Source organism: Hyposmocoma kahamanoa, unplaced genomic scaffold (assembly GCF_003589595.1).
Source record: "Hyposmocoma kahamanoa isolate Upper Pololo Valley unplaced genomic scaffold, ASM358959v1 88, whole genome shotgun sequence".
Lineage (NCBI taxonomy): Eukaryota > Metazoa > Arthropoda > Insecta > Lepidoptera > Cosmopterigidae > Hyposmocoma > Hyposmocoma kahamanoa.
In genome coordinates this window covers 8736828-8796802 of record NW_020654466.1, presented here as the reverse complement: position 1 = coordinate 8796802, position 59975 = coordinate 8736828, and the positions used below count along the sequence as shown (strand labels likewise).

General features: G+C 34.4%; 1 protein-coding gene across 4 annotated transcripts; it reads left to right on the top strand.

Annotated features, from left to right (window-relative positions):
- The first annotated feature begins 19496 nt into the window (after positions 1–19496).
- Positions 19497–51045, top strand: LOC113235622 (serine-enriched protein). 4 transcript variants are annotated; one of them, XM_026471398.1, is made up of 9 exons: positions 19497–19630; positions 23496–23689; positions 29307–29442; positions 30369–30407; positions 33308–33425; positions 49002–49159; positions 49807–49938; positions 50315–50497; positions 50639–51045. In XM_026471398.1, the coding sequence occupies exons 1-9, from the start codon at positions 19562–19564 to the stop codon at positions 50801–50803; spliced, it is 1194 nt and encodes a 397-aa protein (XP_026327183.1). In that variant the 5' UTR covers positions 19497–19561; the 3' UTR covers positions 50804–51045. The 4 variants fall into 4 exon arrangements, with proteins under 4 accessions (XP_026327183.1, XP_026327186.1, XP_026327185.1 ...); XM_026471401.1 differs by having other exon boundaries at positions 50643–50803; XM_026471399.1 differs by lacking the exon at positions 19497–19630 and adding an exon at positions 21088–21206.
- Positions 51046–59975: the final 8930 nt, after the last annotated feature.

Below are 59975 nucleotides of genomic sequence, written 5' to 3'. Positions count from 1 at the left end.
AATATGACCAAAATATCTCTTATCCCATTTTGCATTTCAAGAGTCGAAATGTATTCTGTTCAATTTAGGAAAAATAATTTTTTTTGTTCGATTTAGGGGCAAATATTTTATGTAACTAGATGTAAATGAATGTCTGAGACCGCAGGATATAGGTTTCACTAGTGTGAATGTTTTTTTTTTTTTGCAAAAGCTAAAGTGTCAATTATTATTGAGATCGGGCAAAATTAAACTGTACTGTAATGTGAGCATTACTCCGTTCCGGTTGAAGGGTAAGTGTGCTGGTGAAATTACAGGCTCATGGGACTTGTCAACTTATGTCTCAGAGTGTCGGGCGCAGTAACAGTGCCCCTCAGATCTTTGAGATTTAGAGCTCTGAGTGGTACAGCAGCTGCTATGTCACATGACTTATTCGTCCCGTTACTTGGTATTATGAAAAATGTACATACTGTGGACCGGTAAAAATGATTGTTTTCGGTTTTTCGACAAAGCAAAACATCATAGCAAATTTTATCATAAATGCATCAGTTTTAATTTCAAAATTTGTGTATGCTCAAACACTTTTTTACTGTTATCTATATCGGCCCCTGATAAAAAAGTAATATATAGATATTTTTAATGTGTATATTGGGTAAATTTGTAACAAAAACAGAATTTGAATTTGCAAAAATTTTTGTACTTATCTACAATATTTATATGGGTTCTCCACATATTTGTATAATGGATAATTATCTAATTTACCGCGCATATTTTATATAACCAAAAGGTTTTTATTATCATGATATTTACATACAAAAGACGGGCACATGGGACTTGTCAACTTATGTTTCAGGGTGACGGGCGCAATGGCAGTGTTCCACAGATCTTCGCGATGTAAAGTTTTGAGTGGCACTGCAACTGCTAAAGACAGGCATGTCGTTTAATCCCTGGCGCAAGGGTTTGTAATATCTGAACCCGGAGTCGGTTTAAATTTACAACGGAACCCGAATGAGTCCAAATGCGAGTATCAATTGATCACAAAAAAAAATTGAATATCAATTCAATAAAAATTTAAAATACATTGAATAGAGACATCTCTCGCCAGGACTGGTAACTGTAAAGGTATCTAATTGGGTGATAAAACTTTCATAGATTTCTCATAGATACGCTACGAGTAAAAAGTCGTTGAAAAAACCAAATACAAAGATACGACGCAAGCACATAGAAAAATTCGTGAGGTCCGCTGGTTCGTTCCGTGGCTTAGTTGATACAGCGTCTGACACGGTGAGCTAGAAGACGTCGGTTCCGATCCGGCCGGATCAGAGGAATTTTTTCTAAGTATTCGATCTTTGTATTAATGATTATAACAAACTAGTGGAATAATTTCACAAAAAATAATTGAATATCAATTCAATAAAAATTTAAAATATTTTATTTAATTTTATTTATTCGGGCCAACAACAGTTTACATTCACAAGAGTTACAATTTAGGAATTACTAATTTAGTAAAAGTAATTAAAGTTAAGCTAAACATTTTTATATTTTTTGTTTTCAAATTAGATCTGACGATCTAATTCTAAAATAAAAAAAATAGTGGAATGTAAAATAGGCGCTTTGTCGTCGAGTTGTAGTCGTCGAGCTGGTATCCCAGCCCGTTGCACCAAGTACCAAGTACCAAGTAGTGGAATGTATTTGTTTCATTCATTTGTTTTAATTTCCTAATGTATTAGCCAGACTGTGAAGGTTTGTATCTGCCTTTTGGTACAGCCTGCATGTGAAACATAAGGTCCATATTTTATTTACTATCTGTCCTGTGTGTGATATTAACTGTAAAGTGTTAAGTTACTTAAAGCGATGATGAATACATGTTTCAAATTATTTACACCCGGTTCGGTCATTTAAGGATAAAAAACCTGTTTCCATTAACAAAGTTAAAAAATTACTCAACTAACAAGCATTATGCGAAATAATTACGACTTAACTGTGTGTGGAAAGCTTCCATCCATTAACGCGGACGGTTAATTTGTGTTATAATTAAAAATAATTTCTCTACAGTGGACAACGTAATTAATGCTTTGGTTCTAAATAGCAGTTTGAACGTTGTGTCTAAAAATGTAACTATGTTGTTTTTTTAAACTAGGGATACATCTCTTTCAAAAATTGCACTACACAAAAAAATTAATTAAATAGTGATGCTTTACTGCATACACTGATCGTGAGTTAAACTAATTTATACGAAAATGTAGTTCTTTTTTATTTAAAAAAAATATTTACAACTTTCGTTCGACTAATAAATTTTTTTTTTTCAGTAATTAATAGATTCGGGAGTTACTTTGCGGAAATCCATGTCAATAATAATCTCAATACAGAGTACTAAAAAAATATACCTCAAATGTTCGTGGAATTCACTATTAACATAAACTAACATCTATTTACCAAGTTTTATTGAAATCGGTTACCGGAAAGTGCGCCAACTGGATTCATACCCTAGTTCGCGACTATGCGGGACTTAACACTGGAAATAATATGAATCGGTGCTCACTGCTTAAAATATATTGAGTGAAAAACGCCTCCAATTGGAGCATAGCATAATCAACCATTAAAATAATTGCTACTTATAAAATTTAGGCGCTATTTATAAAAATAAGTCTTCATGCGTGAACATTCTGCCGGCTGTTGAAAGCATGCCTTTCAACCCGTAATACTCGCTTCAGGAAGTGGAGAAATTTATTAAAACGATCTTCTCACTATTCCTGTAGAAGTTTTGATATCGGTCACTCCATTGACGCCGTCAGTGCCAGGACGCACAGCTACAACTCGACCCAATTCCCATTTAGCGGTGGTAGATAGTCCTACTTTATAACTACCAGAGCGTTCATCTTCAATACGTCTTTACAAGGACTCCATTTAGTCCATAGTTCAAGCTCTGAAACATATTCTTTGCTCCATCTGCACCAAAAATATTGTCGATTTTCAATTTGCTGGAAACGATTCAAGGGATTGTTTGGCATATCTTGATAATCCTGGCTTGGCAAGGAAGTAAATTAATTTGCTACTCCGCAAACACGGTGGAGGGTAAATCATGTAAAATAGCAATTAAAAAATAATAATTTTTGTCCAAAATCTTAACATCTTGTAACGTCGTTGCAACAAAATGCACCTTGCAACTTTCACGTAACTTCTATCTTAACTGCGAGCACATATCGCTAATGCAGACAAAGAAGTATAAGTGCAATTGTGCAGTTTAATGGGCCCCGACAGGTGCATTGTGCGACGGAACCCGACAAGATAATGGTTATGACTATGGAACAATGTTCAATAGATATTTAAGATCGCCTTTTGCATTGGAGAAAATTTTAGTATGACGTGCTTTTCAGACTAAAATATTTCACGATGACAAGATTTTCTAAAATGTGTTAATTTCACACACATCTTGGTACTTGGTGCTTGGTGGAAGTGACTGGACACATGTGGGCAAATCGACGTCAAGGTGCCTATTTTGCGTGTGATGGGTGCAGGGTGCTACTCGTACCACCGAAGCTCCTCCAGGTATTTCAACTTGAGATTTCACACACATTTTAGAAACAATATAGCTTCTTCCACAAGAGTTCGTCCAGGGAAGTATTGCCACCTTACCTGTTTCTGCCGCCAAGCTGTAATGTGAGCATTACTGCATTCCAGTTTTGATTGGGTCAACAACAAGTCGTGGCCCTGGTTATAAGGTGGTAGTGGTGGCTTTAGATCTGGGGGGCACTGCTTACTGTGCCCGTCACCTTGAGACATAAGTTGATAAGTACCATGTGCTTATAATTTCACCAGTACCCTTACCTTTCAAAACCGCAACACTGGAATGCTCCCTTTACTGCTTGGCTGCAGAAATAGGTAGGCAGTACTTCCATGGACGAACTCTTTCACATGGAGCTGTTACTAAGTGATGTGGAATTAATGAATAGCTACTCAAGGGTCAACTGAAAATCGCGGCTTTAGCCTGAATGAGACCAATATTTCTTTTTTATAAAAGATCTCATTATACAATATCGACTGGGAAGAAAAATTCTGAGATGGCAGTGCATCTTCATGCTATCACGATAGCGACATTATGATATAAGATTAAATCATCCACCGCCCGATATTTAGAGAATTTTTTTTTAAGGTGGTAATGGGTCGTCGCCATTTTATAGAAGGAACCTGGGTGTTTTAGGTTTTAACGACTGTTTTAATAAAATACTTGCGTCCAGTTTTCAAATTCATTTTTGGTCTTAATTAAGTTAAGTTTTAAAATTGAATTTTAAAAGACGACGTACATATTTTAACACAGTCGTAGTCGTTAAAACCTAAAACATGCTCCACTAAAATAATTACGAAATGTTGCTTACGTCTTTTCTATAAAAAATCGTGGATATATGAATAATTGTGAAAATAATATAATAAATTAATTAATAAAATCTAAAATATCAAAATATTAAAGATTTAAATTATAATATGAAAAAATACAAATATATAGCAATATCACCACAGTTCCTTATGTCTACATTCCTAGTAAGTAGGTAATTTCAAATGCATACCGGCATCGTTCTCTGGAAACCCGACCGAATAAGTTCAACTCCATTCATTTCAAACAGAACACTTTAACGTCTCCATAAATTGCAAGGCGTTGACTTTATACGAAGGTGCACGGCGCTCTGGCCGTATTTCCTTAAGAATAATTATATTCGCTCAAAATAGTGCTCTATTCGAGCTTGGAACAAAACAGGATGGTGAATGCAAGCGTTAACGTGCAGTCTCGTACTTTTCGGCCATGCTTATGTATATTACACTCGTATGCTACCGTTAAAGTCAATGTGTTTCGTTATTTTAGAAATATTTCCACAAATGATAATAATTTTAATTAATACGTCATAAGTATTTTTATTATATTATGTTGTTCGTGTAGTGAGTGCAGTACTTTTTTTGTGACAAAAATTAGTGGGGCGAACAACTCATGCTTGAGGTGGTGAGCGACACGCCTGTGAAAATATATTTTCATTGCCTAGTGTACAATCGCCAAAACCTAAGAATTTATATTTATTCAACTTTTATATCATGCCTGCAACATGGACATGCGCGGTTGGAACAATAGGTGTTCTCGTGGTCTAAATGCGGTATTATCCGGGAAATAATTACCGAGCCCTGGTGCATAGAGTGTGTTATGAAAACCACATTGGATCTAATGGAATCTGGTTTACAAGACGTTTTAAGTTGCAAACAGACGCTTGGGTCAGTGACGACAATGAACAGTCAGATATGTCCAACAATTAGACTAGATATAACTTCTTCTTCTGAGATCTTGAGTAGGTATGAAATTACATTAGAAACTGAGGGTAACTGAGTATACATATGAACACACGCAAGCACGCGCTAATAAACGCAAATAAATGCACTGACACATAGCTCTCGAAGAATTCCAATACATCTAATGATGGTCAATCAATACAGATAAAACAATGAAACATTTCACTTAATGACATAAATGACGGTACTATTATTCTAAGTCGGCACTTGACGTCGAGATAAGTCCAGAGTCCGATGGTCCGCCGGACGCCCACTATCATATCCCACTGAAGACGGATTAACGATCGAACTGAGATTAATTACATCGTCTCGATACTGATCGGCCATAAATACATTATGCAAAGTAGGATTTGCTTTACATTTCCTTCATCGGCGGTTTTTATGTTACTACGATTAACGTGTCAACGAAAGAAAATTTATCGAGTTCTTAGGTTTTCGCGATTGTTACACATAGGAAATGAAACTATTTTTCCGGATTTAAATCGCGTATATTTGTTTTTTCAAACAAACCGACGTTTCGGGCCCTTTACAGGTCCCATGGTCACGGTTGACTGAGGTGGTACAGTCTTCAACCAGTTATGTCTAATATTAATGCAAACCACCCTATTTTTTCACTATAGTTACAATAGTTATTAATTAAATACCTTATTTTTAATTTTACAAAGAAAACATTCCAATTTACGCTACATAAGTTTTACAAATTATTTTATTGAATGAATTTTTATTAGGTTTAATTTATTATTAATTATTAATAGAAATTAGAATAAATTAGAAAAAAGAAAATTTTTTACGAAACAAGTAATTTATAATATTTTGCCTTAATGCGGAACTCAATTTCAAGCATTTTGTTTATTGATTTTATTTAGTAACTAAGAAAAAACTTCATTAAAATTTTGAGCACGTACAGATCTGGCAAAAGCGCCTTGAAAGCGCTGCATGTGTGCTGCCCGCGCGCTGTAAGTGCACTGCACGCGTGCTGCACATGTGCTGTATGCGTGCAATTAAATACATGTAATTAGTATAAGAGGCGTGCGAGCTGCGCGAACGGATCACGTACAGATCGCACTACATATTTTTTATATACACTTTCGCAAACATGCGCGTTTGCATTCGCCAGATCTGTACGCACCCTAAAAAACCTTGATACAAAACAGTATACTCCAAAAGTTAATAAAAAAACTCGTAGAGACCAATTAATAAGTCCAACTACGATAGTTCTACTGTAAATAGGTAAGGAGTTGGTAGTCTGCAGACTATCCTAGTTGTAGCATCAGATCAAAGCGATGTCATCGGAATGGTCATCGGATTTCCATATTACACAGATCGGACTAGTGGAAGTAAAATAAATATTAATCTTATGACTCATCGGTCAGTTGCCTACTGTTTGTTGTTGCTTCGATCTATTCACATTATACGTATGCATTATATTATATACTAAATACATTATACAAAGGAAATGAAATTATTTATCCGGATTTAAATCGCGTGTATTTGTTTTTTAAACAAACCGACGTTTCGGGCCCTTTACAGGTCCCATGGTCACGGTTGACTCAACCGGAAATAAATTTAAATCCGGAAAAATAGTTTCATTTCCTATGTGTAACAATCGCGGAAACCTAAGAACTCGATATACATTATACAACATGAAAACCTCTTTACAATCATAACTTTCTCCTACAGCTGTAATTAATTTCACACTCGCTCATGCACGTACATATCAAATAGGTTATTATTTTAGTTGCACTATTTTCACCTTATAGTAAGGTGTAAATAGTGCAACTAAAATAATAACCTGTTTGATCCATAGTGCATATTATTATCTCAATGTGTAACTTTACGCATAGTCGTTATAATTTTTGCTTTTAAATAACTTATTCCCTATCGTTGGTCTTGACTGAAAACCAGCGCCTTTAGGAAACTTTGGTATATGCTGAGTCAGCGCCCCTTCACTGCTATGACAATCATGTTATGTTTTTTCTTTTACGCTTATTCTGTACTTGTGTTATATCAGGGAATGAAGTGTTTATCTATCTATTTGTCTATCTATACATATACAGAGAAGTGAGAGAATCTTTAAATTGATGATCATATGTGCATCAAGCGTATTAAACTTTTATTAAATTTAACTTACCTTTAAATAAAAATAAAGCGCTTTGAGATCTATCGATTCGTTTAAGAGCTACGATTCTACAATCATGTACACAGATACACAGATAAAGGCTTCAAACTAATAACTCCCCTCTATTTGCAACATGGGGCTAATAAAACAAGATCAACGGACTCACTTTTCAATACGCTCACGCGATGCGCGCCTCCTACCGCAAAATGGCGGCTATTTGGTTTCGCAAATTAGAAAAACATTCAGTTTAAATACAAGTTTTTATAAATAAAAATTATTATTTTGCATTGCTAAATAAATACCCTCCGTACTACCAACAAAAACATCTCAAATAAAATGCAGTAACACACCGCAAATCCTGCACTTAAAAAGCACTAATGAAATTTTTGGTGTACTTGGATAAATATGATAATATTCCGTTTGAGTGGTTCTAACGTTTACCATGAAATTACTCCTTAAAGTATAGTTTATAAACATTTATATTCAGGGTAAACTTAAAGAACGTTACTTACGGAATGTTTTCAATAAATAAACACCGAAATCACCAGCCCAAACAATAACACACACGATTGTCGTGACGTATTTTTGAAGTTGTTTATTTTTTTTAAATGACGTACTCAGGCATTAAAAACTTTATGGTTTGCTAGAGTAGTTACCGAAGTAGCAATTAATATTAGTTCTTTTACCTGTTATAACTTCGATATCCGATAAATCGGTATAAAATCATCACCGGCACCTCTAGGTGTGGTATGCGTCTACGGCTGCATGTATCGCGTGAGCGGATAAGTAATTGTATTGTAATAAATCAGTTTAGTATTTTTTTAGGTTCAGTTACTATTTCTAGGTATTGGTTTTAGGTGATCTAAATCCCAGATATCCTACAGTTAGACTTAAATCTTTAAAATAAACAAGTAGCAGTAGAGCTCCTTGTGAAAGAATTCGTCCAGGGAAGTACTATTGGAAATATCTTACCTATTTCTGCCGCCAAGCAGTAACGTGACATTACTTCATTCCGGTTTTGCTGGGTAAGAGTGCTAGTGAAATTACAGGCACATGGGACTTGTCAACTTATGTCTTAGTATGACGGGCGCGGTGGTAGTGCCCATCAGATCTTTGGCACTTAAAGCTCTGAGTGGCACTGCAAATGTTATGGACAGGCGTTTCGCTTAACATCAGATACATGTCTTGTTCGTCCCTTCACTTGGTATCATAAAAAAGTCCATATTTTCGCGATTTTATTCTTATTTGCAACTCTATCGATAGCTGGCAAATTTAAAAATAGTACATGCCAATATCACTCACGAAGTCTGAGTTCACCGAGTTTCCAACAAATATAATTAACAATAAATATATTTCTATAAATAAGCGTCAGTAACCCAGTTTTCAATTGAGATTGGGCTGGCTTGAATGCCTGTAGCGGTATCGATGTATTTAATTACTTAGGTACGTGCATTTGAAGATGTTTAGTAAGATATATTTCGCTAGTGGTGAAACCAGCATGTGGAATAAAGATTCACAACCACTGGAAAACGTGTGACGACACCAACTTACGGTTAGTCACGTGGCGGACTTTGAGTAAATCTTACCTAACCTAGTAGAGTAAAACAGTTTAATTATTTAGTATACTAAATTTATAAAGGCGAGTAGTGATTTAATTGGATCTGGTCTGGGATTTAGATACTAAAATTCTTATAATGATATAGTAATATTATATTCGACATTGGTTACACTTCAGCTGGCGACTTTACTCGTGATTACCAACAACTACAGACACATAAAATGTTTGTTCGTAAAAAAAAAATAGACATTATTACTCTATGATGATCAAATGCGCATAACTTCAATTTAATTTAGTTGTTTCTAATTTACAAAACTGATTATTTATTATTTGAATATGTTATAATTCTTAATACAAAGATTGAACACTTCGTGACGTCTTGTAGTAAACCATGCCAGACGCCATGCCAACTAAACCACGGAACGAACAAGCGGACTTCAATTGTTCTATATGCTTGTTGTCGAATCTTTTGTATCTGATTTTAACGACTTTTTTGGTAGTCAATGACTTTTTTAGACTTTTTTTTTACAAAAAATGATTGAATACCATAGTGGTGAATTTTTTTGAAAATGTGTTCGAATTCTTATGCGTGCATTCGTGCTTTCTGTTTATTATTTATATAATTGATGAAATGGTATCATTGGAGTAATGACCAATTGCATAAAGAGGTAAGAATTCTTATGAAAACAGTAGTATACAATAGAGCGTCGTCGTAGGGATTTCGCTGAAAAGTATATAATAAATACGGGTTCGTTTACAAGACAAACAACTCATCAGGCTGTCCAAACAAGGTGCCGTATTTTTTATGCATTGTGAAATTCCAGAATTTGAGATAGAAAAGTTTTGCGTGGCTGTTTGCCGTTTTTGTTACTTTATTATGTCCAACTTGCTTATTTGCAAAGCCAGATAAACACGTAGTATATCTTATTTATTTATGCAAAAAAGTGAAAATATAAGTACTTAAGAATACCAACATCATTTAGTTACAGAAGGAATTTTTTTTTATTTTTATTTAGAAGAGACTTTTTTTTTAGTAGCAGTCCCTTTATATTTCTACATAAGTTTTCTTTATTGTGAGCCTCCCTACCAACCTTTTGGACCTTTTAGTTATACGGGAGGGGCACTATAACCTGTGCAAGCACAGGGACCTAAACAGTTCAGGTCCTGACCCCAGATCAGTCCGTGAACAAGGTTGTCACAGACCATTGTCACGGATTTCATCCGGTTCTCAAAAAGTTAGTACCTCGGGCGAGCGGCCCCGGGTGCAAGCACCCTCCCTATTTTCCAGATAGGTACCGGAAATGTTAGCATGCTCATTTCCCGCCGTGTATTGCACATGTAACGGTCGCCACTGCTAGGCCGTTGAATCTAAATTCAACTACCAAACCCCCTCGCTGATAACGGAGATATAGGTCACTATAGGTCACTTCCCGATGCCTCTCCAAGACCTATCCAGCTCCTATTATTCTGTTCTATTCTATTACTAATATATTAGTTCCTATTATTCCTGGATCGATCGGATCTTTCTATACGGATCGGATATTTTTAGTAGATTCTAAAATATCTAATAGTGAAAGATCAAAGCTCATTGTGAAAGAGTTCGTCTAGGGAAGTACTGATACCTCGCCTAATCATTGCTGTGTTCCAGTTTGAAAGGATAGGGTGCTGGTGATATTACAGGATTATGGGACTTGTCAACTGATGTCTTAAGATGACGGGCGTAGTGATAGTTGCCCTCAGATCCTTGTAATTGGGTCGGAGCGGCACTGCAACGGTTGTGGACAAGCATGTCGCTTACCACCGGGGACACGACTTTTTCGTCCCATCTCTTGGTATCATAAAATTTATACATATATATTTATATTGAGATGAATAAATTTTTATGCGTTCCTAAAAAAATAGTCAAAAAAACTTATTGTGGTAAACCATTCTTGATAACCAAAACAAAAAAGTTTTTCAAAGGGAAAGAGACATAAAATCGGCAAAATCCCGAGCAATTAACCGTGAAATGGGGTCACGTCAGACGGTGAGACATTGAAGTATACTGGGGACGAGCCGCCCAAAATGCAACGTAGATCTTTTAAAAATAGTAAAGTGACTAGTTAATTATTATTATTCAAATGTCATGATGATTTTATTGAACGTAAAAAGCGGAATAGGAGAAACGTTCATTATATTTTACTTTTATGACACTTCTATCTAGATTATATATATATGCCCACGCCCGCAAAAGCTTCTGAAGTATTAGAACCATTTTAAAATATAAGTGATGGACCAGTCGTTTCGATCAAAGTGCCTACAGTCGGAAAGGCAGATCTTTTACAGATGCATTTCTTCACTACCTGACTTTCTTTTATTTTAGTGACTATAGTACCCTAAGTAGCTTAAGTTTGCTACTGAGGGTTTACGACAAATCACTGAATATTATTTAGATTATTATCTTAAAATGTGTGACAAAGTCTAAAGTTATTATATCTTTGCATCGCATTCGACGCTTTAGAGAGAGACAGAGCTGTATTGTATTGTATTGTATAAAGCTATATTTATCTTTAATTCCACAGTTTGTTCAACATGTGGAATTATTCAATTCAGTAGTGACATCGATATAAGTGGCTATATTTTTTCCATCCTCTAAACTTTGTACTAAAATATTTGATGATGGAAAAAAAATAAAGGAAAGCAAAATAAAGGAACCAAACCTTTTTTTATTTTGGATTTTTGGATTTTCGCGGTTAGCGTCTCAGCAACACAAGGTTTTTGACTTCTGCCTTTATAAAAAAGTTGTTATTCGGTGTATGTACAACTAGCAATGAGTAAACTCCACCAATCAATAACCCAAAGGTTTTTATTGTTCGGTCAATCATAACAACCACTTCGCCAGTGCTGAAATTTGGCACTGAGTTTACCAATCAATAGTCACAATCATTTTGAACATACTCTGCTCTTTGGGTGTAAATGTTTTGGGTAGTGTTTTCAGAGTTTATCTTGCTACTCTAGCTCTGTGTACAGACAGCATCAGACACAGAGACACCGAGCTATAGGTTGAAACACAAAACTGCGAATTAGCAACTCATAAAACTGCGACGCGAATTGCTATAACGCGATTTTGTGCGGCAAGGCATCTCACTGCCACGGTTCAGGTAACCATACCTTCGATGATTGTCAGTCGTACTGCACGCATTTTTTAAACTAGGTAGCGATATGGATCGTAAAAAGAGTGTTGCACTGCTGTTATTGATAAGAACGTACCGGAAAAAACACAAAGAAGATTAACATCGCAGGAATATGCGACGTGGAGAATTCGCAGATTCTTGCGATGCATCGCGAGAGCTCGTAGAATTCAGAGCGGCGACGTCGCATCGCAGTTTTGTGTTCCGATCCTAAGTTGATTCGAGTCCAATTGGGTTGAAAGAATTTTTCTTTGTGTTTGTTCAATCTTTGTATCAATATTAATAGCATACTTCATATAACTTTTTGACCCTGTAAATGTAATTAACTGATTTAAGAACAGCTTATCGATATGATTGTCTCGCACATTTATTTCTATATTATTATTACAAGTTAAATTACTGGTATTATTCAATGTACTGTACATGGAAACGGATGAATCTCCACGACGGGATTAATGTATAGCACTGTTATCTTATAATGATAGACGTGCCCAAGTTATATAGGATTGGTATTATTAATATCGGGAATGGAAGATTTCTTGCCAAGTCGGGCGTATAGTTGACGAGAGAAAGGTAATCGATTGTACTGAATATTGCGTACATGTGAGTAACGAAAATAAACTGATATATTTTAAACAGATTAATGCATTGTAGCTATAGACACAGTTGTTGATTTATTTGTAATATATAAATATTTTAACCTAATGCTCATTTACTATAATTTTGTTTGATATAAACTTTTTTCATATAACAATTCACTTGATATAACAAATGTTTAGTTTATACTTATGTTTAATAATAATTTAGGTTTCGATAACGATCATTAACGCTGACACTCATTTTGAATAACAATTAAAAGTTATAAACCTCAGTTTACATAACTATTGTAATTACGACAAACATATCCAATTACTAATTAGCACGACCAGTAAAAATAATAATAAAAATTAAACAAAAAACACGAAAGACATTCCTCTCGAAAGGCATTATACTATACTTTATACATAATATAATATGTTCTTTTTTTAGACAATTACAACTATTTAAGTTGAGTGGCTTGCATAAGAAAGATTTCCATAACATAAGTGCTTTAGCTACTTACTTTCGGATCAGAGCAACGTACTCGTATGTGATGTTGTCTAATATTTATTATTGTTATATTTATTAAGATTATTAAACTGAAATAAATTTCACCTAATACATGCGCGAAAACGCAAACTAACTCGATTTTGGCGCTCGGCGCCCGCAGCCGCGAAACTTGATATTTCATATACTAACCTAGCCTGACCTATTAAAGTAGAGATGCATTTACAGGTATAGGTAAACACCCCGTAAAATTATCTGAATTGACAATACATAAAATGATTGTTTGTAAATAACACGCATGTGTACATACAGAGCTTATTCTTATAAAATGTGAATATTATTACAAGCGACAATTATATTACTATGAAATGAAGTTACAGCAAGTGGGCTACCAAGTGAAAATTATATTAAATGAGCATTATATCTATTAAAAAGATTTAATTTTCACACAATTCCCACAATGGTGATAAGTATTAAATTATTGACTTTATAGACGTAATAGTTCAGACATTGTTTTAGATTATTTGTAACATTCTTTAAAAAACAGATTTAACTATATAATAATAAAATAAAAATATTTTTTTTCCCCGACAACAAAGTCCATACGAGTTAGTAAGTTACTAACATGACACACATTATAATATAAATATCCTTAATATTAGGATTAGTACAGTACATTCAATATACAGGCTGACGAATTACAAATATTAACTTAAATACTCGTAGTTATAACAAATGGGACGAACCCAACCATCCAGGCGACTCACCGAATCACACGTAGAGCGTGCAAATCAGTGCGCACGATGATATAGAAATCTGCGTACATGCCAGATAAAGATTAATAGATAAAAGATAGAACAACAAACATTGTAATTCAGTTTGAACAATGTTAATTACATCACGAAGTATAAAAGGTATATATGTGTGCAAACTCGTAACCGTCGAGAGAAGTACCTACCTGCCACCTTGCATATTTCTGCCGTTAAGTGGTAACGTGAGCATTACTGCGGTCCGCTTTTGAAGGGTAAGGATGCTGGTAAATTACAGGCTCATGGGACTTGTCAACTTATGTCTCAGGTTAACGGACGCAGAGGCAGTGCTCCTCAGATCTTTGCGACTTGTAACTCTGAATGGCACTGCAACTGCTGTGAATAGGCGTGTCGCGTAATGGTCGCGTACTACGGACTTGTTCGTGCCGTTACTTTAGTATAAAAAAAAACTTAACAAAATAAAATAAAAAAGATCGAAATTTCACCATGACAAGATATTCTGGGCAAAAATAAACAATGGTTAATAATATATAAAAATAAAAAGAGTTTATTTACTTACATTTAAACCTCGTTTGCAGCCAGTCAGCTGGGGAACTCCTTTTAAGCAAAGTAATTGCTTGTGGTAGAACTTCCCGCTCTTTCTAGTTAGGGTTCTACGTGACTAGGTAAGTTACGGCTAGTTAAATTGTTACTTATTATTATTATGGTTTAAATGGTTACTTCTATTATTGATTTTTCCCATACTGTATGTAATTATAACCTTAATGTAATTAAATATTATCTATGTAGATCATGTATGAACTTTATAAAGAATATAAGCAAGTTCATCGAATCAGTAAGAATAGAATAGAATTGAATGGAAGAACAGATTCAGATTCATATCTTTAAGAGTGTCAAAATTGTAAAGTATTTATAAGCATGATTCCTAAGATAAATAAATAAATTAAAAAAGAATTAAAAAAATATTAGTGAACTGATTTTTTTCGTCCCTGTTTCTTGGAAATTTAAGTCAGATTTCCGTAAAAGAATGACCCTACTGACATAAAATTGATGTTTCAGGATAATATTTTAGAAATAAATGTTGGTAAACCTTTGCTGCGTTGATGTGTACATCAACGTCTTACATCTCTCACTCCATTACACCACTAATCGTATGAGATTCCAGTCTGATGCCTCTAATTAATAGCTCCTACCGTCCCTTGTAGCGTTCGTATTTAATACTACGCTATAATGATCCGTCATAGACATCAGAGTGTTCTGACGCATACATAGGACAAAATTACGTATACGAGGAATAAGATTAAGTGGATATTGAACTCTAGAAAGTCATGCTTCAAGAATTTGCTGGACATAATTGAACATTTGTTCAATTATATTTTTGTTATGATACCTAGTGACGGGACGAAAAATGTTTTGCTGCAGATCCTTGTTTTTGGTTTTTAACGACTTTTGGCCGTAGCTCTGTGAGAAATCTATGAAAGTTTTTCGTCACTTGGCAAGGTACCTTTACTGCTACCAGCCGCTGGCTAAAGATGTCACTTTAATAATTGTAATTAAGTTTCATTAAATGTCAGGATATTTCACCGCCGTGATGTTCAATTATTTTTGTGAAAGTGAAGAAAACTTTCATAGATTTCTCACAGATGGCGCTACGGAAAAAAGTCGTTAAAAACCAAAAACAAGGATCTACAACAAACATATGGAATAACTCGTGAGGTCCGTTGGTTCGTGTCGTGGTTTAGTTGGCATAGCGTCTAGCACGGTTTGCTGGGAGACGTTGGTTCAAATCCAATCATTGGATCGAAGTGAATCTAAGTGTTCGATCTTTGTTTAATATCTATAATTATTTTTTTGCAAATGTAAGTTATCCTTTCACTGCTGGGGCGATATCACTTTGTTCGTAGACGCGTGAACTTACCTACTCTGGTTAATTTTGATAAATAAAAGCCAGTCGAATATTCTAACGTGTCGGTTCAATTTTCTCCCGTCAGTGACGCGCCATTGATTGTGTAGCACAACTGTAGGTCTCTGGATCGCAAAAAAGGGAATCGTTCTTATGAGTTCTGAAACTATTGAAAAGTAACAATATTTTTTTTTAATATAAATTTACTTGTTTTCTGATATATCAATTTATTAAAGAATATACTTTCTTTATCATTAGACGTCACACATAAAAAGAGAGTTTAGGCTATATATATAGACCGTCGTGATAGCCCAATACCACTTGGGAATTTTAAACGTACATACATGCATATTCTTCACTCCCTTTTCCATTGGGGCTGGTAGAGACAACAGCTTTATACTTACTACGACTCTGACACACATATTTCGCCTCATGAAACACCCACCTGTGCTTTCATGCTCGCCGGTTAAGGATCCTCTTGACCTGACCTTTCTTTAGGACATCCTCAATTTGGCCATGGTAAGTTTGCCTTGGTCGGTCCTGATTAACCTCCCCTCACTATATTTATAAATCTGTTTCGTCAATGTTCTTTCATTCATTGGTCTTTATTTTCACACGTTCTCTATGCATGATTTCATCACGAAGATAATAAACAAAGATGCCTAAAATAGAGGTACTCATTTAGGCAGTTTAGGCATCGCAATAAGATTTAATTGTATAGCTTTATGAAAATTTTATAATATAATTAAGATACTTTTTTTATTGTTTATTTTCACTTAAAAAAATAAAAACATTATCATTGCTTTCTTTACGTCTGTTTTACTTGTATGAGATTAAGTTATAATGAAATAAATTAATCAAAATCATCGTAAAAATCTTTATTTTTGCGATGTTTTACTTCACCGTCGCAAAAAAAAGGCACTTTCATATAAGATAAACATTCACATAATGTACATAACTTACAAGTCAAATAGGTAGGTGCACGGATTTGAACCGACGACTTTTGAATTGATAAATAACTGAACTTTTATTAAAACAACCGTATTTTTTGAATAAATGTACTTTTCGTATACGTTAAAAAATTAAATATTAAAAATAAATGTGAATACGACGACAAAAGTTCGAGTTTAGAAATATTTTCATGAAAATTGAAAGCGCCATCTATGTAACAACCCACTAAACGTAACAGCTACGTTTACATTTTCAGCGCTGAACTTCGGCACCAATTCAACGCCGTAACGACGTGAGCAACTCGACCCCTCTTGTTAGCTTTTGGTTCGCTATATTTTTCACAGATGCCAGTATGGTCACATACCAGTTACAATAATATGTTTTTTACGATTTCAAGTGACGGGACGAGCATGTTGTACGCGTTGTAGCAAGCGATACGCCTACCCATAACACTTGCAATGCCACCCATAAAGATTTGAAGAGCACAGCCACAACGCCGGTCACTCTGAGAAATAAAGTGTACAAGACCCATGAGCAGTTTCCATACCCTGTCCATATTGAAGAAAAATAACCGAAAGTGATCGATTAATCAGAGATCTTTAGTGCATCGTACGTATATCTATGATAGAATAGAAGTCTACGTGTGTAATTCGATTTGGTAGTGATTACCAGAAATGGTAGATTTAATAAGGTGTGGTAGTTATTTCTTACGACATACAAAACATATTGATAACATAAATCAATATTATAGTACGTTTAATAAGACAAGTAGGGCAACTCGCCTATTTGGCGCCTAAATGCCTATACTTCGGAGCGTAATGTTGTCACATTAGGTTGTAAACATAATTTGAAAAAATTAAGACATTGATCACAGTATTTTCTTACGTATTGATATTTTTGTGCCAGTATCGTAGAATAATATCTCGATTTTGGGAGTATGATTATGAAATGGAAATGAAATGCTGTACAATTGCGTATTTACACTTGACTACAATGAACATATCTACTACTTGATTTTTTTTTATGAACACTGAGCGAACACTTTAATTGTATAATGAACGCTATCCAATGCGAGTGCACAGCGACATTATGGGAATGTGTGCTTCCGTACATGGTGCGCAGAGGGCGTGCACACATACAAGACACGCTGCTATGTTTGTATTAAGTTACCATACTAGTTTTAATATACTATATCAATACCGGCCCAATGACTCGATTTAACTTGATACCCTTTTCTCATTTTTGGTGGAATACGCATTACATCTATTGGGCGTAAAAGGTTATTTCTATTTCGAATCCGAAAACAAAGGTATATTTGGAGCCTATGATTGTGGAAGTTTGAAACTGTACTGTTGCAAATTACATATCTAAAACTTGTAACAATAAAGCGGTTATTAATAAATTATTCCCACCTCTTATCTCTGAGAGAGCGACGGTTAAGACTCAAAACGATTATGACTTTCAAAGTCATAGACGTAAATTCAATGCCAAATTTCTGCACTGGCGAAGAGCTCGTTATGGTTGAGCGAGCAGCATTGAATAACCTACTATCGTAAACTTTGAAAGTCGCACATCAAATTATCGTATTTAATTCCACGTATTAAGCAAACACTGAAATGATACATATAGTTTTGTACAATATAATGTAGTACTGTTTTTCACTCTAAAAACTCTGCAATTTTAAAAAGTATGATTGATTATATGTTCTAATTGAATTATAAGATATGATTAAACAATTAAAGGCGAAAAATCTAGTTTTGTAATCATATTTATAAAATTTTTCATTTTTCTAAATACACAACCGTAGATTAAAAATAGAGATTTATTTATTCAGAGAGAATATGTGTATAACGTTCTTTAAGATAGGTAAATATGCTGTATCCAGTTCCGGTAACTAGTTTTGTGGTATTTTATTGAGACGGTCTTGATAGATGTCCTCCAAGTTCTGTTTTACCGTTTTAATAAACTTTAAATTTATTCATTGACATTGTTTTTTGATAAAGAAAAATAATATCAATTTTGTTTAACAATTCTTTTTTTATTATTATTATGTGTCTTAAGTTCGATAAACTACTAATTTGAACATTTTACTGCAAATTTTTGGTCCGTTTCTTTCAACTTAACACACAGTTTTATCATAATAATTTCTATTCTTACGAGTAAATTTTGTATCCAGCTTTACTATTGTTTAATCAAAATCCCTATTGAACCATTATTTCATAATACTTTCGTGCGTGGTTTAAGCAAATTGGATATGTCATTATCTACAAATTAAAATTTAGGCGCAATAATCAGCAATGGAGGCGGCATTAAAATTCCTAAAGTCAAACTGAAACACATTCATTCATGAATTTCAACTTCCTCCATTGAATACCGAGCACCGACCTTCTTATCCAGACGGTGTCATATTGATGTCAAATAGGAGCATGCGCAGTAGACACAACGCATGCGTTCTAGCTATTGCTCACTGTTGTGTACGTTGTGTAGTGTCATCTAACAATATCTTTCGTGTTTTATGAATATACATTCTTTGCTTTGTAATTCTACATCATAGTAAATTTACTGTAAGTTTGTATTGAAAAATACCAGTCTATTTTACTGTGACAATTTTATCACCGTTCACGTAGGCCATGAGTTGTTTAAAGCGAAGGGTATCTAGTCCATAAGTAGAGTTTTCATTAAATTTTTAAACGATTTATGAGGCTTAGAGACTCCACAATACAGTGCAAGTGCATTTTCGTTGAGGCTAAGAAGATACATCAACAGGTAGGCCTTGTTTTCCTATAGTTGTTAAACCAATAAGGGTATCTATATGCTTAACTGTGGGCGTTACTCCAGACGATTGCGTGGGCGAAACATCTGGGCGCTCGTAGAACGTCAGACTGGTAAATACGCTCATCACCTACACATAAACTTATCGAATCTCATGTGCGTATGCAATACAAGGTACCAATATTCAAGAATTGTAGGCATAAGTCTATTCCCGCAAGTAATTTGACCAATCTCATATAAAAGACTCTGTGTCCTTGGAAATATGGACGTTTTCTGCATGGTTCCTCTTACGTACAGTATATGAAATAGAGCTGAAATTTTCACTGAATTTAACAAGGGTAGTTGAACGTATAAAATCAATATTGAATTCAGTTGCGACTTTAGGTCGCTATTTGTACCTGACAAACACATTTGGGAAATAGGTAGACACGTTTTAAACAATATTGAAAATTAATTAAAAAGCTCTACTAACATGAAAATACAGTTGATGTTTGCGGAAACTTTGACCTTTGGTTACGACGTTTCATTTAAACCTGGTAATTGGTTACGCTTTAATGACATTCGTTAACTCTCTGAATTCTATTTATAGTTTTCTAAGAAATTTCAAATGTTTTCAATTTTGAAATGTTTTTACACACAATAATTTTGATAATTATTACATTAAATTTTTAATTAGATGGGATAGTACAAATAAGTACATTATGCTCAGAATTATAAAATATATCTTTCTAAAAATTCAGTAATTTGCTGAAAATCTGTTGGAAAAACGTAAAACAGCAGATCGCATTGAAATAGGAAGAAAGAAAAGGATGGGAAAAAAAATTTAGAAAAGAATCCTAAAGAAATAAATTTATGAAGATTAAAACAATATGGAATGTATTCAAACAAAAATTTTGTTGTAAAATCAAATTACTATTTTCAATAAGGCCTAAAGTGTAAGATATAGAGATTTTCGATAATTCTTTCTTGGGAAACAAAAATGATATTGTTATTGTTTTATTGTTGTGCTTTAAAGCTTTTTGTTTAGTTTACAATTTTGCTAACTGATCCATTACTAAAAACTGAGTATTAAAATACTGTTATTAAAATGTACATATTTTTAAACATAAAAAGAATAGGAAATGAAACCTTTGGGTTTGTTTGAAAAAACAAATATACGCGATTTAAATCCGGAAAAATAGTTTCATTTCCTATGTGTAACAATCGCGAAAACCTAAGAACTCGATACATAAAAAGAATATTTGTATATGTGTGCGTACACTCAATTTTGCCGTTAAGTTTTATGTCCTTAAGTCTAATATAAAAAAAAAAACCTATGAAAGTAAAATGGTTTGTTCCTTTACACCACACACTCATTACTTTTCATACTTGAAAGCTTCGTCGGAGTAAATTTCCTCTCTTCTGTCAGTTGCCGTCAGGACGTCGCGCTGTGTGGCCGCGATTGTACCACAGCTGGTACTCATTAAACTTCTAGTTGTGAATGTACTTGAAATTCATAATCTGAGTATTAAAAGTATATTGATTAAAAATGGATACAATTATGATCACCAGGCATTTTAGTTTGGATGAAGTAAGTAAAACAATATTATACTATTGTTAAAATACATAGGGTATTTTTCTCCTCAAAATATAATTATTTCAGTTTTATAACTATTTATATTCGGTTGTTAATTATTATGTGCATTTACGGCAAAGTAATAAAAACTACATTAAAACACTTTAGCGTTAAATAAATAATTGAAAAGTGTTTTTAACCGACCTCAAAAGTACAATTATCCTATTAGATAAAGCTAAGTTTTATGGAAATCGGTTAACGGAAAGTGGGTGAAATCCAATAAACCGGATTCATCCCTTAATTTGCTACCCTTAGAGGTGGAATATAAGAATCATTGAAATCAATCGTCGCCTTACTTTCTCAAACTCGTATCTCAAAGCATAAAGTAACGAAGTGCATTGTATACATTGACTTACAAATAAATGGACGACGGGTCTAATACAAAAACCACGAAAAAAATGTCCCAAGTCAACCTATTTAAACGTAGTGACATGTAAAGGAATATGAAAAAGCTAAAACGTTAAATTTAAATTGTAATGTCATCGCAGTACTGTCTAATTTTGCTTGCTTCGCTGTCAGACGAACAAACGAAGACTAAAGCGTGAATGACGCTCTGTATACGATTTTAACGCCCTATAAGTTCGGACACTTTTTAGCGCAGACCCGACGTCCACATAATTGTAAGTCAATGATTGTATATACAAATTTTGCACGCTGATTTCACATCTATTTCCTTCATATTCACATACTGCTTTTTACCTTGATAAACGCCCTTGATAAGAAGTTCAAAATAAATAGAAAGTTTTGCCATCTCCTGAATAATCTTTATAATATACGTGTTTGAGAAATATCGGAGTAGTCCCGTAAAAAAACAGTCCAATTGGATGCTGATATGCAATAACATGTTGGCTAACATGATCATAATTTTGCGTAAATAGTACCTAAACATTTTTTTTAATAGTTTTTGCCAGTTTGTTGTGAAATTTACTTAAAAAATGAAAATTTTTGCTGTTGTCACTTCTGGAGTGATGAATTATTATTTATTACTATAATTCCCTAAAACATCAACAACAACAAGCACAATTAACAGCAAAAGTTTTCATTGTAAAAGTAAATTTTGGAATAAACTATCAAAATCGACGAGTCTTCTCGTTCTTCTTTCTTTAGGTGCCAATTTCGTAAAGCTATGTTCGTCACGTTGGTTGACACGTTATTGCTCGTCAGCTTCCTGAGAATCTCCTCCTTTTTTAAAGTCAGTCAATAAAGAAATAGCAAAAGGTGTTTCCACTTCTAATCCAAAAAAGCTTTCCTAAAGGACAAATCTAATCCGACAGAGATTGCTTATTATCCCAAACGCAATGGCATTTGCGCAAAAGACAAATGTGTCTTTTAGAACTTTCTAATCCTTAATTTGTTGTTAATCCCTTTTTGTATTAATCCAATTAATATTTCCACAGTATTATATATTTTATATACTTAATTAGGAGCAGTTATTTACATTTATGAAAAAGCCTTTACAAGTTTTACTCTAGACTATAACAACACTTGCAAATATAATTAAGAAACATATAATGGTATCGAGTTTTAAGGTTTTCGCGATTCTTAGACATAGGAAACGAAACACTTTTTTTCGGATCGCGTATATTTGTTCATAAAAATAAAATAAACTAATTTGTAAAAAATATATAGCGTAAGTTGGAACGTTCGTTGGAAAAATTGAAAATAAGGTTTTTATTTAATAAGTGAAAAATAGGGTAGTTTGCATTAATCATTGATATAACTGGTTGATGACTTTACCATCTCAGTTAGCGGTGACTATAAGACCTGTAAAGGGCCCGAAGCGTTGGCTTGTTTAGAAAGAAACAAATTTACGCGATTTAGATCCGAAAAAATAATTTCATTTCCCAAATATACGGGTAGTTTGCTTAAGTAAAGGTTACGGTATTTAGAAGTAGTTTACTTACTACTAGTAGTCATCATCATTACAGTACTCTAGAACCATTTTGTGTAATAGACAGAAAACGGGATCATTTTCTTTTCTATCTATTTATTTTCTTGTGTACACAAGGTACAATATTCTACCTTTTCTTATCTTTCCATTTTCACTTTCTTTATATTTTTTAGGGATCGCATTACTTGCTACCGCTTTTTCCATTTAGCAGTAATTACCGACTTATTTCAAAATGTGTTCATTTTTCTCATCTGATTATGACTAGGACGAATTGAATATTGCTTACATAGATGATACAAAAAGGAGCTAGTCTTAGGAAATAGTACACTTTGTAATATTTGAAATTGTTGCAGTCGTCAATGCGAAGCGGGGTGCTAGCGGCCATGGAGGCGGAGCCTGACCTCAGCACCTTTGAGAACAAGTCAGGGCTGGCTGAGGACATGAAGTTCCTCGCCTCCATGCCGGAACTGTGTGATGTCACATTCCTCGTTGGTGACACAAGAGAGCCAGTATGCGCCGTCAAGGCTGTACTGGCTGCTCGGAGCAGGTAACGTTTTGAAATAAGTATATCAACAGCTAAAAAATCATTTGAATCCGCGTAGAAATATTCAAATACGTTATTAATACAATTTCTTAACCGATAGAGGAAACAAATTTTTGAGTGAAGGTCACATCTCATAGAATGTAGTGCAAGACAAGCATCTGGCCAGATGGAGTGACGATCTACGAAAGGCTGCCGGCAGCAGATGTTTGCGACAAACTGCGGACTGATGAAAGTGGCGCACATTGTGAGAGGCCTATGCACAACAGTGCATTGCGATAGGCTAACAGTGACAGTGAATTCCTTTTAATGAATTTCACATACTCTCAACACACTTTATTAGTGAAAACAAAATGACTAAAAAGTATTCTGCTTCTCTTTTAGATGATAAAAAAACTCGCATTGTCTTCGTAAAATTTTTGTAATAAACTCTCGAGGAAATGAGCTTAATGACGTTGCCTCTTAAGACTCTAATATCCAATTACATTTTCTTGTAATAATATGTCACTTTAAGTCTACAATGTCTAGGTATCAATTTTTTTTTCAACAGTACATGATAATAAGAATAATGTGCCAGATAATCACACCAATTACTTGGTCTCAAAGAAGGACATTCTCTGTACTATGAGTATAAGATCGGAAGCAACGGAATTTACTCCCATCAATACCCAGAATACCCAGATCAGAATTATTTCGAAAAGTTCATCTCACAAACGTTACTGCGCGTGCAAAATCGCGGAAGAGCAATTGATAAATACCGCGTAACAGCAAAAGGTACAAAATTGAAATATCGCGCCAACAGGTCCTTAACGCTAACTCGCCTGAGCCAGATCTCTCAGAATTTGAATTAGCCTCTAAGAAACCTCATTTTTGCCATCGAAACAATAACGCGAAACAGTAGCATTTCTGAAATTGGCCGCAAGTCCGCGTATTTACCAAATTAATGAAGAAGTTAAAACACGATCTTTGCACGAAACCTACAACTAGGAGAACTAAGAGATCAAATTCATTAAGACGAAGTAATGTTAAAATTTATTATTTCAAAGTTATAAAAAGGTAAATAAATGGAGACAGTCGGGCATCGGTATGAATATATCGATATAATATATACGAAAAGTCGCAGTCAGCTCAAAGGAACTCCGTTTTGTTGAGAATAGACACGCCTGCGTTTTGGTAGCGTTAAATTTGACAAGATATGTCAAATCAAAACGGCTAACCATGGATCGACAAGACTGAATTTCCTCTCCACTGACCCTTGCATTGGTCAAGTACCAATTATCTATCTGCAACTGTGCTGTCATCAGCATATGCAAAGGAATTAACATATCATTACGTACGTTACATAGTACGGAACCCTGAGGAATTCTCTATCTATCGCCGTATGTTTGGAAGAGTAGCTTTCTAAGACTACTCGAATCGAACGTTCACTCAATAAATCCGAGGTCCAATTACAAAGGTCAGTGGGAAGCCCATAAGAGGAAAGCTTAATTAAAAGGCTTGCGTGCCAGACCCTGCCAAAGGCTTTAGAAATGTCTAAAGCCACTGCAAGTGCCTCGCCTTGCTTTCCTGTAGCCTCGCTCCATATGTGACAGGCAAACACAAGAAAATCCCCAGTAGATCGCCCTCGTGGGAATCCGTACTGGTGATCACTAAGGAGGTCGTTGTCTTCAAACTGCGATAGGAGACGGTTGTTGAGTACACGTTCCATAGTCTTGCAGAGTATGGTAGTGACTGAGATAGGTCTGTAGTTGACAGGGTCAGCTCTGCTTCCCTTTTTCAGCACAGGTTGCACGTTTACAAGCTTCCATGACCTGGGAACTACACCAGTCTCAAGTGATAGGCGGTACAGGTGTGTGAGAACAGGAGACAATTCAGGCGCACAGTTACGCAGGACTATTGCTGGAATTCCGTCTGGCCCGCTAGCTTTATTTATGTCTAGATTTCGCAGAGTTCTAAGTACCTCTTTTTGACGTATGCGAACTGGCGACATAGTGCAGCCAGCCTGAGTTAAAGTAGGTGGTAGGTTCCCTGCGGCATCCAAACGCGGAACACTATGCAAAGAGTGAGGCAATAAGTTAATAATTCACCTTCTTTTCCGCAGTATGAACCAGCGAGCCATCTGGCCTCAGTAGAGGTGGCAAAGATGAGCGACAAAAATTAGATTCGACCGCTTTGGCTAGAGACCAAAAGAATTTGCTGCCTGCTGGATAAGAGGCAAGTTTGAGCCCTATGCGGCGCACATGGTCGAACTTAGCCCCACGTAACACATTTTTGCGCTTTTTGGCGGCCTTATTAAAAGCTTTCTTCAAATTCTGAGTACTCGGAGCTTTGCGTAGTCAAGCATCTGCCCAAGCTTGGTACGCGGACTGTTTACGTGTTTCAGCACAACTACAATCAGCGTAAAACCATAGACGAGTTTGGGGTCCATTAGGTACATCAGAGTATGGTATGTAACACTCCATACCCAAACGCAAAATCTTGACTACAGCTTCAGCACACCCGACGAGTCTCCTGAAATAAACGCCTGCCAAGGGTATGACGCAAAGTCATGTACGTCAGCTGTGTATTATAGTCTTAGACTATGGAAATTATTTTTTTCCATCCTCTAAGATTATAGTGAGTAATGTCATAATAAAAAAAATAAGGTGGCGTGGCTACAGAGCAAGATACTATTATATATAGATTTGTGCAAGACATTTAACAAGATTAAGCTGCTGTGATTTTCAGAAAACTTATGAGACGGTTTTTTTTGTTATTCTTAATTGCACATATTTTCAAACTTCAAAATTTAATAACATTTTAATCCCGAGAACTTACCTTCTTTTTGACTTACTTATAAAAAGATTTCTATATAATTTAACTACGAATAGTAACAATTTATTGTTTTTCTGATAATACTTTTTTGCTCTAAGATGTTTGTTTTAGAACCTTTTTTGTTAATTTATTATTATGACCCTGTATTGTCCCAGAGAAGAGCAGAAGCTCTTCTCTGGGACAATACAGCGAAAGAGCAAAAGTGACAGAAAAAAAAACAAAAGTGACAGTAATAAAATCAAACCTTTAATAAAATGTTTCATTTCAATCCCGCACACCTATTAACAGTATACTACTTTTTCTATAATTTGTTACTACAAAACCGCGTTAGTGACTTTATCCGGAATCTAAACAAGTTATGGGTAAACTTACGTTATTTTTCAACAAAGTGAATCGCAAAGAAGTAGCTACAGAGTTCAGTCGGTAAAATATAGTTGAATAGCTAAGATATTAAGTTTTTATTCCTCCTGTAAAATCGTGAAACGCGGTATTTACAAAGTGCTCTTCAGCGGTATTGCACGCGCAGCAACGAAAGTGGTCCTCATGCAGCGCCCACAGTAAAGACAACTACCGACGACGGAGGCCGTTCTCTTTTAGAAAACTCTAAAAAAATACCAAAAACACCCAGATCAGACACAATTTCCAAACGTTTACTAAAATAATCCTATCGGGATCGGCAACCCAGAACCTCCTCTAAATCAAAACCCAAAATACACGATTAGGCCACCGATATCATCTATCTATAATATATAGATTTTTTAATAAGAATCAGGAATACAAAATATCATCAACAGATTTGGAAAATTACCTACTGGTTACCTTCAAAATATTAACATTGATTGATTTAAGCTTAGTTATAAGCTTTCCAGTTTCATAAAATCAACTTTATGGTTCAGAACTCCGTAACAATATCGCACCGTAATATTTACTGATTGAACCCTTAAATCGTACAACGTACCACTTGAAACCCTCTTATCCCTTTCGTATTGGAGATTTCCAGATGCTTCAATGAAATCCTTCAGACGATAGTGGATTTATTATGTATGCGACACCTCATACGTAAAGGCGTGTAGGAGGGATGTAGTTATTCTATTGCGTCTTATATATTCTTTCGACGTATAAACAATGATTTTCTTACTTTGTTGTTTCATATATACATTTGGATCTGAGTCTTATTTAGTCATATTTGGTTTAATTGAAAATGATAAAGTACTAAATAGCATACTGGGCTTCAAAACTCAAATTGTTGTCGTTGGTCAAAAAGCCGCTAGTTACATTGGGAGAAGTGGTACCCGCAATAGCGGAACCCTTTGAAAATGTGCTATTATAGTTTTTCACACATTTAGTTGATTTGAGTCTCCATTGTAAAAGTAGTTGATTTTTTTAATTTTTTAAAATGCTATATACAGAAATCACATCTAAAGGCTGACAAGAAATGATATTACAAAGATGCCTTTTTATCCCCTGTGGCTGTTTTGAACATTTTGCATGCTATGAAGTCTTTGTCTCGGACTCACAGGAATAATTAAAGTTCTTTGTAGACGACGACTATTTGCGCATTTTCAAGTCTTAAGTAATTTCAACCCTTTTTGGTGTATAAATGGAACCATCTCTTTTTGTTCAAAGCCCAGAGTCCGCTAGCAAAAAAACAAACCTGATATAAATTTAATTTTTAACAAAAAATGAATACTGAAGCGTATCTAAGTAAGCGGTGCTAGATGAAATTTCATCTATTTGAATAATTTTTTTGTTACTGGCTAAGAAGTCTTATTGATCGGAGCTTCTAGGAGGATAGTATCCTCATAACAATGATCACGTTGACTTGCCAAAGGGGCTCGTTGTATAACTGTGAATCTGTGAAGAGATGTTTACAAATCATCCTCTTGTTTTTAATTATTCTTTTAATTGTGTCTCCCCCTATATTAATGATTTTCTCAAAATTCCTAGACATATTAACTTTGGAATCATCTTTCCACTACTACACTATTTAGTAAATACGTCTACTTACTAATTTGAAATTTGAAATTTCACTATGATAATAAACATAATTGTGTGATTGTGTATAACTATTTACTTGTTTCGATTTATTTGTTTTAAATTTTTATTGAATTGATATGAAATTATTTTTTGTGAAATCACTCCACTAGTTTGTTATAATTATTAATACAAAGATTATTTCTTTTATTTTGATATACTTCACTTTTTTTAAAAAGGGGAGTTATAAGTTTGAAGCATTTGTCTATGCGTCTGAATATCTGGCGTCATAGGTCCCTAATTTTCACATTCTATGTTTTAAACGCGGTTTTCTTTTATTTGAAGTTATATTTATTATAAATATCTGTTCGGCTGTTTAAAGATCATCAGCATCTTTTTGTTTCAAGTTAGTGTAAGGATCTCCATTATCTCTTTCATTTTTTTTTTAATCTTTATTTTACTTCCACTTAATAATATAGTAACCTTGATGGAATGCTGTATCGAGTCTGGAGACTATCTAATTCCTCAACTATTTACAAAAGATCTATTTATGTTTGGGCGCATTAAATTAATCTTGAGAAATTGTTGGTTTACTAATTATTGGTGATTTTATTGAGTTTTTTAGGGTTCGCTTCGTATCAGGGTTTTTTTTACTTTTAAGTTTTTCAAAACTCTCTTCTACTATTTGAGACTGGCATTAAAAGTTGTTCATTTCAAAACGAATGTCGTCAGCCTTATTGTACTACTTGCAGGACCATCAAAAAAAAATCCAAAATCTTACATGTACAAACTAGATAAAACAAATTAAGATTGATAAGGCTAAATTTGTCAACAGGGTTTTTCAAAAGATGCTCTATCAAGCTCCAAGTCCCCAAAGGAAGAAAGAACCAGCGCCAAGGGAGAATAAACTACGTCTCTTCCTGAAAAGATCTTCAGAGCCCTTGCTGAATCTTCAAAATGCCGCTCAACAGGTCAGTTTGTTGCAATGTTTGTCGAGAAGTGCAAGTTTGTTCGGAATGCTCGATGTCCCTTTAGGATGAATCATGTCTGTGTACCAAATTGGCAATTAATAAATCCAAAATCCTTGTTGTGTCCATTCAAAAACACACAATCTACATTTACATACTTAATGATGTTGAAGGTGCAAAGCGTTTATTTATTAAGAGTTGCTTCAAATTTCATTAAAGAATAGCCAAATTGTACTTTAAAGGCAATGAGGTGTAAAAGATTATTGCAAAGGTACTCGAATGTTTTTGTTACTTACAAGCATATGGTTATTGTAATTCAACAAAAAACCCATTCATACTGCTAATACTAAAACTACGTTATGTCCGTAGTAACGAATATGTAATCATTCCTACGTCTTAATCTACTAATAAGAAATATTATAATTAATTATTTATAATTATGTATGTACAAAGAACAACCTATCCCAACAATTTGATTTAATGTAAATAGGTCAAATTTATTCACAAAGCTAAACGCGGATCAGAAGAAACGAAAATTCTTTAACTTAAGTAAGATTTTCACTGACGAACTTCCTTTGATCAAGTACCTACTACTCGACTGTGACGTCATGCAATAAGAAAGTCCAATATGACGGGGGATTCAGGTTTATTACTTCTCTGTAAAGTTACTCAAGATCTACTCAGCGGGATTGCTGACACTTTCCTTTGTAGAACGGTTTCTTTTATTGAACTTCGCTTTTATGGCGAAAGCAAACGTATGTGGAAGTTACGTCAAGGGGTAAAAGCTTCGCACTTATTGCATTGAGACGTAGAAATTTCTAGTAATTGGACGCTCAAAAGGCAACTCACGTGAATGAAACAATATATATCAATTTGAGAATTGATAGTCAAGGGAAATGATACGACTTTTTTTACTGTGTTTATCGCAGAGATCGACTTTCGCGCAGCAATTGGCTCCGATACAAGAGGTAAAGGCAAAATTAACGGGAATTTTTAATTATAACGGTTTTTAGTAATCGGTGTTCGTTCGATATTGTAAACATTTTCACTTTTTACACTATTGTAGATAGGATTTTTGTATAAATTAAATTTTGTTTTGATTTCAACTCGTTAAGTTTCTTTTCAATAAGTTTTAGAAAAAGGCTTTTGTGTTGCATGTAAATTTTGACTGTTAAGTAATACAAAATTAAACAACTCGTAAGTACCACTTTTGACGTTGTCTCACGTGTACGATATCACTAATGTTATATAATTTTCTTAAACATCATAAATCTGTTGCACTGTCAGTAGATTTAGAAAATACGTTCACAGTGGAAAATCTGTCATTCATTGATTGAATTATTATTCGTATTTTAAATTTGTTCTCTTCAGCTTTTTATTTGACTATAATTCTAATCATATAAGTAAGTATCGTTGTGACTATATCAAGTTTCCGTTCTTCCTCTAATCAAGTGCTTCCTTAATCATTCATTAAATTGACGCTACAACCGTTTAACATGCAAATTAACTTATGCAAATTCATATCAGCTTTCCGATCGATGGGGCACAGCAAAGTGAAGTTTGTTTACACAGGAATACATCATGTGATAAATTTTAGAAATTTATCGAAATAATATGGATTTTAAAACTGTTTACAACGCGCTTATTTACGTCATCTTATCTTCTACATTAGTACGTCTTTAGACGTATACCGCGATATACGGTATCGTTGGGAATTCATTTTGCATGTATAAAAATATTACATACAACCGTACACTTGCGGCACAAATTTTGGTGCAATCACGGAGTTTTCTTCATTCTTTAAGCATTTTCCCTGATCTTTAAAAGAGTTTAAATCAGCGTTTTTGGTATAAACGTCTAATGTTAATCGTTTCATTATTAAGTATTTTCTTCTATCATTTGCAGACGTGTTAGGGTTCTCATTGTTCACGTCTGAGTTCGAGGACAGTGGACATCCTATTATACTGGGCTTGCTAATGCCATCCGAAAGATTTTCCTAATTTAAATTGAGATGCAAACTTCAACAGACCTCTGATACTAAATATCTTCCCCGCTACTATACTTTAAAATCAGAAAAAACCCTACAACACCGAAATCGCAACGCCCGGAATCTTTCCTCCATAAGGGATGAGATGTACACCTGGGGGCCTAGTATGAGCAATCCTGTTTAAGCCTGTAAGTTGGATTGCCTGTCAAATTCGTACTATGACCTCACAAAAACAATTAACTTCCCTTGCAGCTTACGTTCCCCATTCGAAATCCGTTCTCCTTTTCTTTCATAGCAAAATCATGACGTACCATTTGCCATGCAAGTGGCGGCCTCATCTGTAAAAATAAGCATTTCAAAAAAATTACTCCGTGACTAACTTTTTTAGATTTATTACATTTTTCAGGAATTTCGTTTAAGTTTTATTATATTTTCAGTTTCATAATTAATTGTTATATTTATTAGGGTATATAGCCAATTATCAATAAATAAATACTTATTAACTGTTGAGTATTTTTTGAAAATTTTAGTTCGAGTCCCCAATCTTTAAAAAAGTGTTGATAAATTATTAGCATGAAGGTTATTGCAATTTTTAAATGGAATTTTAATCATTTTAATAATTTTATTGACCGGAAAGCGTAAAACAACTTTTTAATAGTGCCAAATTTGACTTTAATGCAATCAATAAGAATGTACGAATACTAGATACGTTCCAAATATGTTATCAAATTACAAACTCACCTTATAAATTTCAATGATAATGACTAGATATGGCACGTAATTTTGTCGTACGACAAATTATAAAGTATGATTGAAAAGTTACCGATGTTACAAAACAACGTAGTAAGTACGATCAACAATAAAATAAATGAAATAATGTAATTATTCTCATTTTGAACACAATCGGTTAATAGTGCTTGAACGCTCTCAGGATAGTAAATCTGTCTATTTCTTTCATATGATTTAGTATGTAGTTCCGTCTAGTTAGTGTCTCGCTCTTGTTAGATGTCAGCTAGCCAGCCATAGACAATAATTAACGTTTAAAAAGCAAGTCATCCTGGCATGTCATTCCTTTTCAACTTTGTGTAGGTCATGGTACGAATTTAAGCAATTCAGTTTTACCACGTCAAGTGGATTGCATGGAACTTGGCTGGCTGTTTATAAGCTCACAGTAAGCCCCCTGTACTAACATCCGCCACGCCTACGCGCCGGCATTGTTTTGGAACCCTACCACACCGAAGTTCTTCCTCTAGAAGAACGCGGAGTCCCTCGGGCATAATCTACACATTTTAGTTATCAGCAGCTAATAACAAACCAGCTGTGGATCCATTTGCACCAGCATTAAAACTATTAAATGCTCAACCTACTAAATGGTTAATCAGTGCCCAACTGTGGACCCTCTTGCCTGTGCCGATTTAGGTCTTCCGTCTGCCGGAGTTGTTTCTTCCTTTAAATCTTCCAACGTCCTCGGTTACCTTCTCAGGAGTCGCCTTACTGCCCTGACTGATTCAGTCTTGTCTCCAACCGGACTTTTCGTCTTTAATATCACAGACTCACTCTCTATTATTTTATTCACATCACTCACCCTAAACATAGTCCACTACCTTACACTATATCCTTGATATCTTTTTTATCTAAATTTGTTGTACCTATTTGTTCCTTCATACCTTTAGTTGTTCTTTTTTAGTCCCTCTTATACAGTCATGCTACAAGACACAATGGCATCCCATATCGACTCATTACTGAATGGTTTTCCTATGACGGCCGTCTTCATCGCGTTATATATAGTACTAATTGTTTCAAGATCCATATTGAACTTAAAAATCATTATTTAGTTTAAGTTTACAAGTTAGTGTTCTGGAAAGGCAATTTTGTGCGCAGCCATCATCACAGCAGCATCAAACCCTGATCATCGAGGAGTTCGAGCCCGACGTGTTCCGTCAATTAATCGAGTACATCCATACCGGATGCGTCACGTTGCAACCCAGAACTTTACTAGGTAAGACAGTTTGCATAAGTTACAATTTTGTCTACTTCTTTACTCAAATGAGCAGGTATGGTTAATTTACTGCGACTATAAGTGGTTCTAATGAATAATAAATAGTTCTTGCTAGATAATGACATGCTTACATGTTTTAAGATTTTGACTCCGAGAAACGGTTTTTTGTTCTATGCTTCTCGTACATTAATTTTACACCCGCCATCGTACGAAGGTAGTATACGTAGGCTCTATTACGAGTACAAGATTTTACAATTATTAAAAATGTAAGGCATACTTCCCGATGTAGTGGAAATGAGATTCTTGTAGCGTTGTAGTATCTCGACCGTCTTTCTGTTAGATTCCTTTTTCTTGAAAGCTTGCCAAAGACAAGTATTTTAGTGGAAAAAATGCCAAACAATCATTCAAAGTTTCTAGTCTCAATTTGTGGAATTTCCTGTACTCTGAATTATTACACATTGCAAAGTAACTGCAATATATTACAATCAATTTGAGTCCATCTGTGTGAAATTTACGACAATGAACTTTCCTGTACCTTTGAAGACCTAGTTCAAATAGCAATACTGTTTGATCTCTCCATTGTATAGAATAAGGTAGGTAGGCACCTCATTTCCAATTCAGTTTCCGTAAATAGAATTTAAACGAGTAAACAGAGACAAATAGGGTAGGAATATTAATAGATTCGTTGCGTGGGACTCATCGGTATTGCTTTCTGTTGAATTGATAAACATATCTTGCACAGAATTTGTTTGCTTGTATTACCATACAGATTGGTTTACGTCAGTAATTGACATTAAATGTTTCGGTATTGACTCTTCTATGTATATATCTATAAATAAATGTTTGTCGTCATTCATCATCGTCAGTCATCATTATTATTGATCTGATTGCGATAAAAATTTCGTGTTTTGTTGTGTCTATGTCTGCAAAATCAGAAGTATCAGATCTCTTTGCTGGACTTAAGTCTTCTTTAAGGAGATGATTAAGAGTATCCTATTATTTCAGATAAACAACTTATTCTTTTTGTGGCATTACAACGCATTAAGATACATTTTGTAATTTATAAAAAGTAATTTAAGAAAAATAGTCACATAATAATTAGGGTGTTTTAGAAAATATGATAATAAGTACATACAACATTAGGGGATATTAGTAAAAGAACAATGTGACCAAGCGTTCTAAACAAGCTTATTATTCAACCGAACGTCATACAATCAACATACATAGTGTATATTATTGGTGGTTACCTTCCATTTTTATGGATGCATAGTTCTTAAAGCATTTGAAAATAATTTTTAGAACTTAGTACTGCAGCTGTCGTATACGTGACGTGACCATAATCAATTGAATTCAGTTTTGAATACCCACCCTCACCTATTCTGGCTCTAAATCGGAAATTGAATCTTTTGGTCCACTTTTTCTCTCCACTTGACCGAACAAATTCCAATTCGAATCGTTCCGGCGAAGTGAAAATGAATTTTCAAATCAGGATATTGAGTGATTTCTCCAAATGCTGAATATATTTTCAACTCCCAAGTAAATAACTTGAACTATATACAAATATTTGAAATCGAAAAGTAACTGGGTTCGACGGATGTGCCAATGTTTCTAAAGGCGGATTTTGGCCGCTGTTACACACCACACGTTTTAATTCAGCTACTTAGCCCTACCTAATGTAACATTTGGTATTATTGAATTGTATTATATATATAAATTTCTTGAACGGTCCAACTAGACCGTAGACTTTACTTATTTTTCCTCTCTCTGATCCTAGCTGTACGTAATATACTAATTTAATTTAAAATTCTGTTTAGTTTATTTATGATAAATTATAGAGAAAGTTATAAAGTTGAGTAGTTCACTTTTTGCAATATTTTATTTTGTTTGTATTTTTGTGAAAATTCTCCGCTAGTTTGTTATTATTATTGATGATAAGATTGAACAAATACCAAGGAAAAGTCTAGACTAGACAGGCTTCGAACCAGCGTCTATTATATCTTATAGTCGCTGCCATCGTTCATTTACTTATATCTTCGATCTGAATAAATGTGAAGTATATTGAAGGATATCGGATTCGGTTTTCAGATAAAAAAATTTCTTAATCTATATCGAATGGTTGGCTTTTCGCGATTGTTACACATAGGAAATGAATCTGTTTTTTTCGGATCTGTAAGTCGCGTATATTTATTTTTTTCAAACATTCCGCTTGCTTTAAATAGTTTCAATCCTTAGTCTACCCAAGCTATTTTCTTATGATACCAATTGTGGGGTTAAAAATTCGTGTGGCTGGTGTTAATTGAAACTCCTATCCATGACAGTTGCAGTGCCTCTTAGAGACTAAAATCGAAAAGATCAAAAGATAGCACTGCCACTACGCCCGTTATCCTGAGACATAAGTTGACAAGTCCCATATGCCTGTAATTTCACCAGCATCTTTACCCTACAAATCCGGAACGCAGTGGCGGCAAATATCAGTAAGGCCGTTTCCTGGCTTGTCGATGCGGTATCGGTATGCTCGGTATTCACAGTACCGGAACTTTCCGAGCGCTTATATTTCAATACGTTTATAATAAAAGGCAAAAGCTTTTTGTCAACTAATCAAACTGGCTCAGGCTGTCACAGTCACGTTTCTGCGTAGACATTTTTATAACGAGCATAACAAGCGCTTTTGTAGAAATTATATCGATTCTATTACAATTTTTTGTCATCACGTTTCACTCCGTCTGTACAGTGAGATTTATATAATAACGTAATTGATCAGAAGCAGAATTTTTTTGCTTTATTTTATTTAAATATGATCCTTAATTAAATACGAATAAGAATTATTCTGCTATGAATCGCACTTAAGAATTTTTTTTTTTCAATTAAGTTGCATGTACGGAGTATATGTACTATCCCAATTGGATGCAAGGAATAACGTGTCAAATAAAATGATCATAGTTTTTAGAAAATAGCGCCTGAAGATTTTTTCTTGGTTTGTTTAATGGATTTATGACAACTGTTTTTATATATTTAAAATTTTTATTGAATTGATATTCAATTATTTTTTGTGAAATTACTCCACTAGTTTGTTATAATTATTAATACATGTTTTTATATTAATAATTATAAAAAAATGTTTTTATATATTTTTTAATATTTGAAGGTTAATGTTTGTAAAACGTAGACGAAGCGCCAACCTGCAATTTGGGATTAAAATCTCAATTTTCGAGTTTTTGTGGATTAACACATTATTGCTTGTCAGCATTCATTTGATGACAATGTGACTTTTTGATAGCGTGCACTTTTTTATACATTTATATATTCTATAATTAATTTTTTGGTCTATTTTTAACACTAGACCTCTATCGTTCATAAATGAGTGCTCCATGTTTGTTTAACCTTTTTTGGGAAAAATCCCATGTTTTTTATTAGTGTTTTATAAATGGACTTTGTACCATTCCACTGTGAGTTTATATTTGTATAAAATGAATTATACTAAAAAAATACTTTTGAAATACATTTTTTTTTTATTGAAGCGGTGGTAGTCCAGTTGGAGTATGGATGCTTCTTAATTGAGAAATCAAATGTATCTATAACTTTAATTTCTAAGCTACATTTATGAATGTTTAATAATATCTCTAGCTAACTAAAAGTTAAAGATCGTGGTAATAATAAAAATAACAATATTCAGATAAGCACACCACTTTTCGTTCCGGGGTACTACTACAACATCCAGACTTAGAACCAATTTAGAAAAAAATCATTTTCCAAATTGGTTCTTTCGGGAATCGAACCCAGGAACTCCTTATTCGGTGCCCATACTGCAAACAACACAATTATTTTCTTAAGCTCTCGGCAATCTTCGGGTTACCGAAAGCACCCGAATACAAAATTCCATGTCTATAGTGTGAATTATAATTAGATGTCCAAAATGTAAACAAAGAAACGTCATTGTGTAAGTATGAACGCAGGCGTACTAAACCTTCTATTTTCAACGGAATTGGAGAAAAAGGAGGAGGTTCTCATTTTCTACAATTTTAATTATCTATTACGAAATATTAACAGTAAACAAAAACTTTAACAACCATATGTTATAATAATTTAACAAATGTACTATGGAGATAATAAAACATTTGAGTTTAAGAAACGAAACACGAATGACATCAATGACACAACAAAATGACAGCATAAAAAATGTTTTTGATCCTCATTGTCTTACCAGTATTATAAATTGTTTACGAGCTTAAATATAGTCTTTTATTATAATTATTATATTAAACGATATTTAAAATATATATTGCAAAATGTGAAATGTTATAATTTCTATCAGACCGCTTGAAAAGTGTCCTAAACATTTATTATCGTCAAAAATTAACGACAATTTAAAATGTATTTTTTGCTCGGTTATTCCCGTTGTTTACATTTTGGACATAGAATTATGATTCATATTACAGTTTTTTTATTTCCATGTAAACTATATACAGATGTAAAACTATTTGTACCTTGTCCATAATAACATTTACTCTTTAACAATGTACTAAGCAAGATAACAAAAATAGAACCTAAATCTCGTAGAATATAAATCTTATAGAATCTATATATTTTTATTGATGCAAAGTTCAAACAAAAATAAAGCGACATCATCTGGTAGCTGTAAAGCTGTAAAGGTTACCTTACTGGGTGACGAAATGCTTTCATAAATTTCTCATAGATGGCGCTACGGCTAAAAAGTCGTTGAAAACCAAATATAAAAGATCCGACAACAAGCACATAGAAAAATTCGTGAGGTCCGCTGGTTCGTTCCGTGGTTTAGTTGGCATTGCGTCCCGCACGGTTTGCTAGGAGACGTCGTTGGTTCGAATCCGGCCGGATCGAAGGAATCGTTTCTATCTTTACATTAATAATTATGACAAACTAGTGGAGAAATTTCACAAAAAAATAATTACATATCATGGTGGTGATACATTCTGTCATTCAATAAAAATTTAAGAAAGAAAAATTCCTTCGATCCGACTGGTCTGGAATCAGCGTCTGTTCGCCAAACCGGGCTACCGTTTTTACCAACTGAACTACAGATCGAGCCAGCAAATCTTGCTTATTTTTCTCTGTGCTAGTTTAGAATCGAATGCGATGAAATTACATGAGATATTTCGTTTATTAAAGTAAAGAGTACGTCTCTAATTACTGGCCAAATAGACATTAATATGCTTATAGATAAATCGCACAATATCGAAGCTGCGATCTTGTCTCCATTGTGAGTTAGTAGCACATTTTATGAGTGATTCTTAATTGAAATTTCGTTATTCCCGATTTGCCATATCGCACCCTTAGTAATATAAGGGCACAATCCAAAAAAAGTAGATTTTTGGGAAATCGCGTATTAAGATTCTGGATTCCTACATTACACCTATTTTTTCAAATAACATGCTTATTATTTAAGTTATAAATATGAAATTTGGCAGATTTGTTCTTTGATAAATGTATTATAAATAGCAATAAAAAAAAAATATAAATAAATTCCATAAGTTTCAAGCAAGTTAAAAAAACACTATCAAGTTAGACCCATATAGTACAAAAAATATAACAGAAATATGGAGCTATATAAGTTTGATCCCATTTATTATTTAAGTCCCTATCAATTCCCAAATTTCCCAAAAATCTACTTTTTTTGGATTGTGCCCTTATATTACTAAGGGTGCGATATGCTTATAGATAAATCGCACAATATCGAAGCTGCGATCTTGTCTCCATTGTGAGTTAGTAGCACATTTTATGAGTGATTCTTAATTGAAATTTCGTTATTCCCGATTTGCCACATTACCTTAATTGAGTTTTTAGAAGTGTTCATCTTGTTTAATAATTCAATGCAGAATTAATTAACAATGTAGCACAAAATACGTTTGTAATTTGTCATATTTTATAATTTATTACATGTCATCATAACACATATTATTAGCATTTATAGATGACCTAAGTAGAGTTCTGAGTAGTTCATGTCTTGATTGGAGTTGACCGAGGAATGTTTGCCACAGTGTTGCCAAGGATTTGAGTCGAAAGTTACGTTTCGTAACCTAACAATTTCAGTACAAAATAATAAAAAACCGACCTCAAAAATTCGTGCAATCACATCTATTTGCCAAGTTTTATTGAAATCGGTTACCGGAAAGTGCGCAAAACCGGAATCATCCCCTTGTTTACCACTATAATAATAATATATATAATATATAATAAGGAGTGTTTTCTTCAAATTTAAATGAGACCAATAGTGAAGAGAAGAAGAGGTTGTCGCTCTTTCCAACAAAAAAGAATCATCAAAATCGGTTCACAATTGGACGTAGTTAAACAAAAAGGATCCAATACACATTCAATCTCTTTCGAGATTTGGCAGTTTGAAGTTTAAAAACGTTTCTCACTCTTGTTTTATTTTCAAAACTTATAATGTCATGTGTTTATTTATTTATGTTTCTATGTTGGATTAGTTTTGCTGATCTAAGAGGTTTTAGGAACCGTTGGTACATATTGTTTTGACAATTTTGTGGATTGGATCCTTTTTGGTTAACTACGTCTGATTGCGGGATTATCGCGTAACATATGTACATACAAAAAAAAAGAAGTTTAAAGAATATGGTTGAATTGAGCACCATCCTTTTTTGAAGTCGTTTAAAAAGTTACGTTTTCGCTGCAAAAGCACATAGTTATCCTAATATTGGAGATAATGTATTTATACGAACCTAAATAAAAAAGGTTTGATTGGTAGATTACGTTTCGTTTTTCGCCGTCTCGTTTGCGTTTGTCTTGTCCAATTGTTTAATTTGAGTGCGTTTGAAAACTATTTACAATCTAAAGTAAACTGAAACTGCTTACATATTTAAAAATCTCAATGTTATCCAAACTTTGTTTTAAGTAAAATCATGAACTAAACGTTAAGCTTCCACATGTACATTTATAATAAACCATACCGGTTCTATAAATACCCACAATAATAACATTTTCTGAATGCAATTCAAAAATACAGAATTCACAATGATATTCAATACCGAAGTCGTGTAGGTCCGCTCTTTGTTTGAATAAAATTCCTGGCTTCGTAAACAAAGCTACACCGCCAGTGGTTGAAGCGCGGGCGGCAATTGTAATTTGCGAGCTCGTGCCCTGGTAACCTCACGTGTTATATTTCATCTTATTTCATTATTTTTTCACCAAATTTCAAAACATAAAAGTACTTTGAATTCGTGTGTGTTTAAAATTATTTAACAGTCCTCTTTACCAGGAATAGAACGCACATTTTGGTGTAAGATCGTTATTTTCGGTTTGAGTGTTGTTTTAGAGGTTATCCTCAATTTTTTTTATTTTTGTGTCACGCGTTCACTCGTATTTGCTAAATCCCATTAACCGAAGCAATGCCTTCTATATGCGCCACACCTTCAGAAGCAATGTATTGCTTCTGAATTAATTAGAGTGACAAAAAACGCAGAACGCGATTATGAAGTGCATGAACGCGTGACCTGTTTCTGTTTGCGAAATCTCTTAATGTTCTAAACGACAACCTTTCAATCTCTAAATTATAATAATCCAACGGCAAGAAGACTATTCCAACAGGTATCTGCTGTCTCAATCCGTAGCTCAGTTTGGTGATAAGCGACACACCTGTCTATAGTAGTTGCAGTGCCACGCAAAGCTTTAAATAGCAAAGATCTGAAGATCACTGCCATTCCGCCCGTCATCCTGAGATATAAGTTGACAAGCCCCGTGAACCTGTAACTTTACCAGCACCCTTACCATTCAAAATGAAAGAAATGAAGGTTACCAATGCGTGACGGTGTCACATGCAGGCTTCCTACCTCCGGATCAAGTGTCTTTTTATTGAGAGGTTTGGTGGTATTCTCGGTATTGACATGATGGGTTGTATCGCTAATAATAATAATAAAATTGTATTCAAATAATTAGTAGACTGTCTGTGTATTAGTAGTGTGTGGGAAACCCAAGTACAGACAGCTAGCCTTGCCCAACGCATAGCATAGCCATTCAAAGGGGGAACGCTGCCAGCATCTTGGGCACTTTACCCCGGGCCTCAATTTTATTCATATAATTTTAATTCTTTTTTTAGATTCTAGTATTTATGCTTTATTTTAAACTGTATATTTTAGCTTATTATCTTATCTATTAATAAAATATAATAATATACTAGTGGAGTATATTCACAAAAATAGATGAATGTCATGGAAGTAAAAAGTCACGATATTCAATAAAAATAAAATTAATTTATATTATATAATTAATATATAACGTATGTATACATAACATTCCATCGCAAGTAAAGCGTTGTAAATTGCAAAACATAGGTTTACTTAAAAGCAGTGTATTAGGGTGTTCACCCTTTATAATAACATTAATGAAAGCAATTAAACGGAAAAGCCCGATACACGTGGCGACGGGAATCCATTAATTGTATTATGGATCAGAAAACTTTATAGGTAAACTGTTAGGTTAGGTTAGGTAACTAGGAAATGTAAAGGAAATGAAAGGTAGTAAATAGGAAATGATACATCCTTTGTAGGTGATTTATCAAGTGAACAGTGACAAATTTTAGTCATACTAAATTTCTGTGGGCACCTCTAAGTAATGCAATAAATATATTACGTCGTCTCAGGCATTATTATTACCTTGTACGGACGCACACATCGCATAATCTCGCGATGCACTCGCGTTACTTAACGCTGGTTGTCCTATGCGATTTTACGGCGGCGGGCGTGCACACATACAAGCCGCGTTGCTACGTTTGTACGGAGTTATCATACTTGTCTTATTATACTAATGATTATGCGCAGCTGCTATAACATACCCTCAGTATCAAGAACAATTAGATCATTTTACTTAGTCTTGCCAAAAATTGCGTGTAATTATTTACTTCTTTGCATAGGAAATACAAAAATTGAGCTTGTCGAATGCAAGAAACTGTTCCATTCACGTTTTTGTCTTTGTCCGTGTCTTAAAGAATAAAAGACAATCACAGTCAGTATTAAAAAGCTCTAAACCAAAAGTACCTACCAATATAATCATAGAGGGAAATTTTGTCTCTACGTTCAGATGGCTCAAAACATCTGCACGGTCGATAAATCGTTTTTATGTCAACAAATTCAAGGTCCAATTTTCATTTGTTCTTAATTGCAATCTTAAGGGCACTTTTTTTGCAATTGAGACCCAAAATAGACCTTTTGACGTAATTCGACCAAACGGAATATCAGTTTTTCATATTGAATAATGAAATTTTCTCTCTCGTGTTTCGTAATAAATACGTCAGGGAACTATTAGCTTATTTAACAGTAAGAGATTATATTTTATTTCTAAAAGGTAAATAAATATCGTGCATTGATTTTCTCCCCGTCTACCTCACACATTTCAAAGCCTACGCAACCACCATAACATTTCGCCCTAATCAATTGACATAATAAGATTTTTGTTATAATTATTATTATATTATTATATAATATATACAAAGATTATATAAAATTTTTTAAAAAATAAAGGAAAAGAAAGAAACACTTAGAAAAAATTCCTTCAATCCGACCGGATTCAAACAGACGTCTTCTAGCAAACCATGCAAGACGCTATGCCAACCAAGCCTTGGAACGAATCAGCGGACCTCACAAATTTTTGTATGTATAGGTTTTCAACGACTTTTTAGCCTTAAATCTATGAGAAATCTATGAAAGTATTTCGTCACCCAGTTAGGTAACTTTACCGTTACCAGTATTGGCTTAAAGATGTCGCTATTAACTATAATGAAATTTGTATTGAATTGATATTCAATTATTTTTTGTGAGTTTTGTGAAAATTATAAGATTTTGTGTTGATAAATGTGCAGATATTTTTAACAGTAGTATAGTTTTTTCATAGTGGGTAATTAAAATAAATATAGCATTTACTTTCAGAAAAGTTTAATTTCGGTAACTAGGAGTAAACCAAGTAGGTATATTGTCTTTGGAAATATCCCCTCCCCTTAATATTTGGAAATATTAAGGGGAGTATGTTTTTATACCAAATTACTGCAAATCCAGCGCGTATGTATACTTCAAAAGTAGGTATATATTATTCGGCAAACTTGAGTTCCTTTGCAGGTGTAAAGATATTTTAAAAGAGGTAATAGGGACAAGAGGAAATTTGTATTTTTCCTCTACTGGAAATTGGTCTTTGGCTTTCATTTAAAGACGCACTTATTTACGTACCTACACAGCATGTTTGTTAAGCGAAGTGAAAATAATGTAAGCTCCGTCAAATGTAAGGCATTTTACCTTTAATGATTCCTATTATTTTTTTATAAAGAATTACAAATATTTATTTTTTTCTTGAAAACACGTCTTAAAATATATTGGTTTTTATATAATTGGTGGAAAATTTAATACGAATACGTTACAGAGAATTTTTTTAATAAGGTGTTTCGTTAGATTCAAATCATATTGAATGAACAAAAGAAAGAGAAATAAATAATTCTTTTGTCATAACTACTTGCCAATTTTTTGTTTGTAATTACCATAGTTACATTTTTAAATAAGCGTAAGCTAAAACCGGAACGCTGTAGTTCTCATATTACTGGTGAGCGGCAGAAATAAGTAAGGCGACAGTACTTCCCTGGATGAACTCTTTCACAAGAAGCTCTACTGCTACTAATATTACTAACAACAGTGTTCGTAGTTTTACTACTATTATAAAGTGTTTTACTTGCACCTTCAAGTTACACTTGACTCTTCAATAATGTAGAAAACATTTTAATAAGAACAAACTAGTATCAAATTGAGTTCTTAGGCTTTCGTGATTGTTACACATTGAAAATAAAACCATTTTTGTTTTCGGATTTAAATCACGTGCATAAATTTTTTAAACAAGCAACGTGTTAGCCCCGGCCTGTAAAGGGCCCGAAACATTGGTTTGTTTGAAAAAATACGAGTGTGGTTTGGTAGACACTTGACTTTAAGGTTAAATAAAAACTTTTCTTAATTTAGAAGTCCTTACGCAGCAACTGATTTTACTTCTTTAAAATTAGCACAAAAATATGACAAATATAGACAAAAAGTTTTGTGAGGTCGTATACGAGTATTTTTTGAAGATGAAGAAAACGGAATTTTGAGTATTCCGTTTCTCATCTGCATGCAGAACATCAAAATGACAGCTGAAACATAAGGCTTCTTTTTCAGTTTGACAAAAAAAAATATTTTTTGATGGGTTGAAAAAGTTGAACAGGGCGGTCACACTTTGACCGCCTTATTCAAATTTTTCAGATGTTGATGATAGAGTTGAAAGATCTCATATCAATTCTTGAGCCTATATGCCACAAGGCACTGTTTTTTAGCTTGACCTTGTTGACTCATTATTTTGTTTTTCTAAAGACAATCCAATAATTGCACCGCCATAATTATATACTGTGGTGTGATAATAATATTATTAAGAATAAATTTCCACAAATGGAAGGCTATACTGCCCTCGTAACGAAAAAAGGGACAACTAGCATGCTTTATACGACAGTCGTGCCCTTTTTCGTTCCGGGGGCAGTATAGTTTACACATGACGACCTCTATGGTCGAGTGGCTTGCACACCAGGTTTCATGGTGGCGCTTTTTCAGAGGTTCCGGGTTCGATCCCCGGCCGGGTCGGGTGTTTGTGGTATCGTCGCTGTTTCATATTTCCATAACAGTGCTGTAATTACTTACTTTGGGATCAAAATAACATGTGTGATGTATAATTAAAAAATAATTATTTAAAGATAATATGTAAATTAAATAAAATTCTCTATTACCTCATGCTTGCTCCTTGTCCGCTCTGTATCTATACCGATCAATAAAAAAAAATAAAAAAACTGGTTTACCTCACTTAATAAACAAAGATTATTCCCGTTTTACTCGTAAAAAATGGCCACTGTAGTGACAAACTGGGCAGAAGTTGAATACACTTGTTTAGTCAAAGACATTCAAAAGATTCCGACCTTGCCACTTCCTTACTTGCTGGTGGGGCAATTTCACAAGATTAATTTTTCCGTATCGTTGCCAATATTAAATGAAAAGCACTTCATATTATTTGGACAATTTTATTAGCATCAGAGAGTGCAATATTAGCTCACATTCGTCACAAGTATCATTGAAACGCAGTCGGTATTTTTATATGATAAAGCTGATATTGAAACATGTTCATAATCTTTTGTTTTAATTATGAGGACTATGTGATATATACTACCTATCCTTGGTTATTTTTAAGGGGAGATTATATTCAGTTATACAAATAAATTTTACTATGCACCATCTAAAAGCGAGAGAAAAGATCCTTGTCTTTTTTATAGAGAAGGTATAAATGGAACAATTGATTTTTTCTCAACTTGAGTTGGAGTACATATGGCAGGGTAATACCACCCTCAAAACTATCGTGCAATAAGTACAATGTGTTTGTATATGCCTACGAAAAGTTTTATTAGCAGTAGAGCTCCTTGTGAAAAAGTTCGTCGTGGGAAGTACTGCCACTTTACTTGTTTCTGCCGCCAAACAGTAATGTGAGCATTGCAGCATTTCGGTTCGGAAGGTTAAAGGGTGCTGGTGAAATTACAGGCACATGGAACTTCCCAAGGAGCACACTTTATACGCCTCAAAACTATTATATCTATAAACAGTCTTATTATGGTTTCGGTTTAGATAATAGTTCTCTATAAATGGTTTTAGAAAAAAGAACTTAGTCTTATAGACTTATGTCACTCAACTCAAAATTTTAAAACCTTCACGCCAACCACATTTCACACAATAATTTCGCTGTATTCTATTGATAGACGGCACAATACACATACACAACATTGAAGTGCAGTAGTTTACGCGCTCATTTCAATTATTTTTATCGCTTCAGAACACGGAATTACTTCACAATGTTTATTTATTTGTCAACAAACAAAAATGCATCATGTCCGGCTCGCGGGCGAATCACCGACTAATGCAATGTATCGAATGATGTGACATAATATCCAAGGTTCACCATCTTCACCAAATCTTTTAAAATTCTTTACTTTATCCATTTTGCATGAACTCTTACAACGCCCAAGAGAGTAAAAACCCTAATTATGGTATTTAAAAAAATAAAATCTACTGAAGACGCGCTATAACGTGTTTGTCAATAAGCATACACTACATAATGTCTATAAATGAAATATATCTAGAATAAACTTAAGAACACTAGTTTCTACAGTATTAATAGACTTTACTGGATGTGTATAGAACAATTTTACCAAAAATAATCAGTTGATCTACAAATGAACTTAAAAATATGGACTATAAGATTAAATCTTAGAGAGATCACACTAAGTTAAGTGGTTTGAAGTACCAAACAACTTAATTAAGTGTGATCTCTCTTAAGTGAAGAAATAATCTCAATTTTCTAATAAAAATTTTATTTCTTCCAACATAAGTTAGGTATGCCTTTGAAATATACCTTATCTGATAGGGAATTTATCCACCTTTTTAGTCACATATAACACATTCCGTATAATTATACAGAATAACGTTTTTTGCGACTAATTGAATTTAATAAATTGATTTGTCCTAGTGTTTTGAAAAGATTTTTAGTTTATTATATAATGCGCTCACCATTCCTGTAACTTTTACTCTATAAAAATGTTTCGTAATATTGTCAAAAGAAAAAGTCGCTTAAAAACATTGCGTTTTGTAGACAATCATAAAAGCTTCATAGGAGTGAATATTCTTCTACAAGATCAACTACACTAAAGCAAGTAAAATAATCTTTTCGTATTCTAAAGTTTTTCTATAGGTAAAGCTATAGACAAAATGCTCCCAACAGTGTTTTGAAAAAAGTTTGAAATTCTTATCGCAATTTTTATTTTGAAAGAATGACTATGAAGTAGCCGAGAAAAATTTATTTTCTTTTAAAAAAGTAAATCTAAGTTGAAATTAGCTTGAAGAAGTGTAGAACTTCTTGGAAATGGTTTGTTTTGTGAGTTATTTTGTATATTTAAGCTTTCTATAAATATTTAAAACCGAAAATCGATAACTGTATTTTTATTAAGTTTATATTTTATACATAAATATTTAAAATTTAGCGAGCGCATTACTTTTATGACAGGTATTATATCACTTTTTTTATATTACATTTTTATCACGCACATCAATTCGCGCTTTCTGACCGATTAAACATTGCGCGAAAAAGTCAGAAATATTATATCTAATTTCGCCATGTTGCAAATTTGATAGTTTGTATTTAGTACGCCATTAAACTTGAAATCTATTAGTATTAAGAGAATTGCGTCTTACGTTTGTAACGTTTTAGTTACTTTGGTTTTAAAATAGCAGTACTAAGAAAACTATCATAGACTATAAATTGTCTAAAAACTGTCTACAAGACTAAATCCTGTTCTGCAAATGGTCTTGTAGCATTCTAGAAGGGTTAGTTGAGAAAAAAGATAAGAATCACTCCTAACACTACCTACAGATAATTTTTCAAAGCACTCTTGTGATCTACTAATAAAGTTGTGCCCACTTTTACTTTAAATTATCTAGAAACATTCTTCAAGATATCTTGAAGGAATTTGAAGTCTTAAAATGTACAATCGAATTAAATTCTATTAGATGTCTCATAGTATATATTTAGATTAGCTGTAATAGATAGGTATAATAGATTTGCTGCTTGAGTTGTCAACTTATGTGTACTACTATATAATTTAAAGCACTACTATTATGGACGGACGTGTCGCTTACCACCAGACGCACGACCTGTTCGCCCCGTCCCTTGATATCATAAAAAAATGTTCTAACTCCGTCATAGTGTAGGTGAACGTCTCTGGACTGCGACACATTGCCAAAACATTCCGGGTCAAATAACCCAATGAAAAAAGGGTCACGGTCCTCAATATTGAAATTGAAGTGCTGAAGCATAACATTTAAATTTACTGATTAAAATCGAGACCAGTATTAACCAATTATGTCATACTAACATCGCCAAAACAATCCGGGCTAAAACAATTCTGAAATTGAAACGATAATTTACTGAATAAAAACGACCAATATTCACCAATACTGTCATTAGATTTACGCAAACAATGGTGATGGATGATGACGCATCGACCTTTTTTTATCAATTTAAACAATGAATTGGTAGCGACTAAAATACAATGGATTACTTAAAATGATTGTAGGAGCGAGAAAAATATATTAATTACCACACTCGCACTCGGTTATTAAAATTGAGAATCCTAAAAGTTTTTATTACGAACAGTTCATTATTAATGAAGTCTTAGTTGCATGCCATAAAATTTTTAAACGGCATTTTAGTAATCATAATATGAATTTTTGGCTCAGTTTTATGAAAATTTTCTACATAGTTTAGTAGCGGTCTTGTGTGTCTAATTATAAAAGTTTCAAACTTCCATCTTGTATGAACTTTCGATCCGTAAAAAATTCTTTACTGTTCTGACGCTCGATGGTGTTCGATTGTTTTTCTGTTGAAATGTAATGTAAAATAATTTAGATAAAAGTCCAGATATCTGATTTCAATATATATTTACCAGTATTGCATTGGAAAAATAAATTCAATTCACAAATTACATACTTTCTCCAGGGGTGATGAACGCAGCCGATTACTACGGACTGGACGAGCTCCGCCGCGCGTGCGCAGGCTTCGTGCAATGCTGTATCACCGTCGACACCGTCTGTGCCCTACTTGCCTCTGCTGAGAGATACATTCAGTACAAATGTACTAAGTCTTTAGTGCAAAAGGTAGGTCTACATAATGAAAGTTCACAAAATAATAATATCTCTATTTAATTTCGTCAGACTTCACTTACTGCTTACTTTGAGTAGGCTGTAGAGCCTCAAGCACCGACGCAAGGTTGTTGGTTTATCAGTACGTTATCGGATACATTTGAAAGAGTATGAGATGGAATTGCACGATTTAATTCCGCTTTCTATCTCCGGGGAACCAGAGGTGGGTGGATCGTACAATTATGTTGTGTATATACCACCCCCTCACAAAATAGGCGCTATTACGTTGAGTTACGAGAAACGAGCCTGCTCAACCAATAATAACATATATATGCGTACAATTCGGTTTGTTTCCTATAAAAAAGGAGAGAAGTGCGGATTTTTTCACTTAAAAATTCAATGGGCCTTTTCAAGGCTGAAGTAAATAGGCACTTTCTTAGTAAATACGTTACAATATATAGTCGATAATGTCACAATTTATTATGTGGGTGACCTCAATCTCACGTAATGGTAACATCAGGTGATGTTGAGGTCAAATACACAAGTATACGCTAAAACCAATAAACAAAAGGTAGGACGGAAGGAGTAAAAGCTAAAAGGAAATTGTGGGCATGTAAATCAATTAATTTATCTATATGGAATATTTTTCATCCTCTTTCCAGGTATTGGAATTCGTCGATGAACACGGCAATGAGGTTCTTAACTTAGGTTCCTTCACACTGCTCCCACAACATGTTGTCAGGCTTATTCTTGCTCGAGAGGAACTAAGGGCTGATGAGTTTACCAAATTCCAAGTAAGTATTGACTTTGAAAAGGTTAGCTGAACGTAATTATGCAGAATTAATCCAACTTGTAAAAGGAAATTTTCAAAGTTAAATTATACCAAAGTAAACAAAAGAAGACCTTTTTCGTAGATCGGACCATTGCTGCATAAACGCCTTTGTCTTGTACGGTATTTAAACATAGACCATGAGACCATGTAAATTTACATTAAACTGTGAACATTTACCGTACATATTGTATGCCATTGCACCGTCTTTTGAAAATGACACCGTATTCTTTAAGTGTTTCATACCAGTACTAAATCCCTTAAATTTTAATGTTAGACAAAAGACGGCCAATTAAAAACAAAAGCATAAAGTTAATGAAATTACTTTTATTATATTTCAGGCGGCGTTGATGTGGGGTAAAAAATACTGTGACACAAACCCAAATACATCGCTGAAGGATGTCATTGGAAACTTCCTTGAGTACATCCAGTTCCACAAGATTCCAGCTAACGTGCTAATGAGAGAAGTACATCCACTGGGATTGGTGCCGTACTCCATTATAATGAATGCACTAGCTTATCAGGTGCGTTGACTTATAACTTGTATATACTACTCGAAATTTTGGTGAATGTAAAAAAAAATTAGAGTCGTTATTATTTATATAGACAACTAGAAACTTAGACTAGACACGCTGAGCAGAGTGCTGAATACTCTGTTGTTGCAGGCAGACCCGGCCAGCGTAGATCCAGGCAAACTTTCCCCAGCGCGAGTGCGGCGCGCTGGCCGCTCCATGTCCGTGCAGTCTTCGCTTGACCCTTATGGCTCCAATACAACCCTCTCTTCTACTGGCTCGAGCGATGTTCCGTCGTCAGACTCTCGGCACAACTAACGCGAGGGGAACCTCCCCCGTCCTACGCCCGAACCCGTCCCCGGACCCTCCACAGCCCCTGTTGCCCCTCTTACTCCAGTCGCTCCTGTCGCTCCAGCCAATCTTCCTGCTCCAGAGAAGCCAGAGAAGCCACCGGAGAAGCTTGGCCTCTTTTCGTCTATTAAGCGTGCCGCCAGCAAAAAATTTGGAGATCGCCGTTCTCCGACGCCAAAAGTCAGAGAGCCTCGATCGAAATCAGACTCTATAAAACATGCAGCATTGACTAGACAGATCTCTGAGACTGTGGCAGCATCCGGGGATCCGACATTCGAGCGTTGTAAGCCTAGAAAACGTGATAGCGACACAGAGTTTCCAGTGCGTAAGTCTGCTTCTGAACTGTCTGAAAGTTTTCCTTTTGTAAAACGTGCTCTGGCTGAGATTGAAAACGGGTTGAATTACTTCAGAAGATCAATTGCGTTCGATACAAGTGAACCGAAAATACCATTAGCGAGGGCGGAACCTGTCGTTGTGGTTGCAGCTGCTGAAGATGACCCGCCAGCATCACCGCCTCCACCGATGGGATTAAAGGAGCGTCGAGGGTCGCGAGGTTCACCTTGTGCCAATTTACCACCACTAATGTTGCCTTCAAATACGCCAGAACTATCTCCAGGTAGATTATCTCCAAATCGTCTAACACCACAAATGCAGAAAGAACCATCTTCAGCACCTGTAATTCGAAATCCACCGCGACGATCTCGAACGCGGTCGGAGATGCCACCAGATCCACCACCGCGTTCGCCTCCAGCTCCTCGCCCGGCATCAGTCTCTCCCAAACACACATTTGCTTTCAAGATAGTACTGAAAAAAGTGGAGAGCACGCCAAATACATCATTTGATCGACCGGACCAATGAGAGTACCTCCTCTAAGCGCGGTCGCTGTTAAGCGATGGGGTACTCGAGGTTAAAACGCGCTTTTCTCCGTTTTGTAGAAAAAGCTAGCATAGATTAGTTAGCGGCAAACGGATTGTTCGCCAAACTATATTTACCAAGAAAATGACGCTTTCGAATTTTCTTCGTATTCTTATGAAAAAAGGGGCTGGTCCTCTGAGGTAAGTCAACTGAATGAGTTTGTGGTTACGGTAAGCATTATACATGAAATGTATGAATGATATGAGTTTGATAGCAAAACGTGTGATGTGACCCGATATGATTAATATAAAAAGCATAGTCTAATACTACAAAGTTTGTATGTTCATCCTGTTCATGTAAATGTTCAAGATATTTTTACGAGGATAACTAAAAGATCTAAAAAAACATATTGATGTATTTGAGTAATAGAATCACAAGTCTTCTAAGATTAGAATATAAGGTGTCTGGTAAATAACATCCTTAGTAAATATAATCCGTTTAGAAAATTAAGACATTTATGTCTGGGAAAAGTCCAAGAGCTGTTTGCTCGTTAAAATTGTTTTTAATTGGTTTCCTGGGGTATCTAACAGTACTATTTGGTAGCGTTGATTAAAATTTGCATACATACATATCATCACACCTGTCTCGAATTGGGCTAAACGGAGATCATAAATCTCTACTCGCTACGCTTATGGCAAACCTATTTTGTCTTCACTAGTATCTCATGATACAAGCCCGTTTTTTGTAGGTACTTTTGATCTGATCTTTTTTAAAGATCTTCAATCTCTAAAAAGAGGTCTCCTCGCTCCACATTTCCATCTAAACATCTGTGCTTTCAATCTGCTAACATCCAATTAAAAAAAAATTGCATCAGGTCAACGTAATCTATGATGCTCGTGCAAGGACGCCCTAGCAGATTATCATTATAATTTCCAAGTAACATATTTATGTACGCGCTAATAAATATAAAAATAAAAGTAGAATAAATGTGAATATTGGAATTTGATTTCGTTTTCCAGCAGCCTTTTAGTGGTATCCTTCGGATGAATTCCATAACTGTCAGACTTTTACAAGGTATGAATTTTCTGAACGGGCTAAGGAGTATACAGTTGAAAGATTCCATCATTTTTTAACGAACAACCTGTATATTGAGATTTCAAGATACGTGCAGTTTATTCGTACTGATATTGGTTAGCCTTTGCGCAAAAATTCAGTATCAGTTCGAAGGAACTCACTTCCGTAAGTTAAGGATATTAAAATTTGTTAATCTATGTATAGGTTCCCGACTTGAAATGTGCCTGTATAAACATAATCATTCCAAATCGTTGTCGTTGTCTTTCTAAACACTACTGCAATACGTCAGTACTTGAATCGTATATTATGATTATTTATCACATCTATTTGATGTATTTTCGATGTTATACAAATTGTTTAGCATGAAAGTATTTTTGTATTGATGTATGTATTAAGTATAATCATTTCCATTGCTTCTATGGCAGTTTGAGAGATGGAATCTTCGTAAGTGATTTTTAATATCTGATATTTTAATTTGTTTTTTTTTTGTGTGCGTCAAGGATTAAAAATATGGATTTTTTACATTAAAGTAATTTTTTTTCCTTAATTTACAAATAATCGAATTATATGTAAAAATAATCCCAAAATGTAAGTCCAAACTTATGAAGCGCAACCTAAGAATGAGAAGAGTCGCTCTTCTACCTGCCGCTCAATCAGTTTGAAAAAATAAACCTAAAAATATTTACTAATAGAAGTCCCTTGTATTTTTTTTCATTACATTCTCTAATAAACTGCTATTGAAGCATATACTGTACAGTTCGAGGGTCTTTTAGCAATTACTTACTATCTTTGATCCTAACCGCATGAAATTGGATTTGAAAGTTTTCTCCCTTACTTTGCTGTAATAAGGGATGACCACTTTAAAAGCAAATTACATGCTGCTATACGATCAAAGAAAGCAGAAAACACTAAGGGTTAAAGCGTTCAAACTGTGCAAAAACTTCCAAAAACCCAAGCCACAATAGCTGTTGTAATTTGTGGTGTGATAATGTGTGTGATTATTACGATAAACGTATTGAAAATACAAGTATATAGTGGATTTGTCTTTAACATTGCGTGAAATATATTCCTTTCGTGTCTGTAGTGAATTTGAAAATAAATGTTAAAACAGAAATTATATGTGAAATCTATTTTTAATACGCAATCGTCTGTGAAACATTGTTTATTCCGATGCGCCAATTAATAACACAAATTCTGATATTTATTTTTTAACGCACTTTTGCTTTTATTTCATTCGTTTAGTTTTGTTTTAGTGTTTTATTTCTTCGACCTTTCAGATTATTTGACGACATTTTAGGTCGCATAATAAATATTACTATCAATAGTATTTTTTTTAACTTTGACTCTTACGTACTTATCGCAAAATGGAAAACTATTTACAGGTCAGTACGATGAGGTATCCATACAAAAGATCTATTTATAGTAATAATATTATACAGCACAGTACATAGGCATCAAGTGTATAACCAGAAATAGAGATGAAATAAGGAACATCCGTCACTGGCAACACATCAGGTAAATGGGCCTTATATCACTTTTAAATATAAATTCTGTTTTGCGCTGAAATCACAAATTAGAAAATTAAAATAGTAACGCCCCAATAACTGACCTGTGTGTACGCCTCCGTATATTCCGAAAACATTCTGTATTTATTGTAAAAAAGGTAATATCTCTAACAGTGGGGTCTGATCCATTTGGTGGTGTGGGAACAACAGCAAAACATTTAATTACAAAACAAACGGAATCACATTTCATCGGTAATTAAATATTAAATATGTAATTTTGCAATTTTCGTCCAATATAGCAAAGCTCTAGTTAAATTGGTCAATTTGAAGTGAAACAATTGACGACACCCGTCAATTGTTTCGAATTCGGGCCGGCCAATCGGAGTGTAGTTGTCACTCTCTTCTGGTTGTATACTCGGTGTACATAAGTTACCTAAATAGGGAAGAAACAAGCCGACGTAACAAGCTTAGCGCTATGTACATTGACATACAAATAAATGGACGACGGGTCTAATACAAAAACCACGAAAAAAATGTCCCAAGTCAACCTATTTAAACGTAGTGACATGTAAAGGAATATGAAAAAGCTAAAACGTTGAATTTAAATTGTAATGTCATCGCAGTACTGTCTAATTTTGCTTGCTTCGCTGTTAGTCGAACAAACGAAGACTAAAGCGTGAATGACGCTCTTTATACGATTTTAACGCTCTATAAGTTCGGACACTTTTTAGCGCGGACCCGACGTCCGTATAATTGTAAGTCAATGGCTATGTAACAAATTTTCATAAAGTTATGTTTCTGGTTTGACTATTGATTTCTGTTTCGCTCATTTGGTGCTACACTGACGCAATTATACTTCTTGTAACGTTACGTTTACGGAAATAAATTTTAGTGGATTTTTTAATTTGTTTTCAAATTTACGTTCATAGATTTCTCATAGATGGCGCTACAACTAAAAAGTCGTTGAAAACCAAATACAAAGATCCGGTTAGAAGTACATAAAAATTCGTGAGGCCCTTTGAGGAGGTTCGATCCTGTCACGGTTTGCTAAGAGACGTCGATTCGAATCCGGTCGAATCGAAGGAGTTTTCTCGATCTTTGTATTAATAATTATAACAAACTAGTGGAGTAATTTCACAAAAAATAATTAATTAGTGGTGAAATACTCTGATATTCAATAAAAATTTAAGATATAATTACTGCCATTTTTCTTCAAACGTAAACACTTGTTATGTTACAGATGTGTTAATATACTTACATAATTAAATTTTACCAAAATTACAATTATGTCAAATGAGCGATTTAATGGAGCAACAAGTATGTAGAAAAGAGTAGCTATACCCCTGAAAATTTTCTTCTATGGCTGTCACAGTGATATTTACATAGTATCTACATAGTTGTATGTACTCAATCTCGCAAATCTATACATTTCTATGTTCTTTATCATGAATTTGTAGAATTTTAGTTGAAATATACTATCCATTTTTATATTTCATGTTCCTTTTTTGCCTTTAAATAACGAGAAACTCCAAAACTTTTTCTATATACTAAGTAAATTTGAAGTTTTTGTTGTCCTGCTCACAAAAGCAAAATTTTTGCAGGGAAATTAAGTTTTCCGTGTTTTTATGTTGATCCATTTAGAAAGTGATATTGATAACCCAGAAACAAAAATCGTATTACATGGTGTTAATTATTGAATAATAAGCTATATAATCACGGGTATTGTCTAGTCGCGTATTAAGTAACGTCATGTTGTGCTGTAAGTACCAGGGTAATGAAAATTCCTTTGGGGTCACTATCAAGAACGAGATCAGAACCAATTCAGAAAAGTACAATTTATACATAGAGCCTACTCAAATCCCAACAGGTGTTGGGTTCGATTTCCGGATCTCCTCATCTAGCGCCCAGAGTTATAATCTTTGGTCCACCGATGTCTTTGCTGTTTGGTTTTCCTGATATCGTAATAATGTTGTAACTTTCTATATGTCTGAATATGGTTTGTATTCTATTCGTTGTAAGAGATATTGTGTTTTTGAAATATATTGTGTAAATAAAAAATCGTGTGGTCAAACATTATTATTCCATTTTCTGGTGTATTTGTTCGAACGTTGTTTTATTTATGGAAACTCGAGTGATACTGACACGTAGCCGCGCTGCCGCTACTACAATTACAATTACCTTACCGCAATTACAATTTTGTGTTTTTCTGGCTCTTGTGGATGGATTATCTTTCAGTCGTTTTTATTGATGTTTTTACGTAAAGTAAGAGGCTTGCAGATGAGTCACTTAACGAGAGGTCCGTTCATCATTTTTATCAACTTATTTATTCGTCCCACTGCTGGGCATGGGTATCCGCCCAAGCGGTGGTTTAGACTATAGTCGCCACGGTGGCCTAATGAGTTGTGACCTTCTTCGACGTGCAGGTTTAATTACAATGTTTTTCTTCACCGAGAAGCTCAAGGTACATTTCCAATTAAATAAAATTCCACACATGAATTCCGTAACATTTAGAATTCGGATTCGAACCTTTTGAAAATTGATTTAACCGCCGCCGATTTAACCTACCGGGTTAAATCATTGACTTATTATGTACCTAAAATCGAAATTCGATTGGTTAACATGACGTCGAAAGAATGTTAGATTATTCTGTAACTGATCGAATGAACAACTTGCCAAATCACGTTGATCCAAATAACTATTTACCTTAGGTGGGCGTAAGGCTTGAGGTTAAGTAGAGGGTAAGGGTGCTAATGAAGTTACAGGTACATCGGACTTGTGAACTTATGTCTCATAATGACGGGCGCAGTGGCAATGCCTCTCAGATCTTTGCCATTTAAAGATCTGAGTGGCGTGTAGCTTACGATCAGGCGCACGACTAACAATGTGGGTACAGGTTATATTTCTTGAATGTATCATCATACGAACTACATACCTTCAGGTTCTGGATTTGATAATAATATAACGTACGGGGATAAAACATCTATTTAACAAATGTTTGCTGTTATTGTTATTAAAAAAACGTAGTAGGACGCCGTGGGTTCCTTTCGGGCTCACACCTCTGAATTTTTCGGAATTTGTGTGTGATATTTAATTTGAAATATACCATAAGCTATTCGGTGAAGGAAACCATAAAGAGGAAACCCGCAAGTCGAAGAAGGTTCACAACCCGCGAAAAATGTGTGAAGTCTCCAAACCACATCGGGTCAGCGCGTGGCGGACTGTAACCACTACCCTCGCCTCAGACCCTGGGGATCCGTCGCCAGCAGTGGGTCTAGGTATTTGTACGCCTACTTATGCTCTCGACGTTTTTACCAGATTTCATTGGCTGTGGTTACGGGATTTTATCTTTGGTAATGTTATTATAATATAGCTAGAAAGTTTAATGTAGTAGGTATATACATAGATAATTCTATCAATAAGAAATACGGTTTTTGAACTCTCGTTACACGTTTCTAAGTAAACGTATTTGGCCTTTTTATCTTTAAATATCTATCGGGAGAAGTAAATAGCTCAATCCATTATGTGAGTGACACGCCCCAAAGCAATATCCGTTAACGTGTCACTCTTTAGGGGCCACGACGGACCAATATGTAGTTCAACTTACCACTATCCACCAAATTGGCTGGTATAACTTTTATACCTTAAATGCTCACTACCTTAAACGAGACTTACATACCTGTCTGAATTAATTTCTATAAAAGTAAGTTCACGTAAGCTATTTCCGTTATGAGCAAAATTGTAACAATAATTTTTTTAAGTAAAAATTTGCTCTTGACCGCTACCTAGCCCTAGATAAAAAATAAGGTCTGCGATGGATCAAGCTCGCTCAGAAGAGTGTCTATTCAGTTGCATCTTAAAGGTAGTCTAGTTGTATGTGCTCGAATACACGGTCGCAGACAGGAATTTCATCCCTGGGCTCTGCGCATAATGAATGATGACGAGAAGCCTAGTACACCTGAAGAGATTATCGACCGAATAGGGATGATAATATATAATAAAGGTGTTCAATATTACGCTCCTTGTGAAACTGCACGTTGGATTCTAAAAAAGTGTTATTTAAAAGTTTATCTAAAAGCAATGGGAAATACTTTGGTCGACTACTGCACTTGAAGTCCATTACTGCCAGCGTCTGGTTTTGACCCATAATATCCAGCGGTGCAACGAACAAAGTAAACATGGTGAAAATTGCGCTCTCCAACTGAGGTTCAATTATAATACTTATGAAGTGAGGACCAATGAACAGTGGCAAATATTAACGGTATCAAATTGACTGAAGCTTTCATCAATATTCACTTAATAAATTGTGCCTGCTAATTAATTACGACGTAAAATTGATCATTGAAATTGAAAACTCGTGCAATGAATATTGTTGACTCAAGGTAACAATTTATTTTGATTTGAAAACGACTCTCAGTAAACGTGAGAAGTCCCCAACCCACATCGGGTTAGTATGACAAACTACGGCTAAACTGCTTAGAAAACACTCATGCCTAGCAGTAGGCCGTATAATGGGACGCACACGCCCAGACCCATGTAGATACTCACACACAAGAATACACCCAAGGGCGCGCGCGCACAGCCATACACACACACACACACACACACACACAGAGAGAGAGAGAGAGAGAGATAGAGAAAAAAATGAAAATTGTTCCGGAATATTAGATTTTCACTATGTCTTATATGTAGGACAATGTGACTATATTAAAACACGTTTCAAATGCTTGGATCTCAGTACAATGCAACAAATTCATTCCATAAAACAAGACGAAATTAGAATTGAAATTTATCGGACTTATCAGTTTTTCTTCTGAAGCTCCTCAATTATTCTATGCCTATATATATAAATTAGCAGTTTAATCTTCTAAAATACAGAATGAAGAACTCTTTAATGGCTCGTACATTGCTTTTACTAAGGGAAAAGGCTTTATATGTTGAGGACTGCGTAGTTCGACTGTAATTGCTGCATCTATTTAAAGAGTACAATCCATAGCCATTGGATTTAAGTTCTTTAGTTTAACTTTGTTGGTTAATGATGATGATAATGATAAAAAACACTTCAAACGTACTCGATTTACGACATTTGGTTCCCGAAATGCATTACCGTTGAAGCACCCGCTTATTATAATTTATAATGGTATGAGCATGACAAGCTGAAATATGACTTGGATTAGCATTAACCTGGTTTTGGAATTGCGTCATTATGAATTTGTGGTGCTATACGGAGATGGCTCAGAAAACTTACTGCCTTTTGATGCCCGTGCATATACTCGATGTTCGAAGATGATCTAAGCGTATTGCAAAATGGATTTAATATATCCGAGTGCACAGAGCATTGTATGTTAATTTGTTAATAACACATCCAAGGGGAATTAAGTGCACGTAGTCGTGCGCTTTGGTCACCAGGTAATGTATCCTATATTATGAATTACATAACAGAACATGCTGCAAAAAAACTAATGAAAAACAGGCATTATAGCAAAGAATAGAACCTTCTATCGTATCGATGGTATACACTATGATTTTTGCCATCGTGGTGAAAGGATTTGCAATCGGCGTCAAGGTGTTCGCCGAATATTGCCCATTGTACGCAGATTTCCAGGAGAACAATGGTATGTAAAGAAAGAAAGAAAGAAAAACGTTTATACATTAAATTGAGTCACTATACACACTTAGATCGAATACTTAACACTAAAACAACAAAT

Excerpts from the sequence above, each read along its gene's own strand:
- LOC113235622 (XM_026471398.1), top strand. The coding sequence starts at position 19,562 with ATGAGGCTTAGAGACTCCACAATACAGTGCAAGTGCATTTTCGTTGAG. Across the intron at positions 19,631-23,495 it reads CTAAGAAGATACATCAACAG|TCGTCAATGCGAAGCGGGGT; the intron begins GTAGGCCTTGTT and ends AAATTGTTGCAG. Across the intron at positions 49,939-50,314 it reads ATGAGTTTACCAAATTCCAA|GCGGCGTTGATGTGGGGTAA; the intron begins GTAAGTATTGAC and ends ATTATATTTCAG.